Source organism: Macrobrachium nipponense, chromosome 8 (genome assembly GCF_015104395.2).
Source record: "Macrobrachium nipponense isolate FS-2020 chromosome 8, ASM1510439v2, whole genome shotgun sequence".
Taxonomy (NCBI): domain Eukaryota; kingdom Metazoa; phylum Arthropoda; class Malacostraca; order Decapoda; family Palaemonidae; genus Macrobrachium; species Macrobrachium nipponense.
In genome coordinates, this window is record NC_087203.1 from 70,397,464 (window position 1) to 70,469,552 (window position 72,089).

General features: G+C 36.9%; 1 protein-coding gene across 4 annotated transcripts; it reads right to left on the reverse strand.

Annotated features, from left to right (window-relative positions):
- Positions 1-4,044: 4,044 nt before the first annotated feature.
- LOC135222829 (galactoside alpha-(1,2)-fucosyltransferase 2-like) lies at positions 4,045-52,401 on the reverse strand. 4 transcript variants are annotated; one of them, XM_064261150.1, is made up of 10 exons: positions 52,208-52,401; positions 37,203-37,391; positions 22,943-23,014; positions 21,149-21,225; positions 12,020-12,425; positions 11,553-11,666; positions 8,143-8,228; positions 6,273-6,368; positions 5,057-5,213; positions 4,045-4,458 (listed from the first exon to the last, which is right to left on the reverse strand). In XM_064261150.1, the coding sequence occupies exons 3-10, from the start codon at positions 23,010-23,012 to the stop codon at positions 4,253-4,255; spliced, it is 1,212 nt and encodes a 403-aa protein (XP_064117220.1). In that variant the 5' UTR covers positions 23,013-23,014; positions 37,203-37,391; positions 52,208-52,401; the 3' UTR covers positions 4,045-4,252. The 4 variants fall into 4 exon arrangements, with proteins under 4 accessions (XP_064117220.1, XP_064117221.1, XP_064117223.1 ...); XM_064261151.1 differs by lacking the exon at positions 52,208-52,401 and adding an exon at positions 50,031-50,140; XM_064261153.1 differs by lacking the exon at positions 37,203-37,391.
- Between the last annotated feature and the right edge of the window lie 19,688 nt (positions 52,402-72,089).

Consider the following 72,089-nt stretch of genomic DNA (forward strand, 5'->3'; position numbering starts at 1 on the left):
TTTAAAGTTTTCGCTCCCGGAGCAACAACATCGTACTAAAACGTAGGTTGTTGTGAATACAACCTTCGTATCAAACTTGTTATTAATTTGTACACTTTAACCTAAAACCTTCGCATTTCTCCATTACAACTCCGGAATTAACAGATGTGCATTTCTTGATAATCTTTCCGCTAAACCTGTTAATGTACTCGTCAACAAAGAACCGCCGTAGAGGCGTAACGCACTCAGTGCACCTCATGCCGTGTGCTGTAGGCTTTATTTGAGGTTCTTTGCAGCGTGCCTTCGGCCCCAAACTGCAACACCTTTCGTTCCTTTTTCTGTACTTAATAATTCATAATCTCTAATTCCATCTTACCTTACACCCTCTCCTAACAAAGGATTCGTAGAGCAACTGCGAGGTTTTCCTCCTGTTAGAACTTTCAAACCTTTTACTCTCAATTTCCGTTCCAGCGCTGAATGACCTCATTGGTCCCACTATTTGGCCTTTGGCCCAAAACACATAATTCAACAAACGAATTTTAAGTGAATCCGTGCATTTTTTGTTGCAGAAAGACAACTGTGTAAATAAATACCCAAACAAACAAAACATTCACAAAGTAAATAATCTACCAGTTTAAGAACGACCTTCGGAATAGCTAAATTATGCAAGATTCGTCGCTTCTCACACAGCCCGCAGGACGAGTCATCGAAATTCGATGCTCCAAGAAAATATGAAATTAGGCCTTCTCTCTCTCGTGTATGTATACTAACATATATATGTACATGTATGCAAGTAAAAATGTATGTATTTACATATACATATAATACGTTATGTGCAAGTTGTTACGTTGATTATTCTATGAAGCTCCCGCTTGTTCTCCATGAACGCGTAAATTTAGCTTACAAGACTGACCTATCAATAAATGGAGTGTACCTGTAATAACTGGTAGTATCCCACAAGCCAGCCCACGAAGAGACTATCGCACTATTAAATAAATTAATCGTTCATTAGATTTAGCACACGATATAAATATGTATATAGTGTTTACGGTTACCACTGGCAATTTGGCTTATATGGAACAGCAAACTTATGTACAGTACCATCAAATAAGTTCTTGATAAGATCAGCGGCACAACGTTACCGACCGGATGTGAAAATTAACCTTTCCACCTATTTGCACTTTGGTCCAGGAAGTGTTCTGTTACCATACAATGTTAACACAAAGAAAGTCATAAATATTTCGCCAGAGTTTTACCTCAAAAAGCTTTGCAACCGGATTTCCGACTATGGAGTACAGTTTCCATGCGGATGCCATGCTTAAAACTAGCTAATACTGGTTAGACTTATTTCGGCCTAAAATATTGCGCTAGGCAATAATGTCCCAAAAATATCCCACACAGCCCAACCTCGGCAACGAAATTCAACAGTAAAATGATTATCTCATCCCAAGAAATAATGAACTACTATGGTTTTCGTACTCACTCGTTAGCGTTCTTCTTCACTCTTCAGTCTGAAATAGATCAGGAAACAACTGAGCACCAAAACCTTTCATTATTATTGTCTTTCACTAAAGAAATTTCAGAGACTACTGTTACTGGACGGACACTGGACAGGGCAGACCCTTTGCGTGACGTTAGATATCACCTGACACGGGTAACGAGTTCTTAACAAGCTGTTCTTATCTTTCAAGGGTGACTGTTTCCCAGTAAAACTATCGTTAGATTGTTATCGTGAAATTGCATAAATAATCCCAAACAAAGGCATATAATTTACACTACCCATGCATTTGTATATCAGAAACAAGCACACTCAGCGCCCTGTCTGTAGAGGAGAGAGAGAGAGAGAGAGAGAGAGAGAGAGAGAGAGAGAGACCTTGGACTCGGTCTGTAGGAACCAGGACTATCGATCTGATTCCTTCACCGCATTGCACGAGACAGTAATTTGTGTGTGGGTGCTGATAATGCCCCTTGACTTCGTATATATACCCCCTTTGGGATATGTATGTATGTAATATATTTAATATATATAATATTATATATTATATATATATATTATATATATATATATACATATATATAATAATATATTATATATATATATATATATATAATATAATATATATATATATATAATATATATATACATACATACATTGGTACTCAGGCTTCGCCATACATACCGACGAGACTGCGTAAAAATAAAATAGTTAACATTCCCTTAAGAATGATTACCAGTGAAATGAGCTCTACGAAAAGGAGGTATCTGAAGGCAAAGCAACGAGAAAAGAGAAGCAACAAAAGAAGAGAAAGGAGGTAAACGGGAGATCAATATTCGGTAATCCATTACCCAACCACTTCCTGGGGTCCTGTTGCTCCTGTCTGCGCTGCATGACGTCATTCTGTGGCAGGTTCACGCCAGTAAAACCTCTCCCAACACTATTCGTCTATATTTTTTTCCATGGTGAATGCCTTCTAAAATTGGCTCTATTCGGTGTTACTGTTCCAAACAGTCATTTTTCCTTCATTAAATATTAAGTTTTTCAAGCAAATGACAGAAGGTAATTATTGACAAAAGGGGCCAGAGAGAAAATACAGTATCGTAAGGATCTGTCACGTGATACTTACATAAAACCATAATACACTATTAAAGTGATTCCTATTTACCCTGTTTTATTATTATACCTCCTTATGCTGAACTGAATGATGCTGTACGTAGTTTTCTATGATAATTTGTTAAATATAACATTAAATCCAAGAATAAGCTATCTGAAGCGATTTTTTTTTTTTTTTTTTTTTTTTTTTTTTTTTGCTTGCGTTCTGGATTTCACCACAAACTAGGTTACGCAACTAACTAGTCTTCGTCAAGCCGTCGACGGTTTCCATAAACCATCGTTCTGGGAAAACTAAAGTATGTTTTTTTTTGCATCTAAACTCGGACGAGGACAAAATTAGGTGCTTATACTGTACTGGATCATGAGGGGCAAAATGGAAGACAAAACTGCATCGCAGAAATAAACTGCAAAGCTCAGGGATACGCTGCAGACCACGCCCCTCGGCGAAGCTTATGTGTCCTGTGACCGGATCGGGTTTCTACCACAATTTGGTGGATGGACTGACTGCCCCCCGGCCCCCCACCACCCGCCAGAACCAACCTTCCAGAAATATTGAGCTGAGGTTTTATTTCTTCATTAACGATGCTGAAAGACGGCGAGGAAAAATCAACTCTTCGGTTGCATAATGTAGCAAACTGTAAGGTTAGTTAATCTTATTGATATTGTTTTGGACTTCTCTCTCATCTTACCCCTGGTTAACTGAAAATTGTTCTTCTTCCGAAATCCAATTGGAAGATGGACAGACATCGTAAGTGCAGATACAACCCTACTACAATACACACACACACTCTCTCTCTCTCTCTAAGCGTAAACTAGAAATGAATTAAAGTTTGAGAATTATTCTTTATTAATTACAAATATAAATAATTTATGTAGGCAATGATATAAAAAGAAATCATTTATATTATCTTGAAATTATTCTCTTTAAAACTACATTCTAGTCACTGGGATCATTATTCCGTTATGTCGACAAATGCAGACTGAGGTAACATTACTAAGAACAACAAGTATAATATATATATATATATATATATATATATATATATATATATATATATATATATATATATATATATATATATATATATATATAAGTCATATCACATTTCCGTGATTCATATACATATATCGAGCTACAATGTCCTTTATTATCTAATTGGCTCTGCTCGGAATAATATATTTTTATATATGCTTAACCGAAGGGGAATTTTTTTCTCGATAATAGACTTGCCTGGACCGGGGAGCGTTATCGAGAAAAAAAATCCCCTTCGGTTAAGCATATGTGAAAATATATTAATTCCGAGGTAGAGCGAATTAGATATTAAAGGACATTGTAGCTCGATATATAATATAATAATATAATATAATATATAATATATTATATATATATATATATATATATATATATATATATATCTATATATAATAATATATATATATATATATAATGACGTGTGTATGTGAGGCAATGACCGAATAATGTAATGGCACCGATACATCAAGTTCCAGAGAACTTATATGTAGGCAAGAATGAACGATGAATGTAGTAAGTACTTCGCAGCACAAGTGCTGTGGCAAGTCTAGGCGTGAAATAAATTAGTACTTCAGAGGAAATGCTCAGGATTTCCGTCTCTCCACCAATGGAAGACGAGCGTCAGACGTCAGGTACGAGAAATCGGGACGAAGCGATCCATGCTGGCTCTTTCGTACCTGTCCTTCTGGAGGGGGTAGTTGGGGATGAAGAAGTCACCTGGATAAACGACGAGCCCCCCTGCCAGGTACGCCGTCCAGAAGCCGAACGTACCGACGGTTATGATGCTGTGGTTACAAGACGCCAGGATGGCCATGTCTTCCTCCGGGCTTTTGCCTGACGGGGTGAATAACGAAAACAAGTTCAGAGATAGACTGGGCGTGTTTCATATGAAAGCATAGCGTTGACGTATGGTTAAACACTGCAGGTAAGGATGCATGCAAAGTATCAATTTATCGTGCGTGTTCGTGACGAAATGGTGGTAAAAATACAGAACAAAAGATAATAGCATACTGAAAGTAAGCACGTCATATGTGGAGTACACATATAGATATATATGCAGGGTAATCAGGTAAGGCTTTTTTTTTTCTTTTGAAGAAAAAAAGGCTGGAGTATTAGTAATTATAAGAACAATTACGCAATCTTCTGCGTAAATAGGAATGTCAAGCAGGTCTGACCTTTCTTTTTTTTTTTTTTTTAATTATGACTGTATTTTTCTACCTATGATATATTATGTCACTAGTTGTGATGATGAACTGGCTTCATTGTCTATCATAGTACTTTGGACATCGCATATACCACCTATTACTGGTTAGAATAAATAAAATATAAGATCCCCGGGTAATACAAAAATCCCCATACAAAATATCACGCTGACAATCACAAAAGACTCCGGGTAATAAAGGAAGTGAAAATAGAGATGACGACTCTTTACCTGGCACAAAGATGACCTCTGGGCGACCTTTGAACTCTGCCTTGATGTACTTCGCGTCATCTGAACCAATGACGAAAACGACCTTCGGAAACTTGTCTTTGTAGAATTTCATCGCGTTGTTGTAGTACGTCTGATTCGGCATCTGCTCTCCTCTGCGCTGGAGAACACGAGTGGCATTCACGTTAAAGGTCACTGACAATAAATATCCTTACTTTTATATCTACAAGTTTAGACGAATAATAACTCTATGGAAAAGTTAACCAGCTTATTTTTTTCTTTCTTTTGCGTCATGTAATGACGGCTAATCTACTGGACTCAATCCAAAAGAGCTCGATTCGAAGAATAATGATGCAAGTACGAATTTATTGGACCTAAGAGCTTTTATATAAGAATGTGTGTTTGCCGGTGTTGGGGGGGGGGGCGAGGTGACTGGTTGGCACTTGCATTTCCTAATCACAGACTCTTGTACCCCCAATTTCGAAGTGGAAACGAAGAAGTCAAACGGAGCAATAACACCATGCAATATCTCTAAACTGTGTTTGGCGTGTACCATTTATAGCAAAACTGTCAAGATAAAGTTTAACCTTTCATGTGACAAAGAATAGCAGTTGTAGATCTATTACACTTTAAGGTGGCAATAAATTTCGTGATGTCTAGCTTCATGGTCAACGTGACCTACATTTACCACTTACTCTACACTTGCCTCTGTCTCATACCTTGATATGACAGACAAACAGACATACAGACAGATAGTCACACACACACACACACACACACACACACACACACTATATATATATATATATATATATATATTATATATATATATATATATATATCAGAATAATTATCACATCGAACCGTGATCCATTTATATATCAATTCAAGCTACAAATGTCCTTTAATATCTAAATTCACTTTACCTCCCAAATGATATATTTTCATATATGTACCGAAAATATATCATTTGGGAGGTAATGTGAATTTAGATATTAAAGGACATACATATATATATATATACACACACACCACACATATATAGATATTATATATATATATTATAGATATATATATATATTATATATATATATATATATATATATATATGTGTGTGTGTGTGTGTGTATACAATGTGTATACCTGTCACTAGCGTACTTACTATCAAATTTTCCATGCCTTTAAATCTTATCAAAAGACGGAGGCTAAAAACACTTACCTTAACATACTTCAGGTAATCCTTACGTCTTATGTGGAAGCCAACCAGGACGGTATCTTTGATGAAGTTTTTCTTCGCCACCCAAAACTTCTGTACCTGTGACCGTCGCAAGGAAGACGGAAAACAAAACAAATTAAAATTGCTTGAGACATGAAGAACGTTGGGAAATGTTTATACAAAAAAGTAATGTCATTGTAAGTATAAATTATCGTCTCTAGTTCGACGAACTGGCGTAAGCCAACTTTTTCTCATTATGAGAAAATCGACTTCAGAGATTGTGATCATTCAGAGCCGTTTACTGACTTAACGTTTGTGGAATGGGAGTTAGTATGAAATAAGGAATTTCGGCCAAAGGCCAAGCGCTAGGACCTATGAAGTCATTCAGCGCTGAAATGGAAATTGAGAGTAGAAAGGTTTGAAATGTGTCATAGGAATAAAACCTCAAAGTAGTTACACTATGAAACGATTGTTAGGAGATGGTAGACAGCAAGATGGAAGATGAGGAATATGAATGGAGGAGGTGCAGTAAAGGGAATGAAAGGGGTTGCAACTTGGGGCCGAAGGGACGCTGCAAAGAACTTCAAGTATGCCTACAGTGCACCGCGTGTTGCACTACCTCCCTACGGAGAAAATTTTGTAGGAAAATCTGACAACGCAGACAGCTGAGATTTTGATATATTATAGAGTATCTAAATCAGTGTCTGAGACACTGACAGAGAAAAAAATGGGGGAGGGGGGGGGGGGGGGGAATACGCCAGTTCGTCAGAATAGGGACGTTATTAAAGTCAATTTATTTCAAGAAGAACGTTTATATTTCAGATGAACACGTTACTATGAATAGATTTAAACAAACTGTTTTACTAAATTTCGAAAGAAAAAAAGGACCATTATTTAAAACGGAGAATTCAGATCTATTTCCTCCAGTCCACTATCAAACCACAGTCATTTTCTGAACAGCAATTCGCAAACTCCTTCTTCCTCTCCAATCACATAAAGACCCGTTTGGACCTGCCCCAAAATTCCCAGTTGTGCGAAACTAAAGCTCAAATTCTCCATCCAGTTATTTGCATACTCGGGATCCCATCTACCAGTATTATGTAACCGTAGTGTTTGGCATCCTCTATTCCAATAAAACAAATTAAGGGCAAAAAATCACATCCGGACATACAGAGGAGGTTACTGCTTCGCCATTTGCACACAAAAAAGTCACATAATCAAAGTTGCGACTTCAAAACATAAAGAGAACAAAATTTTATTTGCACTGAAAGATAAAATTGACGACTGTGCAACTTCTGGACTTTTCTAATATAATAAGCATGTATTTGTGTATTTACAGATAAATGATACGTACATATGATGGAATATGTATAATCCCGTTACGTTACTTTCAGGCAGTGTGCTATTTCGTCAAATATCAATAATTAATTTGAGCTTCCACAAATACAGACATGAAATAAGGGTACAGTGAAATGGGAGGCAGGGAGGGGCCCAAATTTGCTGGATGCATCCTATCCTAACCTAATCTAGGGCATAGCAACCTATGCTCTAGATTTTTAAGCCTCGTTAGTACTACTGGCATAATCTTGAAACAAAGCTAAACGGGGTTCAGGGCGAAGAGCCGACCAGTCGGGCAGTATACGAGATGCCGTAGTTTGGACGAGGTTAGGTTATGTCGGTATGGGAATGACGGATTAAGAATATTCCCTAAAAATGCCGATGGAAAATATTCCCTTCATAAATATTTCCTGTAATACATAGTATCCGAACATACATACACATACTAGGATTCACACTATATATCTCAAACAATTTTGTTGAATGAAACTCTTTATGAGTCTACTGCACGCTTACTTCCCAATGAGCGTCTCACCTTTTCTTGTATGTCTGGTGCAAATGTAAATTCATTCCTAATTTCACAGCCATATGCATGGAACAGCTGTATCTCTATTGGATATCCTGAAAACACAGATAATAAACTCTTCAAAACATTGTATTGTACAAAATAAGACCAGGAGTGTTCAAAGTCAGCAGTGAATCAAAATCTGACAGTGCGTTTTGGATATAACTGATGCTTTCTATTTTAGTCACTTTGACTCCGGTCACCTCTGGAAAAGTTCAAGCTCCGGTGGGAAAGGAAAATAATGTTTATATACTCTTGTATGTGTAACCCAAACTAAAAAGTAAATAGTAACTAGTTAAGGAGTCCATCTATTATATAACTGGGTATATACAAACAAATACATATATGGGAAATTAATTTTTATATTAAATAAATTGATACATTCATAATGTGCCTTTGGTGTCATCTTCCCGGGTAAGAAATGAATGGTAACCGATTGACTGTATTTTCATCAGTGAGAAAGAAAAAAAAAAAAAAAAAAAGTCCTTTCCCTCTTAACATAAGGAGACTCCACAGACAATGGTGCAACATACATTATGTACTTTGGCGGGGATCAGAGACAACTCGCCACAGACGCTCATGTGCTCGATATAGCTTATAAACAATGGAAACCTATGGGAAGCCTCATCCCCGCCACGCCACATACCGACGGCACTCTGTGGCGCCACTGAGTGGCTCGGTTATTCTTGGCCTTAAACGAAACGTTTCCCTCATCCGGACTCACCGCAACATGCCGGTCAGCCAGTCAACGACACTTACATATCATACCGCATCGTCTCGCTTGAAATCCCATAAACAGACATATTTTCAATCTCTAACCTCTTAAACAGTACAGTACCTTACATACTCAACTGCCGCTTCCAGAAGCATTCTTAAGTTTATCATCAATCAGATCTGCATTTCTTCTATCCTTTGCCTTAATAATTCTTCAAAACACTGGCAATATTGACGCAAAATTGATATTCCCTCGGGCAGATTCTTTACATTTGCGTATTTTGTTCTAAATCCACGTTCTCATTAACCTTTATCTCTGTAAATTTACTTCTTTGACACTCAACTTTTTCCTACTTAATATGACCAGACAATGTTCAACATTCCTTCCCCTTCTTTCACCCAGTGCGTCGTGGATTACTTTATTTGCCCTTGTGTGCAACGGTTAAAATTGATATCCTCCTTTTCTCTGAACCAAGTTTAGTATTCCACATGGATAAGCATTCCCACTTGCCTTTGGGACCCAAATTCTCCAATTTTGCAAACTCCTAAAATTTGTCCCGCCTTACTGCAACTAACCGAAGCCATCTTTCTCCCAATTATTATTTTCCCTTCCTCCCTATCAAATGATCTTCTCAATCACATTTTCAACTACATTTCACGAGTAAGCCTTCATGAATTACATGTTTAGGGAATGGCCATAATCCAATTTCCGGCGCCCTCTTGACCAGTTTATACTGCCTGTGAAAGTCCCGAACTCTCAGATCAATGAGTTCAGTTAAACTTTAAAAATAATTGATCGATTAATCTCAGCACCGCAAACTTCTTCGCAATGGATCGTTCACGGTATTTGAATCATACCGTTATGTGCTCGTTACTTGTTTAAATACAGATTTATTGGGGAAGTCCCAATGCTTTGGATGACAAAACAGAACATCAGACGATTTGAGGCATTGTTATCTGTTTGATATTCACACGATCAAAACAGTTCTTTCTTGGGAGTTTACTGTTTTGTAAACAATTCATTTTTCGCTATCCAAAAACACCATTAAGGCTTGCTAAATATAGTATGCTCGAGAAAGGTGTCGATCCGTTTATAAAAACATCTTGCAACGCGCGCTATGATATTTACATAAACACAATCACTTTATACTAGATTCAGGTTCAATGTTGCCCACGAGCAATTGTCCGTGTAACAGAAAGATTTAGATATTTGCTATTTGCTACGAGCCTGTCAAGAGGGCATTAGAACTCGAATTATCTGATAAATTAAATTTTACGACTAACTTTCAAGCAAGCGCCTCTGAACATCTGCTTTCCACTCGAAACAGGTGAAAATTTAAACTTGGATGTTCCTATTCCGACCAAAGTCTCTAATAACTGCATGTGTGTACCATATTTAATTACCTCACTCACCTACCCGTTTTTCGGGGCTGAAATTGTATCAGCAAAAGAATATAGTTTTCTGTGTTGGTTTGCTATTGATGTAAGCATATTTATATATATATATATATATATATATATATATATATATATATATATATATTATATATATTACACACACACACACATATATATATATATATATATATATATATATATATATATATATATATATATATATATATATAATAGCAAACCAACACAGGAAATTTATATTCTTCTGCTGATATATATACATATATATATACACACACACACACACACACACAAAAGGTGGTAAATAGCTACGAATTCAAAATAACTCTGATTTATAAACTGTGAAAAGCGTTCATACTTATATCGATAGCACGTTGATCTTGCAAGCTACTTATACTTATAACAATAACACGATCTTGCAAGTAACCTATACTTATTATAACAATAACACGTTGGTCTTGCAAGCAACCTCGAGTTTTAAATATTTTGATGCTCAAACCACAACTCAAACTGCGGGACTGGCCGATAAATGACCCGCAAAACAATGATTCTCAGAGAATCCATTTAAGCATGGGCGCACGCAGCGATTTTCCAGGGGCAGCATATATATATATATATATATATATATATATATATATCCAAGAGCATATAAATATATATATATATATATAATATATATATATATATATATATATATATATATATATATATAGTATATATATATATATATAAATCGTATATGTATATATAATGATATACAGTGGAACTGTGATGCCAATAATTTCGATGAAGCAAGATGCAATAGAGAAAAATTAAGACGTTACATTGACTTTTTTTCAGTAGTTCCATATACTGTTCAGCTGAATTCAAATATATCAGGAAAGAACAACGCAGTTATAAACAATATAAAAATATTATACAATACATAATGCTACCTTTAATTTACTTAAATTGAAAGAATGAATTATAAAATGGATGGAAAACAAAGTGATGTAGCTAAATGTAACATAAATAAATTTTTTCAGGATTTCAGTGGGAGCAATTGCCCCCTCTTGCCCGTATGCGCGGGCGCCTATGCACTTAAGTTCTTGATACAACGCATAACCTTCTATGAATATTCGTGACGTTAGCCTTCTACAACTTAATGAGACATCTTGCAAACATACAGACAGACAGACAGACAAGTAGGCAAAACTAGGACAGATAAGCAGAGGAAACACTGGTTCTTTTTCCGTTACAGATTGACTCACCCTCGGCGAGGAAAGCGTAGGCTCCTAAGAGGCCAGCTGCTGCTGCTTCTTTGTCCCCATAGACGTAATTCCCGAGGTAGGGCAACTTGTGTAACTCTGCCTTGGATGCATTTGCTATGGGGGAGTAAACAAACCAGAAAAGGCTGGGTTAACCATGGGATTCGACTAAAATAAACTTTCTTGCCTCCTTCATACGCCACGTGCACATCCACATCTACAACTGGTTTCCTCTGTGAACGTAACACTGCGGCTGAGGCAAGCATTGTTATCTTTCAAATCATGGGAGAATTTCACTATATGCAATAACAAATTAATTCTTTTCCAATTATGGTAAAAATACATTGCTCAATTTTCTTCGTTCATTATGGTGCCCTCAATCAAACTTTTCAAAATGACACTTACGTTAAAACCTCAACGGACAGAAATTACCTCTCACTTAAACACAGGCAGGCTACCTTTTCACTTACTGTCAATGGAGGGGATTGTGATACGTGGAAATATCTTGACGAGCTGCTTCTGTAATCCCACGTCAATCCTCACAGTCGTGTTGTAAGTGCGACCTAGGCCGAATATCGAAGCGTAATTCCCCATGAGGTTCCCAAGCCTTCCAGAGCTTCCAATGGCTATCATCGGGAGTTGGAGGCCCTTCCATAGTTTCCCTGGGTAAGTCACTCTTTGCCAAGGGGCGATAGACAATACTGGCTCCGTCGAAACGTTACACTTGTTTTCCAAGGGTCTACTGGTGACTAGCGAAATATTTGAGGATTTACTCTCTGCCAATTGGGGTTTACTCTCTGCAAGTTGAACTGCACTCTCTGCAAGCTGAAGTTTACCCTCTGCCACCTGAACTGTGAGTTGCTCTAGGTCTGCTTCCTGTTAAATGAAAAAAAGGTACTCAACATCAATAACTTCAGTCATATAATCTAGAAACATTACATAACTGTGATCTTCAATATAAAATTAATCTTTTTGGACAAGATCGGTAGTTTTTAGTTGACAGAATTAATCCTAAATTGACTTTGGCCGTAGATCCAGAAAATGATATTGTTAGAATACAATAAAGTTTTGTACATACTTACCCGGCAGATATATACTTAGCTTATGTCTCTGACGTCCGACAGAAATTCGAATTTTGCGGCACACGCTGCAGGTAGGTCAGGTGATCTACCCCCCTGCCGCTGGGTGGCAGGAATAGGAACCATTCCCGTTCTAGAACCAGATTTTCTCTTCCACCTGTCTCCTGAGGGGAGGCTGGGTGGGCCATTCATCGTATATATCTGCCGGGTAAGTATGTACAAAACTTTATTGTATTCTAACAATATCATTTTTGTACATGCAACTTCCCCGGCAGATATATACTTAGCTGATTGACACCCTTGGTGGTGGGTAAGAGAGAACTATTTACTGAATAGACAGGTAAACAACATACGTTGTAGGTAATAAATAAATAAAACCTTGGTTCCTACTTGTTCAGGCGGAAGATTCCATGGCTAATGCCTAGGAATCTGCTTCACCTCAAGAGCCTCAGCGAGGATGTGACCTATGGCTAAGAGTTCTTGTGGGTCTGTCGATGGGGTCTTATCCATTTACTCGACAGAGCCTCTTACATGACAATACGCCTATGCCTAGTGGCATAATTAAGGAGCACAACACCGATCCCGATCACCTGATCCTAACACGAGGGTTAGTGCTTAAGTTGAAAAGAGTTATCCCCAAACTCCTTTCAAACAACCCAAGAAGAAACACGACGTTAAATAAAATTTAACTCACTAGTTAAGGATCAGTATCGGCTCCCTATCCCAGCAATGTATCCGCAGACACGTATCAACCAAGAGAGAAGGATCTCTCGTAGGTTATCTTGACATCCTTCGGATAATGGGAAGTCAACACAGAGTTGCATCTCCCGTATGTGACAGCTAATATGTCCTTATGACATATTGTTAAGGAAAGAACAAGAATTCGGAAAAGCTCGCACTTCATGCGCTTTTAATTCTCAGCTGTTTGAAGGAATCATCAATGCACTTATCAAGTGCTTAGGAGATCACATTGTCTCAAAGAAGGCCAGGGCGTTCTTTGATATAGATCTCTTCTGGGTGAAGCCTGGAGCCTGGCTAGCGCTTCGTGCCTGGCAGGCACCTAGCGCCTGTGCAGGGAGGGCCTAGCGCGAGCGGCCTGGCTTGGAGCCTTGCGCCTGAATGGGGCCTAGAGCCTGGCTGGATCCTCGCGCCTGGCTGGAGCCTCACGCCTGGATGGCGCCTCGCGCCTGATTGGCTCCTCCCTCCTGGCTAGCGCCTCGCGCCTGGCTGGAGCCTTGCGTCTGGCTGGCGCCTGGAGCCTGGCAGAAGACTTCATGATTACTGTCTATGAGTCTACATGCCTCAAGAGTTTCAGCGAGGTAGGGACCTATGACTGACAAACCCTTCTGGATCATGTCAATGGGGGCTAGCCCGCTTACACGACAGAGCCTTCTCGGATCGTGCCAATGGGGGCTGACCCACTTACATGGCAGAGCCTTACCTGTATCATATCAATGGGGACTAGCCCTCTTACATGACAGAGCTTTAGGTTTCTCTTTACTGGAAGGAGCCTTGCGCCTGGATGGATCCTCAATCCTGACTGGAGCCTGGCACCTGGATGGCGCCTGGCTGGCTTCTAGAGCTTGGCTTCTCCACACTTGCTGGAGCTTCGAGCTTGGAAGAGTCTCTAGGCTGTCTGGCGATGTCCACATCGGACACTCTTATATCTGTCCGATTTGTTCGCCTCTGGCGCATTTGCGCCAGGTTGGAGGCCCGCTCCTTCTCAGTATCCGACCATGACAGAGTTCCTTGGAACTGTCCGCCTCTGGCGTTTTTCGCCTGTATTGGCATTTGGCGCCTGGCTGGCGCTACATTGTCCGAGAGTCCTGAACAACAACTTAGTTTATCAGGAGACTGGAGAAGGGTGGAAGAAATTCTTCCCCTTTGAGCTTTTGGCCCCTGGCAAGGGGAGGTGATTGTAGTCAGCTACATCCAGTAGACGACAGGATATCTAACAATACGAGAGAGAAGAGTCTTCCTCCGAGGAGGATCTCTTCTTACATGTTGATGAGGTTCCTCGTTGCAGAATCTTCCCTATCCTTGCCCGAAGGAAGGGAAGGAGTCTGGAAGTCGAAGGAGACTCCGAGCTGAAATTGGGCGGAACCCTGATTTCTAGCTCTTATTGTATCCTTCTGAATACCTTCTGGGAAGCATTTCGAGCCCTCATCGCACCCCGAAGACTCTGTAGGCAAACGTTTAAACCATCTCTTCTTCTGTAGATGAAAATGTAAGTACCCTGCCTGGGCAACGAAACTTCTATCTGAAAGCGTTGCGTCAGGAATAGAGGGTTTTAGTTCTTTTGCCAGACATACTATGCTGGCAAGAACCCATTGCCGAGTCTCCATTGAATCTGATGCGAGATTCCAATGCACAAAAAATTCACTTGTCTTCTTGGTCGTTTAGGGCTAAGAGAAACAAAGAATTCCTTCATAAACTTTCTCAAAGAAGTTTGATGAGGAGCAGTTCCATTTTGTCGGAACACGGAATCTGTGGCCACAAAAAGATCCCATTCGAAGTACATGATATCCTACTCTTGTCGTATTGCGGTATCGTATAAGATCCCGAAGATCTTAATCCTCTGTTATCTCTAATTCCCCTTGTAGAGACAGAGTATAGCCTTTTACTGCGTTCTTTGATAGCAGATATATACCTAGGGGATTCTTCCCTCTGAAAGTGAAGAAAAAACCTTGCTATGTGGTTCACAGAGGTATCGGAAGAGGACAGTTTCCTCATTCCATCTAGCACGATCTGCAGCAATTCTATGTCTTAGCCATGACTATTGTCATTTACCTTGAAAAATCCTCTCATTCGTGTCCACTTCTGGTCAGTCTGCACGCGGACAGACTCAGAGTGGAGAGGTTTTTCAGGTCGATTTATAATAGATTCTGATAGAATATCCAGATACTCTTGGAAAAGCCTTACGAAACATGCTGTGAGAAGAACGTGACTTCTGTGAATTCAACCTTTCTAAGGCCAAAATGAGGCATTCATCCTCTCTTCCTTTGACGCCCATTTATCTTAATATCTGTTAAGAATTTATAACTAGGGGAAAAAAAGACTAAAGTTTATTCCCCTTCTTTAAATTAAAGATGTCGTATATTGCTACCTCTCTTGGTTCGAGGAAAAGGAAGCAGTCTATAGGAAGCCTGTTCGTCTTCTACCTTGCGAAGAGATCTATGAAGAAGACTTTCCGCAGGTTCTCACAACTCTTTTCAATAAATGTTAGACATACGTTAACAGTTATTATCTTCGATTGAGAAGGTTCTCACGGACATGCAAAATCTTGCATCGAACCTCTTAAGGATCGTTACGTTCCGTGTCTGTTCCCAAATAGGTTCTCTTTTGTCAACGCGAACAGGGGCGAAAAAAGAGATTCTCGATGCTCTTTGCGATATGAGAGTGTCGTGGAATTGGCCTAAGTGATTAAAATAAATCATTTCATCATTCCTTGTAAGCGACCCCTTTCCGATTAAATGGGTAACGAAATCAGGAACGAATCTTGCCGTTACTGAGCCTGCTGTCCGAGAGGCTACTGGACTCTTAGGTTAATAACTCGCTAAAACAAGAAAATATCTTGGATGGTGCTTCTGGCGCATTGCGCCAGGCTGGCGCTTCTGGCGCAATTTGCGCCAGGCTGGCGCTTCTGACGCTTTGCGCCAGGCTGGCGCTTCCTTCTAGTTCTTTTTAAGTTATGTGCCAGAACATCTGTGCCTTTATGGTACCCGACATCCTTCACATGTTAATTCCGTTCTTAGTAGGTAAAAACTTTTATATACGTAGTATAGTCCATTCAGGGAAACAACTTCTGCCACTAAGAGAATGTTTCCCATCCGACTCACCCATCTTCTCTTGAGCAATATCCGATTCTAAAAAGGTTGTGTGCGTTTCTCGAAAGGATGAGAGAATATTATTATATCGTGCTCTGCCGTATTAGAATCCTTTATAATACTGTCACATTGTGGTAAACAGCATTAATCTAGGAAACCTTTGTAAGGATACTAGGAATTCTGTAGTTAACCTTGGTATGTGCATAAGACTTGACCATACCGTAGTCTTAAAGTGAATTCTCTACTACATTCATCTTCTCACTAAGCATGTACTCTAATAAGCCATGCTTTCGTAAGCATGAGAGCATTATATAATATAGAGTTCCGCTGCGTTAGAATCCTTTAATAATGTTACCTACGGTAAACAGCATTAAAATGTTGTAATATCTTTCTTATTGAAAGCTTCTTAGCAAAAGGCAGACAATATTTTATTTATGTTTGCTTAACTATCCCCTCAATCCGAGGCTAAAACCGCGATTGTAGGGGAGAGACACGGTTAGTTATTCCATCCCGCAGGAGAGAGACATGTAACCACCCACACATGACCGACACCTACATGGTACTGCGTTGGTCTAAGCGATAGCAGTCTCCGTTAGCCGTCTGGCCTTACTCTTCCAGAGTTGCCAGCTACTCCATTCAATAAAGGAATCTTATAAAATTATTATCGAACTTCAGGAAGTTCTTATTAATGCATATTTAAGCGAAACAAGACTTCGATAAATCTAGAAGCTAAGTAGGTGTTGTCTTAACAATCCCTTTAAGCGTAGTCCTTCCTAGGAAATTCCTGGAAGGATACTGGTAATTGAGTTGCTCAGCAAAGAAGTAACTACGGTATGTGCTTATGATTTGCCGTATTGTATTCTCATGCAGCAGATACTCTACTACCTTCTTTCCCTGCCGAGGCAGATAGAGAAAGGAAAAATTTTTACTATCTTTGTTCTTCTCGTTAATAGAACGATAGAAAGAGTATATATATCTCCTTAAGGAAGGAAGTTAATCCAGGAACTCTTTAAATCTTCGTGATTTCCTCATAAATCGCGGAAGAGACAGAATTCCTGTTCATCTGTAGGGTTTACGGAAGGAAGTAGATATTTCCTATCTGCCATCATACCCAAACGTCGATGAGATTCTATAAGAATACTCCCCCAAAAGCCTATTGCCCTCTTCATAACGAAGGGTAAGAGCATGAATGAAGGAGAGAGTCCGCATTGAGAGGAACTGCCAAACACAGGAGTCTTCTGAATAATGAAAAAATGGCTTCTCTGAGTATCAGAATCCTTCTGACAAAAGCGACGGCCGCCTGTGCGACATCTTGCACCTTTGCCAGGGAAAAGTTGCTCAAGTTAAAAACTCAAAGAGGAGCCTCACGACTGACCTCTCTCTCATAAGAAGATTTGGAATATTCTGGCGCCTGGCTCCTTGCGCCTAGTGCCTGGATAGTTTCGCGCGCCTGGAATGTTCCGCACGCTAGAAAGGAGACTCGCTCCTGGAACGTTCCGCTTGCGTGGAAGGTCCCGTGCGCTCTGATAGTTCCGAGCGCCTACTAGACCCCTTTTAGAAAGAGCCTCTTGCCCGGAAACGTTCAATGGAAGGATAGTTCTGATTGCCACTCTACTATATAAGGCTCCTTGCTCTAGTCGTGTTTTTCTGGCGCAATTTGCGCCAGGCTGGCGCTTCGTCTCTTTGAAGGCGCCTTGCGCCAAGAAAAATTTTCTAGAATGCAGCTCGCGCTCAGTTGCTGGAACGTGGCTCGCGTTTGGTTGTAGGAACGCGGCTCACGCTATTCTGTTTGCTGAACGCGGCTCGCGCTAGTCTGTTTGCTGGAACGCGGCTCGCTGCTGGCTGTTGGAACGTGGCTCACGCTAGCTTGCTGGAACGCGGCTTTCCTGGCTCGCTCTTGCTCAGTGTTCTCTTAGTTTTCAGAGAACGCGCTAGATCATCCAAACTCCAAACATATACATTCTTCGTCTTTTCGGATGTAAGATGAAGAGACGCACTTTTTTAAGGATGCCTTTTCAATGGCTATCCTTGGCAGTCTGGGATGCTCTACAGAACCTGCCGAGGGGACGCCTGACCGGTGGAGATTCTCTGAAACCTCCTTACGGCTTTCGACATTCCTTCTCCCCTGGGCTTGGGAGCTTGAAAGAGGTCTAGGCCTGAGAGCGAGACAGAGCCGATCAGACGCACCCTCCACTGCAATGGGGAACACTAGTAATCACTTCTTACCTTTTAATAGCTCGCATTTTGAGCCACAATCCTTGTCTTCAAATTGCAATTATGAATTTGAAGTTTCTGCGAAGTAAGAAGGTGATGAGGATGCAACACTACTAGTACTGTTAATACTCTAATTGCTCGTTAGTACGAGTATCCAAAAAACTTTTAAAAGAAACGTATCTAGTTACATGCTTTACTGACTCCCTAAAGTAGGAAGTCAGTTTATTTCCTCAATCAATTCTAACACTTATCACACGTATTAATGAATAAATGTTAATATTTCCCTTTCTTGCAAACTATGTGAGTGTCTACCGAAAATTTCGGTAGTTACACGTCATATATTCTTCGAAATTTTCGAAGCCAAATTCATTAAAAAGTTAATAAAAGCGTATGCCGAACCAAAGACCCAGTACTTCCCTGCAAAAGACGGCCCAGAAGATCGATGGCGATGAAAAACGAAAATCAAGTCAGGAGGTAGCAACAACATATGTTGACACTACCGCGACAGAGAAAATCTGGTTCTAGAACGGGAATGGTTCCTATTCCTGCCACCCAGCGGCAGGGGGGTAGATCACCTGACCTACCTACAGCGTATGCCGCGAAATTCGAATTTCTGTCGGACGTCAGAGACATAAGCTAAGTATATATCTGCGGGGGAAGTTGCATGTACAAAATGATTAATTTTGTATGAAATAATCTTGTCGCAATGACGAATATAACCGTGTATTTAGGATCCTGCGTGTATTTATAACTAAGTATTTGCTGTACTCTGTTTTTACTGGTTTTAAAATTAATCTACAATTTATAGCGGTTCTTCATGCACACAAATAACCATTGACGTATTTAAGCCAAGGAAACTATACCTTTTGTTATGCACATGAATTCATCTGAGAAGAGAAAGAAAAACTGAGGGCAAATATTTCACATAACTATAAATCAAGACGATTTGGTGAAATATCACTAAAGTAAGTGAAACGGAAGTGGCAGAGATGCTCGAGAACATTAACATGGAAACAAGAAGTCCTCTGGAAATCAAAAGTAGAAATCTGCAACAGGATAAGACAATCTTACACCTCGGTATAAGTTAAATGTTAGTGGATCAAATTGCTCATTTCTCTTGTCAGAAAGAGAAGAGGAAACTGACAGATGATGAAGCCAGGGACCTAGCAATGCGTTCTAGGTTGATAAAAGTTGTATCGTCCAAAGGTGTCGTTACAAAATGGAGAAAAGGTAGAAAAATTTGACAGTTCTCTGGCTCTTCTTGCAAGGAGATGGCGTGCTGATTAACTTCAGGGAACAGCAAAACATAATGTAGGACCAGCAGAGATAGCATTTCTTCCTACAATGTGTGTTAACTGTCGTGCATCATGTGAGGCAAAAGCGATAAGGCTTGGCTTACTTAGGGCACTCTCTTCCTTGAAAGTTACTTTTTTAAATAAATAAAAAAAAAACTCATCGTACCTATGTTAGTGATTTTCATCACGTTGGCAATGGCTCTGCCACGAGGGCCACTGGCTTTTATAATTTCTGCAACGCTGTGCTATGATGAGATCGGTCTAGAAGCTACCTAGAACTCGCTGAGAAATGAAAATACACGGAAAGGTCTGTGAGAAAATGGTTCTTAAAATAAATGGAGCAGATGGAAGAGTTTAATTCCTGATGATTCGAAATATAATAGGATATTCCTACAATGTTCTAGACCAGGAAAAAACACAACTAGTTTAGTGCAGTTATAGAGGGGAAAGAAGAAAATGAAATTACATGGTTAATATAGAGTTCTGGACCACTAGGTCACTGTCACATTATTTTAATACTACGAATAAATATTGTTCTCCAACATACTGTTCCAATAAGATGGACATTTCCTTAGCTCAACCAAGCTATCACAAGAGAATTTGAATGACAGTGCATCAAACTTATTGCTTACAAGAATGTATATACACTGCAAGTCACATGCACTGTACAATATATACTTGATAGATAAAACAATGAAACAGTGAAATGGGACGATGGATCTTTCAAAAGATATAAATAAATAATTAGGCTGCAGGTTTCTGCCCATTATTAATAAACAATACAGCATGATGCTATGGCCACTGACGGAATTAATCAAAGATGTTATTCTACAACGCAAAACTAAAAGGAATATTACATTTCTAATTTATATTATTGCACATATATTAAGTTAGCAAGCATACGCCAGACTTCTCTCCTAAAGTATATGAAATCAGAACAACCAAATATGGGAGATTAATGCAATTATGCTCAACAATGAATACGCGAAAATCAAAGTATTGCAACAGCGAACCATACACCGGGGGACAGATAACAGAAGACTGATACACTTATTCAGGAGAGAACTGGAGAAATAAGAATGAACACAGAAACTCGTAGCAAGCGTCGAGTCGAGACTGAACCGCCTGAAAGAATTGTGTTCATGTCTGATAGGTAAAGTGAACGCAAGAAACAAACCTCTTACCTGGAAGTCGCCTAAGGTCGTTACAACGTTAACCACTCTGGGTCGTCGTAAATTTGTGGGATTTTTCGAAACGAAATCTGGAAAACGATGAATCATATTACATACAATTATTGTAATGAATGACACTCTAAATAATATTTTAAAATTTGTCCGTAAAATCAGTTGCATATCTCTAATATCACTGAAACTCTCACCTGATCATTTGAAGTTTAACCTGTTTGACAATGTCACTGTACAAGGAATTCACTTAGGTATTAAACGAATAAAATCATGTACAGTATTTCCTATATTATATACTTATTTCCATATGTGCAAGAAATATACAAATTGTGCAATTCTGGCATGACATATTGTACGATTTCCTCAGCTGGACTGTAGTACTGTACATACATAAGGTGCCTTAGACCTACACTTTCCTTATATACAGTCAAAAAGCTATGTATTCACTCAGTCCTAGCATCCAGGTCAAAGGCAACGTGACTGGCCACGCAGACGCACAAAATTCATGGATTAATAACAGCTGAGCAATCCCACTCCTCATTCCGAGGTAACTGATTGGTTCCCACGAGTGTACGAAGCCTGCTGGTCGCGAGCAGGTTTATTTCCCAGATGCCGCCAGGATTGGAAGCGGAAGGTAGTTACAATAGCTTTTGAATTCTCAGAGTGTAGTGCAATTGCGGGAGAGATTTTCCCACATCCTCTTTTTCCATGAATGTTTCTAATGACCATGATGTTTTCAACGTCTATGACGTTAAAAATTGCAACGCTAGCTGTTATCAATTAGTCAGTCCACTCATCATTTCATTAAAGTGATTCCTTCAGCTGGAGAATATCCATCCAACTCCTGCGTTCTATGATCCCCTTGTTTCATATTTCATGCGTAGGGTCCTTTACATTCTTTTCAAGATCAGCAACCCTTTGTCTTTTCAGCCGACTCCATTTCTTTTCAACTGCTCCCTCTAGGGGTGAGCAAGTAAGATATCCCCTCCCAAGAAACATTTTGGCAACTGCATAATGTGCATGTGTCCTGTTCATACTTATCTGACTACCCTAACTTGTTTGCTTTACAAAGAACCTGTATTTTACGTTGGAATTTTGAGTGTTTAAAATAGATTTTTTCCCAGTCAATGAGAACAGAAACCTTGCTAATCTGCTGCGGAAAATCTCCAAAAACAGAAATTGTGGATTTGGAATGCGAGTGGCGCTGCGTTTGTTCACTGGGTATCTGGATCAAGAACAGTAGTACAAATGGACGCATCATGTAGCATCAACAAGCGGGGAAATGTTCTTATATATTCATAATCACCCTGTTCTAGGTTAAAAATGTTTATACTATTGGATTATTAGGGAATATTCTTCAAAACTGATAAAATATTGGAACTGCAATACTGATGGAAAAATCGGTGCCCATCATAAGCGTCGTCTTTTACTTGTACTCCATACAAGGTCAAGTATCTTAATTTATTCAAAGCAGCAAAACCATGTCTAGTTTATCAACAAAATAGTAAATTTTATCAACAATATAGTAAATTTTATCAACAAAATAGTAAGTGTGAAAAAATTAACTTTCTAACATGGTCCAGTAACACAAAGTAAAAAAAAAATTTTTTAAAAACTATCCAAACTTCGCACTTTATAGTTTATGAATCAATTTCACAACAAATCTAATTAATTTCCCCTACACAACGCCCAGTACATTCATATAAGCTTGTACTTACTTCAGCTCCCCTCCCCCAACCCCCGTATCTCTCTCTAAACTTTAGGGAAAGTAATGTTCTTGGGAGAATTACTTACATGTGGAGACAGAGAAGACTGCGAGAGAGAGTACTGCTAAGAAGCAAGCCTGTTGACCAGTCAACTTCATATCTGCAATGAAATAACATAACAATAATCAATTCCCGTATGTCACTATGTCCTCGAATCTCACTCAATTTTTGTGATGGTAATAATGTCGAACTATATACCATTACTACCTCTGACGCACCTCCGAATGGAGCAGATGATATAGAGTTCTATCTTTAAAGCTTTGGAGACCTAATTCTATCAGTGATCGTAGCCCTTCTAGGACTGTTAAGGGAGTTGAAATACAACTGTTCGGATTTATTTCTAGCTTGGGAAGTTGGTAGTGGTTGGTCTATATATATATATATATATATATATATATATATATATATATATATATATATATAATATATATATATATATATATATATATATATATATATATATATATATATATATATAAATATATAAAAGTATCACTGATAATGATATATAGCCTTCAAGGACGACTTCGAGATGCGAAGTGCGCAGTTTTTCAACCCACCTTCTCTTTTTTTGTGGCCGAACCTTCAAGCAGTATTCATCATTACAGCTTGTTACCTAAAGCAAATTACAGTTCACCATATTGCGACGTTCTCTTTTCGTCAAGGACTTTACAGTGTCCTCCTTTGTGGTAGGAGCAATCTTTTGTAAACACACTACCTCATTACATTCTTGCTTCATTACAAACACAGGGGAAATAAAAACTAAAATAACCATCTCTCAGGGTTCCAAGGCCGAAGCTGATACATTTGTTACGGAATGACGTAATGTGGAACATTTCGAACAACTGAAGTATACTTTCACTTATAAGAAAAAGTTGGACAAATACAGTATCTCAATGTAAAGCCCATCAAATATATCAATTTCTGATCCACTGAAACGCTCAAAGTTTCTAATATGTAAATATCTCCTCTTTTTTTTTTACGACAAATGGACTCATGCCCAGGTGCTTGGGCTAAGAAGGCCTTTTAGTGTTGTAATGAAGGATCAAGAAATGTCAAGAGTTAGGGAATCTGGGTGATGTGAAAAATGGTTTTATAACGAACTGTGATTGATAACAAGTAAAATATGCGCCGAAGTTTCGTCGGCGCAATGGAGTTTTCTGTACACTGCATAATCAAGGCCACCGAAAGTAAATCTATCTTTCGGTGGAAAGGCAAAACCATAAAACCACTGTTTCAAAATATTTAAAGAGTCCACATTCTGATATGAGAACTTTTTCTTTAACGTGCACTTAGGCACGATTTTCTTTGAACATTTTGTCATCATCACGCTCGATTAATCATGAATGACAAATTGTTAAAATACTAGGATAATTGTAGTAGGGTAGTGATGCATTTAATCTTCGCTTGAACTACTGCAGTTCGACAGTGATGTACATTCACTACATATTGGTGCTGCTGTTCAGCAAATCTAGTTGCTCTTAGCATGAAAAGGGGATCAGGGATCAACTGTGAATGTGAAAGATCTGTTAAAATACAACTTGAAAAATTGACAAACAAGAGACCACCCATCGATGGTCCAAGTCATAACCGCTAATATTGGCCAAAACAAACCTACCACCACGAACCATTTTAACCGAAGTGATAAACCTCTGGCAGAAGCAGGCATCCACATTGGAGAACAGTATTCTTATGTAAGGAAGGATAAATGACCTAAAACAAGTTGTACTGCTTTTATCAGTTATAATTATATGAAGCCTCACATACAATGCCTAACTTTCGTGCGGTATTTGATGACACTTCCATAAGATATTTCTCAAAAGTAAGATTGAGGGTAACTTCAATTATTTTAAGAGGAGACTGCTAAACCCATAAGAGTTGCATCGTCGGAATACTGAACAATTATATAACAATTCCAACATCCCTATAATCTCTGAAACAGAAACAATAATACTTCTTGGGAAAGTAAAAATACAGTAGTTATGTTGAGCCTGGATATGCAACCATGGTCTGGTCTGAGAGAAGAACTTGTACCAACGATGGGCAGGACTACCTCCGGTGACATTAGATATGCAGGGGGAAGGGACCATTGTCAAATGTTCTTATCCCAATACAATAATTGAAAACAAAGTATATCAGACTCTGTTTAAGAATCATATGGACAAATATAATGCGATTCTAGACTCTAAAGCAAATGTGGCCAAACAGTCGATCGCATCCACTTCTTTGGTCAATCGCCATTCCCCCACAATCCTATATAACCAAACAAAGACATAAGCATATATATTTCATAATATATATATATATATATATATATATATATATATATATATATGTGTGTGTGTGTGTGTGTGTGTGTGTGTGTATGATACACACACAAACTATATATATATATATATATATATATATATATATATATATATATATATATATATATATATATATGGTTCAGGATTTAAGCCAAAACCAAGTAGAAATAATACCCTTTATAAACAATTTCACACATTCTCAAGTTGCCCCTATGAACTGGAAGCCTTCATTCTCTCTAAACCCCCTCTTTGTTGATATTGGCTGCTTTGGAATTAATCTCCACAGGTGTCCTGAATGGGGTAGAGCCTCTCTAGGCTGAAATTTTAAAAGGAAGGGGCCACAGCAGCTCGCTCTCAGAAATTTCTCAGATTTCCCAGACACGTCTCATAACTCAGACACCTCTCACCTGCAGAGTTTCCCTTCCCCCTCAATTTTGCTCCCCTGCTTCTTTTATCATCCATAGTGCACAGAAATATCAGCAGATGAGAAGACAACAAGACCATGGATTTCTAAGTACTGTGAGAGTAATTTCAAGTGCAGTCTGTGAATCGTTTTTGCCTCCTCTGTGTTTCGTTTCAGTCTCCCAAGGCGACTTACCCCTTTCTTGGCTCAGCTTCTCACTCCCCAATTTTGGTTCAGTGTTGTGATCAGTTCCCCTTGTGATGCTAGTGATGATATTAAACATCCCCCTAGAATGGAATATTCCTTTCTGTATAAGCTCCCAGTCATTTTATGCCCCCTTGAGTGGGCTTTAATATGCAATGCCATGAGTAAGTAATGTGTAACGTTTTCCCACGTGTCCCTCGCCTTAGTACTGCTGCTAGAAGGCAAGCTCTTTGCAGAGAAACACTGTGCCTGATCGTGAGAGGAATATAGGGAACCCTTGGAGAAATATAGGGAACCCTTGGAAACGTTGCTTGCATTTAAATAACCCGCTTTGCACAAATTTATATCTCTGGTGTCTGGGTCAGTAATTTAAATGTAAACAATGTCCACTTAAACTAAAGGCCAGAGTTTTATGTCAATTCCTCCTTCAGTGATTACGGCTTTCTGCCGTAGACTTTTTGTTTGTGATAACTCTAGTCTCTCCAGTCAAGGCCATTTCAGGAGTGATAGGAAGCCACATAAATACATTTTCAAGGAGGGAAAGAGCTGTTTACTATAACATACATACATATATATATACATATATATGTATGGTATACTATATAATATACATATATATAAAATATATAAATATATAAATATAATAAAATATATATATAGATATATATATATATATATATATATATAGAGGGAGAGAGAGAGAGAGAGAGAGAGAGAGAGAGAGAGAGAGAGAGAGAGAGAGAGAGAGAGAGAATTGTACTCATGTTTTACCGTACTATGGCGCTATTTGAATTTTATTCCGACGTAATAATATGCAATTAAGTAGTATGGTAGTAGATCGTAAAAGTTTCAGTCTTTAGAGTAGATCTCGGAGTTCAAAAGTCTGGCCACTCCTGCTCTAGCTAGGTATTCTGAGCCGTAGGCTTCTCGCTATAGCCTAATCAACACATAAAGACAAGGAACAACCTTTCTTCATGGCTGATCAGGATGAATAATGGAGAAGAAGCAATAATACAGAGGACAGCATATATAGAAAGAAGTACAGAGAAAATGGTAACTGAGGTGGACGAAAAGGGGGAAGGCCAAAATAAGACGAGAAAGACAGTAAAAATGTCTGGAGAAATAGAGGTGTAGGGAAGAAACGGAATGAAGAAGGAAAGAGAAAATATATCAAAATGAGGGAAATAAAATGCAATCGTGGATGAGCTCGGAGAAATAGGAATATATAGAAAAAAAGAGGAAAATGAGGGAACGGGAAAGGATGGGGGTAAATGTAAGGAAAAAAATTAGCAGGGTAAACAACCGAAAGGAGAAGTCAATGAAGAATGACGTAAAAGTAGCAAAGGAGAAAGGATAATGTGGAATGAGGCAACGAATTATTTCATAAAAAGTTATATGGGAATATTTCATTAAGTGGTAATGGTTTTGCGCGCGAACACAATCATTCCAGTAAGTGAAGAATTTCAGTCAACAGGATAAAAAGGTGTGGCAGGAAGGAGAGAGAGAGAGAGAGAGAGAGAGAGAGAGAGAGAGAGAGAGAGAGAGAGAGAGAGAGAGAGAGAGAATTTAGGAAAACTTACCCTTGTCACACTTCTTGTGGCGTCAGTGCGTCGCTATAGTGCAGGCAGTCTCATAACTGCTGAGGATATGAGGTTTGTGTGTTTCGTCATTGGGTCTAGCGTTTCTTCCAACTGAAATCCCATTTCCGTTGGATTAATTTTCGTGTTATCCATCTCCTTTTATTTCTGCCTTGCGGTACGGCGATCACATCAGAGTTCGTCCATCATGCTTTCGACAGATTATTTAATAAGATTGCCAGAATTGAGGTCATCCGACTAAGACTTGAACGAAAGCATTAATATTTTCGGACAAACCGGTCACAACTGCGAAAAATGATGACGCTATAGACAGTTATGCGAGATATCAGAACGAAATCATGATACCGGCCGGCTGATAAACACCTAGCATAATATCATCACGGGAGTAAATGTAATCCTGCATATTCAATTACTTTCGTTTCATTCCTACAACTGAATACTGATTAGGTTTCTTGGCTAAACGCGTCTTGGCAACTTTCCGACCGTAAAAACTGAGTGGGATTCGACATTTCCAATCCAAAACGTTTTAAAAATTAATAATAATAAAAACACTAAGCGGAGGTAAAGAGGCACTTCGGTGGACGGGTCGCGTCGATGTTATGCGGACGGAGGAGGAGAAACAACTGAGACCCGGGACCGATTCAACCTCCTTCCCCTGCTGACTCCGAGTCATCACCAAACCACCAGCAGTGGCATTATACGGTGCTGCAACATAGTTACCAAGTACCGTCCAGTGAAACTGCAGCTGCTTCACCACCACAAGAAAAGTATTTAAATAACTATATTTAACCAAATACATTATACTTCTTTTTTAATGATTCCTATAACACTAATAAAACAAATAAAAAGTTACTTTAACCTGCCAAAGTTGCAAAGTTGCCATATCTCCTCTCCCCTGTTATTGACATTTTTCAAAGTTCATCGATCAAAATAGAAGTCTCGAGGTTCCATACAAAAAAAAAAAAAAAAAAAAAAAAAGACCATGTTTTCTTTTCCTTATTTTCGCAATTGACTGAGATCACTGAAAACATTACAAGAATTTTTTTTCTTCCTGTACCTGTTACGCTCGTCTACGACATGCTGATACTTTTAATAGCCGAGTTAATGAATACGTTTTGCGATGGGTAGCCTAATTCCCTTGTCTAGCCCAAGTTTGAATTCAAAATATGTAAAAATATCGGAACGACTAAAACCAAAAAACCAGGGCATAGAGATGTGCAGGGTTAAAAGGCTGGTTGGCAACTTGATACAAACACGTCCTGGCGGAAATACTTCTTGAACAACTAACGTGTGAGAATAAACATATGAAGACCGTCTGAAGCTGTAACTGATTCGGTAAAAGGAACTCAAGGAGGGAACGCTATTGGTAGACCATTTACATGCTATTAAAAGAGGTTTCAGTGAAAGAATGAAAAACAAACTTGAAAGGATGATGATGATTTAGGGTAAGTTGGCTACAAGCCAACGCGGCCTCCTGCACGCACGTTGCAGGCACGATAAAGAACACAACTAAGTAGTAGTATATATATATATATATATATATATATATATATATATATAATATATATATATATATAAGGGAGATATCGATGGATGAATTGAAAGAAAGGAACCCCCCAAAAAATACAAAAGTCAGTTGTTTACCGAAAAAAAATTATTAGTTTTGTCAACTCTTGTCGCCGAATGTGCAGTTGCTGACTGCGTGACGTGCTCGAGGCAGTAAGCATTCGTCTGCACATTCTTCGTCACTTAAGCTTGATTTAAAGAATATTTAATGTGCTTAAAAAGTTAAGTAGATAATGCCTTACCGTGAATACAGCTCAAGTGAATAAAACTTCCGAATAACCTTCCGCGAGGAGATTTATTTTCTCATACAATAAGAACCCATTAATGAGAAATTTATTACATCGAATTAGCACTGTTAAATTGATTTTTGTACGAAATTGTGATAAATTAATACATAAAACAAAACAGGAAAAAGTCAGTCTATGAAATTGTGATAAATCAATTCTAACAATGCAAAACAAAACAAGTTCATTTATAGAATTATGATAAATCAATATAAAAAAAAACTCCTAGGGAAAGTTAAAACTCTTTACGGAATGGTACTATCGCTCACAGCAGAGAATAGGGCGCACGGAATTCTGCTATCAGGAATTACCGAATCCATTATGATTAACATTAAGATCATTATTTCTTTTCTAAAAATTATATCTTCAATATCATTATTTGGTCATGGGGGGGGGGGGGTGGGGGGGGGGGGGGGGGGCGCGTCTAAGTGGTCCACCCCTTGGATCCGCTAGTGGATCCATGTAAAACGTGCCCCTGCATTAAAAAGAAAAACGCATTTATAACAAAACAATGGATGAAATCATTCCCTATTTTTAAAATATGGAAATGAATCGTATACTACGTTCATGTTCGAAAGGTGTTCAATACTTCTTACAATTAACACGGATGCCAAAAATATAAACATTATATATATATCATATATATGACCAATTCGCTCTTCCTCGGAATTAATATATTTTTATGGATGTTAACCGAAGAGAAATTTTTTAGTTGATAATAATTTCGCCCTCTTGTGGAGTTGAAATCCACGAGAGGACGAAATCATTATCTACTTTAAAAAAAAAAAAAAAAAAAAAAAAAAACAAAAAAAAAAAAAAAAAAAAACTTGGTTAATATATATAAAAATATATTAATTCCGAGGTAGAGCGAATTGCATATTAAAGTACTTGATAAGGGTGGAAGTCAGTCCACCGGAATATATGTAGTCCTTAGCTTTAAACCAGAGTGATTTAATGGGCCTTTTATACTCGAGATATATATATATAAATATATAATATATCTATATATATATATAAATATATAATATATATATATATATATATATATATATATATATATATATATATATAAATATATAAATATAGTATATATATGTGTTTGTGCGCATATATATATATATATATATATATATATATATATCATATATATATGTGTGTGTGTGTGTGTGTGTGTGTTTGTGCATACATTATCTTATATATATATATATATATATATATATATATATATATATATATATATATATATATATATATAATAAATAAATAAATAAAAGTCAGCGTATTTGATATCAACGAGGCAGATTTTTTGAATGATTTTCTGATGTTAGAGAATTCAGGGTTGGACAATTTACAGCCGTTACGATGACTAACTACCACTATGCGAGTCACCTCTGACCTTCAGCAATCATTTGGTCGATCCCCTGAAGTGCGGTCAAGCTGACTCACATAGAAGTTTTAGTTATCGACTGGCTGTAATTGTCCAACCCTGAATTCTCTAACATCAGAAATCATTCAAAAAAAATCGGCCACGTTGATATCAAATACACTGACTTTTCTATCTTGGGTGGGGCAAACAAGCCACTTACACGAACTACCCATTCTTGAGCCATTATATATATATATTATATATATATATATATATATATATATATATGTATATATATATGTATATATATATATATATATATATATATATATATATATATATATATATCACTATAACGTGACTGGAATATCGAAGTAATAGAAGTCCACACTTATGTAAAATGTGTATTAAAAATCCATAAAAGACGAGAGCTTTCGTCTACTTGATCGGTAGACCTCATCAGCCGTGCTGATTTTTCCTTTTCAAAAAATATACAAAAAGTTACGAAGGACAGGCAGGACTCTGGAACCGTCTCCAAGGTTGTTATATATATATATATATATATATATATATATATATATATATATATCTATATATATATATAATCACATTTTGATAAAACAAAAAGGAACCACAGTAAATGAAGGTGTCTGGAGGTAATTTTCCACCGTAAGAGGTAGGAATGTTATCAGCCCTTGGTTTTTCCACGTCCGTCAAATTCTTCCCACTATCTGCCACTCCTTGGCGCCTTCTTTCTTTAGCCTCTGTTTTCCTACTTTAATTTGCAAAATTCCTGTTTCAGATCATACCGGCCCAGACTTGATTAAAATGGCCAATATTCCTGTCATGTGACCCGAGAGGGGTCGAACCATGGGTCGGACAATGCTCTGATAGGGAAGACGCTGAAGGACGTTGGCGCAGGCATAATTTATCAGGTTGCAGTTTAAAGCCCTACCACTTCCTTTGTATCCCTTGACCACCATATTTCTCTATTGTAGCTGGGCTTTACTTCCACTTTTGTGATTTCATCACTTTTTTGCCTGGGATTTCAGTCCGTTTTTGCAATGGCAACGCCTTAAAGAAAAATGTGGTTAAAAGGGAATGGAGGCTATTTCGAGTATAGATATAGTTTTCTTAGGCCTACTTTGTGGCTTCTCCGTGATCATGGTCACCTCAGTTCGTTTGCTACATAATTATAAAATATACATACATACATACATACATGAAAAAAAATAAAAGTTAAACTATGTTGAATAGATTATATTATTAGTCTAATTACAGTGGGTTTCCAGGGTTCAGGATTTAGGCTAGCCTAGGCCTAGGCACCTCCCAAGTTAGGTGGACTAGGTTAGCGTACCTGATTATCTATATATCTCCGTAACTTCAGACACATTAATATGCTTTCCTATAGGTCTAGTTTAATACTATGATGACTGTAGGGGGTTTCCCTCATATCTGAAGTACTCATTTGGTTTTCGATCAGTTCTCTTTTACAAGCATGGATGGGGCTTTCCTTTTCCATACACAATGAAAAAGCTCTCTACTACCACTCTATTTGTGAACATGAGGAAAATTACTATGATTATAATACTTCTATAATATGGCAATTTGCCAATAATCAAGGGAAACTATATTACCTCCATATACAGTGGAAGTGAGGGAATAAAAGCTTGTTGGACAAAAATTTCGTCAGTGCCCCACATCCTCTACGGGCATCATTTGACAGAAATACATGGATGGACAAGTTTTACCTATACACGAAAATATGAAGAGTAAAACAGATTTGTCATTTCGTAAGGTTGCATTTTATGCTCGGTGCGCGAGTTTTTTCTCTTCGACGTCCTGAACCACCACCTTACCTTCATCAAATGTTTTATCATTGAATAGCAGCGATCGGCAACTACGTCAACACTTTGCGCTTAGCTGGGCACGTGATACACACAGCTACACAAGGTCGGACAAACAAATCAGTACGGCTTATGTTGTAATGGCCACAGCAAGGAAGTTTCCTGACATTAAGTTGAAAGAAACTGATGTTCCCGGCGCTGCTTTTGTGTTTAGCAGTGTGCAAGATCATTCAATATGCCAGCGTGTAAAAAGGTGAGAACAAAAACACGTGTTAAGAAGTATTGAATGAAATAACCAGAGAGGCTCCGAGAGTTTCTCGTGGGTCAAAATCCTATATTTACTATATATCTTATTAGTAGTATATATTCAATACACTAACCCTACTACGTACGATTGGAGTCTTTGTGGAAATAACGTCATACTGACCTTAATATTATAATTTATTATATGACCAATATATATATATATATATATATATATATATATATATAATATATATATATATATGTGTGTGTGTGTGTGTGTGTGTGTGTGTGTGTGTGTGTGTGTGTGTTTATCTCTATCTCTCTCTTTTCTAATATAAAAGTACAAAGTACTCATGTAACCTTCCACTTGTTTCAAGTGTGAGGACTGTGTAGCCTCAGGATGTCAAGAGGACATCATTATTACCATTGGCGGAGGTAAATGGTACCAAAAGAAAGTAGGGAAGATGTCCGACCTCTTTGATGTAAACACGCGCATTCGCACTGGCCCGATGTCTATTTTCTAGCAACAGGGGCAGTTGCCGATTGCTGCTATTGGCCCTTGGTTAGTTTAAAAAAAATAAAATATACTCTTTTCAAGTTATATGAATCGTAAAAGAAATTTCAAAAGATGCTGAATAAATAAAAAAAAACTCACACTAGACGCTAATAGGCCTAAAATTACCGAGCCAGTGTTGATGGTATTAAAATATATTTCCTTAAAACTTCGGGTTTTAGACCTATAAGGAAAAGAGGAAAGGAAATTTAACACAATATCAGAGACAGATGACCTCAGATCGAAGTGGAATTGGAATTTGAGGGGGGGGGGGGGGGGGCAGCTTCGTTCTATGCTTTGACGATCGAAAGATGGAAGCAATCAACTTTACAAGCAATGACATCTGTCGCAGCCTTGCAAAGCATGTCACTGCAATAGGTCTCATAACGGAGTGTTTACAATAAAAATGCATTGCGTACAAAAACTATTATACTCACCAAGAGCCACAATAAAGAACGTAAAATTTTACTGATAAGACAGATGTAAACGCACAATTGGAACAAATGAGACAGATGTAAAAACACCAATTATAATAACAGAAGCCGGTGATACTGGATTCTTTCACGCCAAAATGCAGTAAATTCATTTAATAAAAAAAAAAAAAAACGATGTTAGAGAAATATATTAAATTAGACTTGAAGCTTAACTGAACCAACCACTTTGGTTAACGCTAATGTAGAGGATAACTTGACGCTTGTCTGAAAACAGTGCTCGCTGTCAGTCTCATATCCGTTCGCTACTGCAAACCTCTCAAGGTTAATGATCATTCATGACACCCAACTCAGAGTAAAATGGCTTCCGTGGATAAAAAGAAAGAGAAAAAAAGATTGTTAATAAAACGGATGCGTTAATTACATTACTTTTCAAATATTGTTGTAATTGTAAATACAGTAATGGAAAAATAAGAGGTATTTGATTCTCATCTAGATGAAAATAAAAATCTTACTTAGGATAACGGACGAATTCACACACATTCAGAAAATGGCTGTAAGCAGTCCGTACCTGAGCATCAGGAAATCTAATGGCATAGGCCTACTGTGGGGCTTTAAAATTTCATTATTTCAAAATACAAACCACAAAAGGCACCCCTCCACCTCACCCGCACATCCCCTGAAAGCCAAAAATCGATATCTGGATCTCCAGAACGGCTTTACGGATTTCAATGAAATTTAGCACAATTAGAAACCTTAGCGGGAAACCTCCAAAGCCAGAGTTTCATCCCGGTCGGTTGGATATTTTCTAGTTATAAATATATATATGTATATATATATATATATATATATATATATATATATATATATCTATATATATATAACAATATATATATATATATATATATATATATATATATATATATATATATATATATATATATATATATGAAAGGTAATGCCATGGACGAAAATGAAAAGACTTAAGGCAAGAATTAAGTAAACGGTCGTTAAGATCTCGGCAGATCTTGTCTTTCATTTTCCTCCGTGGCATTACCTTTATTTATACAAAGCATCATGTTTTATATATTTCGTGATCAAGTTATTCATATATATATATATATATATATATATATATATATATATATATATATATATATATCTGTGTGTGTGTGTGTGTGTGTGTGATGGCATAAGCATTTATCACATTCCTAATACGATTTGTCCGCTGACACTAACCTGCGGTAAACTGCAGGAGGTCGTATGGCACCAAGAGGGCTGATTTACTTCAAATGAAGCTCAAGCGCACCAGAGCGGAGGGGCGATTCCGTTGTATGAAAGTAATAACACTATTAGTAGTCGGGGTTAGCCCTTGAACGGCTCCCTTGCTCGTTCTATTGCGCCTAAAAGTTGTGCTTGCTTAAGTACTCTATCTTTGTAGCACCAAATGTTTTTGAGGTTAAGTACCAAAAATGAAGTCTTGAGTCTTCTACCACGGTCTCTTGCTTGCTGAATCACAGCCTAACAACTTACTGAGAAGCAAAATTATGGAAGGCGATGAAGGAGGAAAAACTGAACAACCGGGAATCCAATAACCCACAAAAACGTTCGGCCAGACAATGACGTCACCCATGGGTTCTGGCTCAACGATACAACAGAACGTTCAACCATCTTCCTTGTCTTTGCGTTAAGAGCTTCAGTTTTGTATTTATTTTATGTTAATGGTAATCTACCAGTAACCTCATCATTTAACAGTGTCGGTTATTTTGTGAAAAAATGCAGCCTCATGTGTCAAAATTGAAAGTTAATTTTTTTTATCGATAAACGAGGGTAAGAACTTCAAGTAATTAACACGTATCTTTGTATCGTTTTAAAAAACATAGAAAAACACAACGTAAAATGTAATGGAGATTACCTTAAAATACTTGAAACGTTCAATAAATTAAAGGAAACTTGTACTTCTGTACAATAGAGCTAAATATTTTACTTCATTCATTTTCTCATTTTACTTCAGGAAGTTTCAACTTTCTCCATTGTTTTATTCTTAGCACGTTATTAAGTTGCTAAATTCTTAAATACAGTATACAGATTTTTTCAATCTATCACTTCAAGGTACATCCACTCCCAGCTGTCTAGCAAAAAAGGTTATTTATTTATTTTTTATTTTTTCCTCTGTGAGTGTCATACTATACCGGTTACTGCACTAAATACATTCCTGAACTTTATTAACTGAGAGATGAATAATAGGTTTTGAGTATTTATACACAATGCATACGTATACATAAATATGCTGTATGATACACACACACACACAAATATTATATAGATATATATATATATATATATATATATATAATTTGAAGTATTTTTTTTATCCATGTACACAGGTTACAGGGGAGATTAAATCCACCATTTTGCCAAAATGAAGAGATGGCCCAGCGTCTTCCTTTAATAAGCGCTTGTTGTTAGGGCTTTCAACATTCAGCTACAGTGTCTTCATTTTTCTATATATGTTTGTATGGTTTGAAATGAACAAAACATGTCACTGCATTTTCTAGAATGACACTGCACGTCGACATTTAGTCAGCCACGTATCTCGATACAGTTTCCCCTTTTGAAGTCTAAAATACCTTTTCCTAAAGTTTTTTGTCATATGAGCCCCATACACTGAACGACTGTCTATATCGTTCGCAAAAACATTGTGTACGGGCTTGTCTGAATGCAAGAGTGGGCGGAGTTTCGTGTCTGAACAATCTCAGCGGGAATCTGTCAAGACCAGGTTGCTGTCACAAACAGGTAGTTCAATGTATGTGTTTGTCTGTCGATATAACGCTATCACGCACGTCTCTTCTAGAGATGATGTCATATCTTCCCGAGACAAAATCTTTGTTCAGACTGAAATCGGTGCAGAGATCGTTCATACTCTCTGAATAGTGTGTGTGGATAACGGCACTCGTTCAGACAGTCGTTCATACAATCGTTCAGTGCATGTGGCCCTTTAAACTTGGTGTTCGAACAACCATACACTACACTACAGCATTCTTCCAAGCGCTCGTGTTTGCCACGGTCTAGGCCGGCTTAATTTAAACCATCTTTCTGAAAACACAAAAAGTCCATGTGTACGTATTACAAAATATCACGTTTCTCTTTACCAAAGAGATAATCATGTAGTGAAAGAACACGACAGAACTTAAGAACCCAGACGTTTTAAAAGTGCAAAACTCTAAAAAAAAATCAATTCCCTTAAATATAAGAAAAAGGGGTATAAAACCTACGCTTAAAATATTGACCCTCCGCACTTCTTTATCTTCCGTTGCTATATATATATTATAATATATATATATATATATATATATATATATATATATATATATATATATAAGTAACGTCTACAGTACTAGGTTCAAACGAAGTATTCATGCCTCTACCCATTTTCCTTAAAAGGAAGTGGCGCAACCCTGCAAATACTTCTTCTCCATACCTGATCTGCGGCTAGCGAGCTTGGTGCTGTATCTTCTCCACGCAGCTGCCCTCCAGGATTAACAGGGAAGTCTATCAATCCTGCCCAAGATCTCAACGGACTTGTTATTCCTCAGGGCATTTGCCTGTACCTCTTCACTCTCCGACCGCCAGTGGCCCAACTTTGTCGACTTTCCATCAGGCCTGGTATCTAAAGAGATAACATACAGGTTTCACTCGTTATCTTCGTATCAAGAATAGGTGGGAAAAAGGTAATCAAATGTGGAGGAGATAAAAATGCTTGATAAGTAACGACCAATATCAGAAGGGAAATTAAAATAATTAGTAATCGACCAATAGCAGAGAGAGAGAGAGAGAGAGAGAGAGAGAGAGAGAGAGAGAGAGAAAAAAAAAAAAAAAAAAAAAAAAAAAAAAAAAAAAAAAAAAAAAAAAAAAAAAAAAATAAAAAAAAAAAAAGTTACGGAGAGACTGGCAGCTGTTTAAAGTTAACGCAATCTTGCCACACAATCATTATCCACTATCTGATAACCACCGTTATTACATGATAAGGCAAGAAATGCCTTATCATGTAACGATTAGTATCGATTAAAATGAAAATCGTGAAAACAGAGCATGTTTAGATGAACGGTGTCAAATTTCGTATCAATTAAAGACAGAGAATTTATGGGATGTTTCAGGTGCTTAAACCACGAACAAATTGAGAATGAGGCAAAAGATTAATTCCATAAACGCCATGAAAACAATTTTAAACAGATAAAAAAGGCAGCTCTAGTTGAAACATTATAGGTCTAGTTTTCCCACTTCCTTTGTGCTCTCACACACTTTGAAACTTATATGAACTCACATAGCTACATGAGGAAAAAAAATCCATTATGGGCGATCTCTAGTACCAGTTACACGCGCACAGCAGTACGCATAATTATTATTTGAAGGTTTGAATTTAAATATAAAATGACGGCTTTCATGTTGAAGTTTTTGTTCACGTTACTTAATATGACATTTTCGTACCATGTTGCACCCATGATCAGTGGCGGATTTAAGTGGTGGATGGTGTTGGGACCTGGTCACAAGTTCCCCCCCATGGACATGAATAACATTGTTTCTTTCAATAAATCATGATTAGTAGTAAAACTGTGCTTAGTTAATGATTATTTTAACAACTGTACGACAACTAAAACAAAAACAACTACTACTGTGTGTATATATGTGTGCATACTGTGACGAAGTGCCAAGTATCTGGTTACCATTCATCAATTGTTACCTCACAAAAGCCAGACACCTGAACCCTCATCACAGGTACTAAACGACTGAATACTCTAAAGGCAACAGTGATCCCTTAACAACTTACCAGTATTGCAGAAAATCAGACTAAGTTCAACAAAACAGGTATGAGGTATTCTTGTAAGTAATTAAATTAATCAAAGGGCATCACTCAATCAACAACTTTAAAAGTCTAAGTATTTCCCTGATTTCAGAAGTCTAAGTACTTCCCTGGTTCTATCACTTAAGTTACTTGAAGGAAAACAGATCAATTACCACTCTATGTTTCTACCTAACATCAATATAATCATATGCAAATATACTGGTATAAAAATGAAAACACCCATAAAAATTTTGCATACAAAAATTTATTATTAAACTCAAAATTTATAAGTGAAATTCACAATATCAGGGAAATTACTGTTATTTGCAAACAAAGTAAAGTTTAATTAATTCTTGAATCAAGTAAAATTAAATCAAAATCAATTTATCATAAAATTCAAGAAAATTAATTCAATCAAAATTCAAAAGGGTTAGGCAATAATTGAAAATTTGAAATTAATTCACAAGTGCTAAACAATAATAAAACTTGAACAGAATTCTAAGTAAATGCAAATTAATTCACAAGTGTTAAATTTAATTAAATGTGCAATGATTAAGCAATGAAAATAACTAAGTCAATTAAATTGTGAATGCAAATGAAAATACAGAAAAATGTGGACAATATCAAAATTTGCAAAAAGTATTAATCACACAGAATATAAAATAAAAAGGCACACTTCAATAAGAAAATGAACAAATGCACAAAAATGAAACAAACAAAACACAAAAATTTGCAATGTGTAAAAATGTAAATCTTTTCACTCAAAACATTGTAACTATTAGTTTTTACCAAACCTTCGTAACCATCTGTTATTAGTTATTAGTTGTTACCTTACCACTATTCCTATCAGTTATTAGTTGCAACTAATAAAAATATAACACTTTATCTTTTTGGTATACCAATTTCTTTCTTTCTTCCTTGCTGCAGCTTGTTTCACACATTCACAAAACCAGGCGCCGTTACAACGACGTTTGTTCAGATTCCACAAAAAACACTAAATAATACTAAATAAACTCTAAGAAATATCAAATCTGAAATTTACAAATTACGAGTAACCATTCAATAAGTACGAAATCGTTACGTTACTTTAAAAATCAAAAGTGCTATGCGATGGAGAGAGAGAGAGAGAGAGAGAGAGAGAGAGAGAGAGAGAGAGAGAGAGAGATCTGAATGCCTCGAGTATCTAAGCCCGAATGAAAACTTCTCCCTTATGGAAGCTGGACAGGGGAGATGACAAAACGTTTTGGGTAATAATGCTTCCAGAAGCTTCGAAATCTTATGCAACTTTACATACAAAATGTGTAATCTGCACGTGGCTTTGACAAAGACATACGCGTATGAGACGATTCTGTTAAAAAAAGACACGTACTCGACTCGATCGACCAAAGCAGAAGTCCCTTATCTTACTTGATGACAGAATCCCAAAACACATTGAAGATTCGAGCTTGCTTATCAAACATGTTGACAGATTTTGAAAAACAACTCAAGCTTTGAATGGACAAAGATATTCTCTCTTTTTCTACATTCTATGTTATATATATTATTCTTTTTATATTATGTTATGCAAAATCTGAACACACATTTAAAACATACTATCTCTAGGAATCTAAAAAAATGTTGCCAAAATCTCATACACAATATTTTATACAGTCAAAGAGGGGATATGCATTTTGAAAGTAGCAATATATAATAATACATACTAAATATGATTATATATATATATATATATATATATATATATATATATATGTGTGTGTGTACCGTATGTGTGTACCCGTTACATACACACATATATATCCTAAGTACCTCCCCATGAAAGATTTCTATAGATCCGCTACTGCCAATGATGAACAAACGTTTATACTAAATGTATGGCATTATGCATTATTTTACTCAGGCTAGGACACCGACATCCTACTCTCCATTTCAGTGAAAGGAGGTGTAAAACTACCTCAAACTAGTGACTATTTTAAAATTTTAATCGATGGATTAGGCAACTCTGTATTCTCATCACGACTGAAGCAAGTGACGGTGTAACCTGACATTGCGGCGCGCACACTGCGGCTCTGGTTTTTCTCATGAGCTCTAAAGTGATAGCATAGAATATCTGTGCAACACATTCATTCCCCTGTGTTGGTCTATTGTTGTTTTGGTCCTGCAATTTAGATTTTCATAGTTCATATACTTCTTCGAGTTACAGGAAACAGAAATTATTGGCTAAATGAAAACAGAATGTACAATATACGCAGTAACATGTAATCTCTATGATAATATCATAATACACCTAAAGGATTGGTCTACAGATATAAGTATAGAAAAGAAGCTAATATTAGGTTATTAACAATTGATGCTTTTGTGGTGAATAATGAGTTTTATTTATCCTTTGGTTAGGTAGGAGGTCATATGGAAAAGCATATAAAAGAACAGTCAGCCATATGGAAAAGCATATTTAACAACTGCCATATCAACTATACATAAGGTTCATGTATGGGTTATGGATAGCCCGAGTTTTTCTCATTTGGCAAATATCTTGTGGTTTAAAAGTGAACCACTGAAATTTCATAAAAGCTAAAAACGAAAAATGTTCTTTGCCACGCTGTAACTTGGGTACGTAGTAAGAGTTGTAAATACGGTAAAGTGCTGCCAATGTTGGTCAATTTTACAATCTGAATGTAAATCGGGGGAGCTTTTAGAGGGACCAACGCTTAGTTCCTTCCAGAGATATGAAATTGGTTCGTAAATATTATACAAATATCATGAGCCTTAAAAATCTATGATAAACGTATATATATAATTACGTGTTAAGATATAGAAGACTAGCGCAACCATAAATTTCTGATAGCAATGAACACACGAAAGTTTTTAAGTATAAAATAATATACGACAGCGTTAACGGAGCTAAAAGGGATCAAGTAGAGATAAGTACGCATTTGCAACCGAGTTTACAATTCTGAAATAAAAAAATATATTTTTTTTATCTTTTATTTAAAATATCTAATGTACAATACATTTTTTATTACATATGTTAGGGAACAATATTAATTTTATTTTTCATATACAGCACTTAATTAATTAAATAGCACTTTTTTGTAAAAAAAAATTGTACAAACATTCAGCGTACAATAATTTTATAACATTTTTCAAAGATAGTATTCAACCCAGTCACATACAGTAATTAATACCCTTCTTGAACACAATTCGAGCTAACAGACCGTAAGTGTTAAGGGGAACAACATCGTACAAAATTGAGGCAGTCTTTTCTAAAAAACGTATTCCATATATTTCCTTGAGAAAACCTTGCAAAAGTTCTTTTTATATGTATTCCGCAAAACCCATCAATCATAATTAAGTTTACCCTTAAGATACCTTATCAAATCAGACACTTTACCCACCCACATTGCATACAAGTAACCTGTCAATAAAACTAACGCACTATTATCAACTCGTTTCAATTTACAGTGGAAATTATACATTAAAATCTTTATAAAGTTATCCGGGCTTATACCACAAATCTCCACCAACACTTTTTGAAAATACAACAAAATTGGCTTAATTTGGTTACAAAAATAAAAAAATATGCAATATAAATTCTGTTTCACTGCAGTTATCACATAAATCTGAGCTTTTAATGTTTAAAATCTTCAGTCTGTGGTTTGTTGCCAAAATCCCGTGAATATATTTGTATATATATAAATTCCCTCTTCAAAGTACCTATAAAAGGAACATTAATACGTTCCCAAATCAATACCCAATCTAGTAGCGGGTAATTATAATAATAAGCTGCCTTGCATGTAACATACGGAAAGTTTTTAAGCCTATGCATTTTCCTTATCACCTCAATGGCACTCGAATAGGACGACGGTGTCACATAAGATACGTCAACTATATCTCTTAATGACAACAAATAACTAAATCTAAGTTTACAATAATACACACTCAAACCAATTCCACTTAACAAATCCTTTAATACAGTGCAGCTGAAGATAGCTTGAGTTTTGTAGTACACATCAAATATTCCCAAACCCCCTTCACTTCTACGTAAACACAACGTAGCCCTTTTTATTGGATTGTACATCCCCTTCCAGATGAACCGAAAGATACATGCATTAATCTTGCAAATATATTTCTTTACGGGGGGTAACGTATGGGCCATATACCATACTTTTGATAAAATCAAAGAATTTATAATTACAGTCTTTTGGAAAATTGGCAATTTCCTCATACTCAACATATTTACGGCAGTTTCAACCTTATTCGCGATGACAGACCAGTTTTCCTCGTGCATCAAATCAAAGTTATTACAAAAGATAATACCAAAAATAACCATACTATTAACAACCCGTATCCACTCCTAAGTTCAATCCTGCCTGTTAATCCAGTTGTAGTTTTTTTCTTTGTTAAGTCTAGCACCTGTCGCGACTTCAAAGTGCTGAATGAGCTTGGATCAAGCTGTTATCGAATTGGTTGTTGACACAAATACGTAAGAATCGTCAGGAAACCCTTGTACTTTCACGACTGTCTGATTTGGAAGACTAATACCAATTATAGCGTTACTTTCTTGAATTGCCCTAAAGAAAGGTTCCTGAAAAATACAGAATAGCAACATAGACATAGGGCAGCCTTGCCTCACCGACCTTTTTACAGGAAAAGAACGGCTTAGACAGCCATTAATACTTACACATTGTAAATATAATATTTTTATTAAATCAATAAACTCTGTCGGAACACCAAATTTTGCTAACACCTCATATACAAAACCAATATGCACTCTATCAAAAGCTTCTGACCAATCGAAACTCAAGATGGCAGGATCTACTTTATTTTCATATGAATAAAACATGATGTCTCGTCTGGTACTGTTACACTGAACGATCGATCTCCCTTTGACTGCACAGTATTGCTCAGGGGAAATTATGTCGTCTAATATAGACTCAAACCAGTTTTTTAAAACCTTGGCAAAAATCTTATAATCAGTATTTAACAACGTTATGGGTCTCCAATTTTCTGTTAGAGCAAGGTCACCTTTTTTCGCATGTAGTTTGATTACACCTACATACTGACTCTTGGACATTCGCTTTACATCACATACATAATTTAATACAGTTATAAAATCCTGTTTTATAATATTCCAAAATTTCTTGTAAAATTCAATAGGGAGACCATCGTTCCCAGGAGTTTTCCCATTACACATTTTTTTCATAGCATTCCATACCTCCTTTGACTGAATCTGAGTAGATAAAGCTTGTAGGCTTTGACCATTCAGCACTGGTCCACACTTGTCGAGAAAAGAGCTCATATACTGTCGGTCACCTTCAACCAAACGAAACTTGTTCTCAAAATATTCCCTAATTCGCACAGAAATCGCATTCGTCCCCTCAACAGTCGTGCCACCTTTAGTAAAACAATTATTTATTTTTTTAGTTTTCTCTTTGCCAAGCAGATAGGAAGAAACTCTTTCACCTTTCAACATCTCATCAGTTTTTATCCTAACCTTCACACCCTCCAAAAACTCATTCTGTAGGTCACAAATTCTCTTTTTCAGTGTTTGATCATGTCGTACTTACATTTAATTTCCAATAATCTGTTGATGAAAGTCAATAACCTTTATACTCAAGAGGACCATATTGTGATCTGAAAAACTAATATAGAGATTTTTTGTGCTCTCGTAATGTGACGGAATAAATTAACGGTGTAGATTCTGTCTGTTTCTAGAAATACAGAACATAGTCCCTCCTTTTAAACAAACCGTCGAGTTCAATACAATTTTACAACAATTACTTAAATAGTTTAAGACTCGTAGATCTCTCACGTTATGTTCTTGTATCAATAAAATGTCTATCTTATACTGCGCCATGAGTGATGCCACCTTCATCTGTTTATTTACATCGTTTAAGCCATTGACATTTAACGTTGGAATTAGTAAAGCCATGGAGAAAAGAAAAAATCAAAACTTCTTTTTCGGTACGTTGTCGTTGCTTTGTATCTTCGTTTCTTTCCTCTTCTCTTGTGATAAGACTTCTCTCGTAAGTTTCATCTTGCCAACCCTTTCCATATTAATATTCCACTGACTTTCAGTTGATGTATCCAAGATTCGCTCTTCATCTCCATCCTCATTGCCTAGTACTATATTCTCGCACAAGTCCATATCAGAATCATTCCCAAAGATCATCACATCTGTGGGATCATCATTCTTATGAACTGACACCGTAACAGTCATTTCCTTTAAGCCTTCATCATCACTGAGCTGTCCCTTGCGTACATGCAAATGATCGACCTCCATCTGCGAAACATCAGGTTGCCCCTGCTCACTATAACCTCCCCGAAAATGAATGCTCAAAGGGTCCGGGAGTCTCGGGCACTGGCTATCCTTTTCAGTATTAAAAATATCAATATCGCTATTATCACCTCTTACCTCATCACCAATTTCATGCACACCAGTATTTGGGCTTGGTTCGACTGTGAATAAGTTCATCTCCAGCTGATTATCTTCAGATATACTATTTCTCAAGTGTGTCACTCCCTGATCGTTCTTTGATTCTTCGTCAGCACAACCATTCGATGCTTTCGGCATAACACCGGTCTCATTTCTACCTTCATTCAACAATTCTGATGCATCTGGACCATCATTTATTTTAGGAAGATTCAGGAAATCGGCCATGTTAAAAACATTTAACCTGGATTCGCTTTCCATTGCACAATTAACAGCTAGATGTGTCGTCATTCCGCATTTATAGTAGGTTTTGGGTTGGCCTTGATAAATAAAAGTTACTGTGTGTCCACATATATTAACCGACGAAGGAATGCTTTCACTTACCTCCATCCTTGTCGTTCGGATACCTTTTAACAGTCCCTTTGCTCTTACGTGGGAAAATCTGTTGTGTCGTACAGAGTGTACTTTCCCGTAACGACTTCGGACACCGATGAGCAAATCATCATCCATATCAAACGGTGCATATCTTACGGAAACATATGTGTAATCACTACTCAAGTTAATAACTCTTACAGTCTTACTTTCACCAATATCAATAGATTTGTCCTCATATTCCTTTACTACCATTTTAAACCGCGTATGATCAGCGAATTTTATAATCACCCTATTGGTGAGCATTAGCTGAAAGCCGGAGGGGTCTTCTTTCACACCTAGATGCATAAAGATTACTTCACAGGCTAGGTCATACGTCGGGTGCACAGAAAAATGTAATCCAATCGAATCCTTTCTTTTAAGTTTGCCCAAAGGGGCGAAAGCATTTAAGTTGTCCCTTCCATTCATCTTCTATAAACTAGCCAAAGGCCAGGCCAAAAGACCAGAAAGCGGGAGCGGCTCAAAAAAATTATCAAGTGTCATTCACAGCCATATTGGTACCATAAAAAAACCTTTGTTCTAGAAATATGACGCAAGTTCAAAACTCGCCCTGAAAGTTTTATTTGCCTATTCTGATTTTCAAGTATACTAAAATGAGAGTATATATGCTCGTTATTTTCAATCGATTAAAAGATAATTATTTTTCTAGCAGTGGCTCGGGTTGCTTGTCTTTTGTCTCACGAGTGCATTTCAGTGTTGGTGGCCAAGTTTCAAGTGGGTTTTAGCAGCTTGTGAAAGGTGAAATTGACTGACACTGATTAAGATCTTCCTGGCTTTGATGCTTCTGGCAAGAGAATAGAATGATGAGAAAATACATTAGTGAATCTTGGAGAATCCATATAGGACTACTGCCAAAAGTATATATTACATAAATATATAATAATACGATATTAAATACTATATAGAATATATTTATCTACTATATATATATATACATATATCTTTACTTGATAATTTAAGGTACTGTTTAGCAAGGTAATTACAACACTTGGCAGTTAAACTATTGCTTGTTTCCCCTTTAGATAACAGAAATTTTGATTAACTAACGGGAGCATTCATAACCGTCGAATGTCAAGAAGACCGTATCAAGCTTGGTGGACGAGGTATACTGATGCAAATTGACTAGTCTTGTTGTAAGCCGTAAATCAAAGCGCCATAGATAATTACGTAAGCACACACTGCACGGATCGGATGTAGAAAAAGATGTTAGAACTCGCACCTACACGAATCTACGTGGCGGGAAAGAAACCCAAACGCCACTTTTCATGGATTTTATTAAACATTTGCTAGTCAATGGCGTCCTTTTTAAACACTTTTTTTATAATTTCTAATAACAAAGAATTTAGGCCACATTTCTACCTTATCTCCGTCGAGAGGGCTTATCTTCACGTAGTACTCATATTAGGGTGTGCGTAGTAATCACCTTTTAGCTCCGTTAACGTTGTCGTATATTATTTTCCTCTATAAAACTTTCGTGCATTCATTGCTATCAGGAATTTATGGTTAGGGTCTTTGTTACAGCACATGAGTTGACGAAAAACCACTTGGGTGACAAAAAAATTTTCGGTGACCATTAGCGATGAAAAAAAAAAAACAATGTCCCTATTAAGACGAAATACAACGTTTATGACTTCTATTCCTGGTAAAAACCAGTAGTTCAATCTCCTATTACTGACAACAAAAAAACTGTTAATGCCCTTATTGTTGACAACAGCTAACGTGCCAGGCGTAGACACTGAAGTCAAACCAAAGAAAATTCCTCTTTTCAAGACGACTACGAACGTTAGGTGACTATAAGGGTCTGGATAGATACACGAGCGCTAAAAACGTCGCGTTGCTGACGCCATCTTTTACAAAGTGAGGCATCTTCCCATGCTTTTCAATGGAAAACCACTCATTTGGACTATACGAGCGTTACTAGTGTTCCGTTAGGTGGACGTTAGGAATTTCTAACGTCGTTGTCGATGTTAATAGCGCGCGCTAGTAACGCCTTGCTGTGGACTACACGAGACGCTGATGGCCCCCAGCTGCTAGGGCGGCACTAAATAGGGTAAACCTCTGGGCTCCTCCACAAGGGCGCCCAAACGCAGGGGCAAGGGGTCCCACTGGCCCCCTGCTGAAAGCCTTGGAAAATTAGATTTATAATATGCATATTATATATATAAATTTAAATATTATAGTGTATATATATGTGTGTGTAAATGTAATAGCCACAATGTATGTATCGGGTAAAAATGACTAGTAGATTCTATGTATATGATATATAATATATATATATATATATATATATATATATATTATATATTATATATATATATATATATATATATATATATATATATATATATATATATATATATATATATATATATATATATATATATATATATATATGTATATATACACAGATATTTATATATATACATAATTTTTCCAGGATTTTAGGATTTCAGGAGGGGCAAGTGGTCCCCTTGACCCTACTGCGGGGCGCCCAGGGACTCAGGTTGAAAAAGAGAACTAGGTTTTCAACCCTAGCGGCATTTGCTTTTAAAAATATAAAACACTCGATTTATATGCTACGTTCATGAGCCTAGTTTCTGTTTTCATATCGAGAGCACTTCTCGCGGCGTACTGTAGGCATTACAACACATATATATATATATATATATATTATATATAATATATATATATATATATAATATATATATATATATATATATATATAGTATATATATATATACATATATATATCATATAAATTTGTTATAATATAATATGAATTACTATATTATATAATATTTATACACGTATATATTATGTTAAATTAATTGCTTTATTCAATAAAGAAATGCAGTGTTTGTCTGTAGTTACCGGAAACCATCCATGCATGTTTTAAGAGTTGACCCCCTTAGAAAATTTGCTACGGGTGCCGCCCACGCTCCTCTACGGATGCAACTCGACTCCTGTACCAAATTTATTTGTGAAATTGAAAGCAGGCCGGCATTATATGATGTCAAAATGAATGATTACAGTTGTAATAAAGATAAAACTTGTCGCCAAGCTCTCGGTGGTTTCCAAGCATAAAGGGAAACTGGCCAGTAAAGTGTCTGTCCGATAATGCAGGGTGAACCCAACAGTGTCTCACACTTCCTTTGCATGTCTAATGATTTCGAGGCACAAGCCTGTCACACATCCTACTTGGACAGCATCCATAATGAACTAAACATGCTTGTTTGATACTCAGTAACGCTTCGAAAATAGCGCTCGTGTAGCCTGGTAAAAAAACTCGACGTTAGACAGCGTCAGCAACGCGACGTTTTTAGCGATCGTGCATCCAGGCCCCATGGTAAACATAAACATCCGGTAAGAGGCATTTTTCGACATTCATAATTGATGGATGTAACTTTTGGTTACTCTCTTACTACCTTTGTCAGTGGCAGAAGGATTTTTATTATTATTATTATTATTATTATTAAAAACAAATCACCCTTTTTTACTAAATAAAAATGTCTGGAGACTATGACCGGAAAAAGATTAGCCACTTAATTACTGATGAAAATCAACCTATGGTATCCTTATTGCATCCTGCGCTTGTTACTAAAAACAAACCTCTTGATGTCCTTTACGAGTGATAAAAAAAAAAATTTTGGTTCCACGTTCCTGACGGAAAACAAACGACCAATGTGCCTTTACTCTTCTGAGAACCAAAATTTGATGCAGTAATAATGGCAAAAACGAAATTTGTGCTTCGCCTTCATTACGTTGTTACCGACTATAAAAGCTTTTGGCGCCTTAATTATTCATGAAAACCACTGCTTGTTACCTTTCTTAAGAAATGTTATTTTCATGATAAAATAAATTTTTGAACATACTCACCTGGTAGTTATATATATAGCTTACGTCGGGGACGTAAGCTATATATATAACTACCAGGTGAGTTAGATGTTTGAAAAACAACGTTCTGTGGCCTTACTCCAAAGTTAGACCTAACCTGAGTAACCTGTTAAAACAACGGCTAGACGAAATCTACTTAAAGAATGGTGGTAATTATAATAAGTGGAGTAATTCAACACGTATTCTACGGGGTCTCACTCTCTCTCTCTCTCTAGGAAGGCGGTTGGATCAAACATTTCACCGCTCGAAATAGATTAGTATTACGTAATCCTAAGTCTGTAACTGAGTCTATGAAAAGGAATATACTACTCGTTTGAAAAATTCTGGCTCACCACCAAAAGAGGCGTTAAGGTGGCATGCAGCCATTGACCTTCCTGCTCTGAGGATGTCGTGTGGAAGTATTATTAGACTTCTTAGAAAGCCTATTTTCTTATATGATTATTAACTGAACACTGAACTCTCGATTGCATTACAGATAAATCATATCATACGAAATTCTCTTGAATTAAGATGCTAGTGCCATTACCATTTATGTTTCGATCTTTCAGTTCGTCTCTCCCGTAAATTACACCATCTTTCCTTACCATGTTATAAAATTGTATAATTTTTATAATTTTTTGTCTTTAATACATGTGGAATTTGCATCAAAATTACCCCCCTTGCTTACAATCAATTCTGATTAAGCACTGAGGGAACTTGCGTACACTGACCTTTCACGAGACCCTGACAAGATTGGGTGGTTGTTGTTGTTCGCCTTTGATGAAAACTGGAGAGAAATCACTCGTTCTCTCCTTGCGTTCACCTTCTGTCAAACCTTGAAAGGAGTAAATGCAGTTCCCCCCGCAAAAAAAGGAAAAAGAAAAAAAAACTAGAGAATGTCGCGTTTCAATCCGCTCTTTTCATATTTAGATTGACAAATTAAATGTAAGTGATAAGTGGCCGCACTTAATAATTTCACACTGCAAAAAATTAATATTTAATTCGGGATAGAGCACTGAAAGCGATAAGTTTTGCCGATATAAGAAAAATAACTGGAAGCCGCGCGCAAGAATTCGAAGGCGGTTGTGCTCAAGGTCCCATGAGCACTGAGCAACTGTGCTTTTCCCAACAAAGGTCCTCAGTACTACTTCTTATAAGGCACTAACGATATACCAGCGAGCAATGGATATTTGGGCTGCTCCAGCGCGACTTTATGCTTTAGCTTTAGTACTTTTTAAATGTTTGAAAAGCAAAATGAGAAGAGAGATAAGAATATAGACGAGTGATTAAAATACTTAAAAGTAACTGAGCAATGGCAGAGAGAGAGAGGACGCAAACTTCACTACCCCACCGTGCATGTGCGTATCAGCGTGGGATTATTACCTTTTTGTGGTCATATAATTTCTAACATCATATAATTAAAAAATCTATAATTTTAATTGGCATTGTCGTAATTCCTCTCCCGATTTCCATTGCCAGTCTGCTCAGTCTTCAGAAGGATTTGTTTATAACAGAATAAATACATTGTGGAGTCACTTAACAACTTTCAATGTGGCTTTCGGAGCGCAAAATTCAGTTATCTCAGGCCTGTACCGAGGAGGGGGGTGGGGGGAGGGTCGGGGCGGTCGAACGACCTCCCCCAAAATTTCTGGAAGTCCATATTTTCTTTGACTATCCTTTTCATTGAACTGTACTTACAAAGTAATAATTATTGTTTTTGTCAAGTCAAAGTATATAACATAACAAATAAAGTAACATGCATGTTATTGTTAACATAATAAATGAATCAATCAATAACACTGAAGAAATAATCTTGAATTTCAGTGCAAACTTTCAACATTATAAGTAAAATTCTGTCAACCAAACTTCGAATAACAGCAAATCTGGTAGAAGGTCATAGACCGTATAGGTACCCAATTTTTCTTCTTAATATAACTAAAATAACATTTTCACGTATTTCATCTTATATTATAATACCTATATATGCAATGATATTTGCAGAAGAAAAACTCTTGGTACGGGCCTGCATCTATCAAGACAAAAAACCATTGTCCTTAGTTTCCGATACCAAACTTATGGTTATATATTATATATGCTTGTAAAAATATCAATGAATCCCAATTTGTAACCGTCTAAATATCCTATTTTTCTTTTTATTTCGTACAGCGGGATATATCTTAAATTTGGGGTGGATTATTTTACTGGCCCAAGCCAAAACTGGTGGTCTCGATAATGACAGCAGCAGTAACAGGAGTTCGCTGGCGAGGAGTGATAGAAGCAAGGACCTCGATACAAGCCACCACACCGAGTCAGTTGCTAGTTAATGTTTTTCTACATTATTATCGATATAATTTTTCCTCCTAAAAGTACCACAACGGTAACGAATTTCAAGAATAAAAAGAACAAAACTTTGGCTAAAATGACATTTTTAATAAGAAAATCAAAGGAAGGTTAAGTCATTTTCTCGGGCGTATATTACGTACAACATTGCCTTCATTATCATAAAACCGTGAACCCGTGAAGTCTATGATGAAAAGCGACGCATTGCAGAGAAACAAGCACTTTTAAGAAGAGAATTAAATACTTATACTTCAAAGGCGAAGCACGAACAATGACGTAGCTGTGTCCAGTAAGTGACTTAAAAGTCGAGACCTGTCTTTGCCACTGTTAGGACTCAGTATGTTTTCATAACACACTATACTACACCGGTGACACGACTCCACAGCCATTCTTTAATGCCGTTTTTCTTTAATCTCTCTTAAAATCTCGTTTTTTTTTTAACATTTTATATACATATAATTCTAGGACCTGTCATGATCTACAATTTTAGTAATAACCAATGTTTACTTCCACAGTCAAAGCTATCCACGAGTGTGGTCTGTATTGGAGATGACTGATATATACATACTTCTTGATCATCATTATCTGCTGTTGACTTTGAACTTCACCGATAAAAGTCGATTTTCAGAACACTTGTACATTTCGAATTCAACCTCCTGTAGCGGCAAGAAACCGTTAAAAGGATGATATAACGAAATGTAACGATTGACCACACTCCCCAGCTAAGGAACGCGATGTCAGTACCAACAGGTCTGAATGCAAACTGAGTGAGGACTGAGGAGAGTGACAGTAGTTCCACTGAGCTCCCAACCTTGCTTGTATTATTAGATCTTGGTAAGGGAAAGTACCTTTGTATCGTGGCGGCTGCAAGTGGGTCGCCGGTGAGCGATCGGGGCGGGTGATGATGATGTTATCATGCAGTGGTCTCCGGCGTTGCGCAAACGAATCTCTGTACAAATTCTGAACTTTATAATGGTATGTTACAGTTTATTTTTTCAGTAATAAACGTGGAGAAATTATTTCGATTACGTTTTCATTTAGTTAGTTTAACATTGGAAAAGAGCGCTACTCTGTTCCAATTTCTTAAGGTTCCTCTCGCCAACTTTATGATAGTTGTAGTTTACAGTTTGGCATTTTTTTCTACACCTCCAACGATCGACACATTGGTTAATACTTCCTGTGGTACGTATCGACAGCCATTAGAGCTGTCAGCTATAGAACTGGCAGTACACTTGCATTTCAAATCCCCGATTTTCTGACATCAAGGCTCATGTCGATGAATGCAAATATTGTCATTGAAAGAAGAGCTGACAGATTTATGGTATTCGTGTTTGCCCACTTGTTGTCAGACATTTTCACATAGTTTCCCTACCCAGTAACCTTATAACGTAAGCATCGTTTGATGTGAAAAACCATATTGGGTAAATCACGGATGACCTTGAGCTCTCGAGGGAGACCAAGCCAGAGCTAAGGTGCTTTATTTACTCCGCTAGTGTAGTAGGCATGGCTGTATTAAAGCTGTGAATCACCTGGGTTGATGAAAAAGAAAGAAAAAAAAAAACGCTAGGTCTACAGAGCTGGTGGAGGACGACCTTGTGTTCCCTCTCGAGAATGAGGCCAGAACTGAAGCACTATATTTAGTCTGTTATTTGCTTGTTAGTGGGGCATGGGTGTTTAGTTCATTAACCACCATGGTGTTGATGCAAGAACCATGTCGGTCTACCAAGTTGCTTTGAGATCACCAGTGAAAGGCAACTTGTACATTGGATATTAATAGATGACCAATTTGCTGTGTTCTCCGACTCGTTTTAATAGTTTGTGGACCACAGACCAACCACCGGTAATCTGTTGCCCCGAGGTTAAGTCTATGCAAGCACTGTCATAAAAGATGAATATATTATCAAGCCTTTATAAGAACCGTACCATTAAACTTTTATGATGGCTCTCCATATAAAAAAAAATCAAGTAAATATTTGATATTTATAGCTTCTATATATACGTACATATGCTTTTAGTTTCTTAATCAATACCGGAATACAGTATTTTAGAAACTAACTCTTTTCTACCAGATCATTGTGTTACACAGTGGCAGTTCTAGAAATCTTTCATGGGGAGGGGGCACTTAGGATTCTTATATATGTATATATAATATATATTAGATATATATACTTATATAGATTATTATTATTATAATATATATATATATATATATATTATTAATATATATATATATAAATTATAGAGATAATAGATACATACACATACATGAGGTACGTATATATCAATATGTATGCACACACACACACAACACACACATATATATATATAATATAATATTATATACTGATTAATTATATATTATATAGATATTATATATATATTAATATATACATAATAGATATATTACAGACATAATTTACATCTTATGCACATACATATTGTATGTACTAAATTACAAGGAGTTACAAGGATTAGCATGTCTCAAAGACTTACTAGTCCATCCGAGGAGACATTATGTGCTCACTTATCTTTAAGAGCAGGTTTTACAATTCATTCAGTGTTCTAATGATTTTGTCTAGCTTTCTTTTGAACTATTCTACATTGCTGCTGATTACAACTTCTAGCGGCAGTTTATTCCATGTGTCACATGTCTTGTATGTGAAGAAGTTCCTACAATGCGAAATGTTGTAATTCTTCAGTTCTGGTTTCCAATTATTTTTTATTTGGTTTTCGTTTAGTGTGAAGAGATTACTATTTACTTCTGTTATGCCTTTCAGTATTTTGAATGTCTCTATTAGTTGTCCTTGCCATCGTCGTGTTTCTAGGTCATACATGTTCAAACTCTCTAGTAGTCTTTGGTAACGTATTTGCCTGATGGATGGAATTAACTTTGTGGCTCTCGCTTGTACCCCTCATGGTCTGTTATGTCCTTTCTTACCGTTGGTGACCAAAACTTTACTGCATATTCAAGGTGTGGTGTAACTATTGATGTGTAGAGCTGCAGGACCGTTTCCTTATTTCTGTATCTGAACCGCCTCTATCTATCCCACTAGTTTGTGTGCCTTCTTTTCAGCTTTTAGGCATTTTGTGGATTTTAAGTCCTTGGTAATAATAACTCTAAGGTCCTCTTCTTGTTCTACACTATTTATGTCATTCCCAAGCAGCATGTAGTTGGCATGAGGGTTGCTTGTGCCTATTCGTAACAGTACTTTTATCCAGGTTAAAAGGTATTTGCATATTTTTTACCACTCTCCTATTTTCCTTAGACCATTTCTTAAACTTTCCACTGTATCTGGGTCTGCTGCATTTACACCTATTTTGGTTTCATCTGCAAATTTGGCTATCCTGCCAGTTAAGCCTACATCAATGTCATTAATGTAAATAAAAAACAAGAGCGGGCCACGGACAAAACCCCGAGGAACTCCGCTTGTCACATCTGCGCATTCAGATTCTTCACTATTACTACGACTCTCTTGTTTTCTATTAGTTAGCCAGTCTTCGACCCAGTCTGCTATTTCTCCTACAATTCCTAAAGCTCTAACTTTCGTTATTAGTTTCTTGTATGGAACTTTTTCAAAGGCCTTTTGGAAATCTAAGTATAGTATATCTATTGCTCTACTACTGTCGTAAATACCAAGGATGTTATGGAAAGTCTCCAAGAGGTTTGATAGGCAGGATCTGTTTTGTCTGAAACCGTATTGGCTGTTTAACAACAAGTTGTTTCTGTCAATGAGAGAGAGAGAGAGAGAGAGAGAGAGAGAGAGATTATAATTCTGAAAATTTTTACATTATTTCCAACACTTGTAGCTTACAAAGGAGTAGCAGGTGAAGTTCCTTTGGTAAATATAAACATTAAATACATAAAGTAAACAAATTGTTTAATTTCGTTTTCAGTGTTCCTATCGATATTTTACTTGTGTGCAGTGGGTATACTTTATCAAAATTTAATTACAGCTTTGAGATTTGCACATTAATCTATCCAGGGGGGGGCACGTGACCAGGTGTTCCACCTTAAATCCGCCACTGTACAACGCACCAGCAAACGTCATACTGAAATGTGAGATCACAACGCCAGCAATAATAATAATAATAATAATAATAATAATAATTAATAATAATAATAATAATAATAATAATAATAATAATAATAATCTTAGGAAGCAGACCCTCTCTCAAGCATACTTTATTAAAATAGTAATGGCTACTTCAGCAGCGTTACACTTGTAGAGATTCTTCTCTATTTTGCGAATAGCGGCTTTTTCCGAGCTACTTAAACAGGCTAGTAGAGCGCCTATAGAGGTCATGGTAAAATACAGGGTCAAAATAGGTGTATATATTTGAAATTTACAGATAAAATTCAAATATATACACCTATTTTGACCCTGTATTTTACCATGACCTCTATAGGCGCTCTACTAGCCTGTTTAAGTAGCTCGGAAAAAGCCGCTATTCGCAAAATAGAGAAGAATCTCTACAAGTGTAACGCTGCTGAAGTAGCCATTACTTTTAATAAAATAATAATAATAATATTAAAACAGCGACCGTATCAATATTAGAACAAGTAAAAAATGCGCCTAATTGACTTCGGCGCAATCGTGTGTTCTGTACAAGCATATAATATGTCTGAGGTTCTCAGCCGCGGCCCATTAAAGTTTCAGCCACGGCCCGTTGGTGGCCTTTGTTGTTGGCACCTGTAGCGATGCCAGAATCACGATCATGGCTAATTTTAAGCTTGAATATAATAAAAACTACGGTGGCTAGAGGACTGCAATTCGGTATGTTTGGTGATTGGGGGGCTGATGATCAACATCTCAATTTGCAGCCTTCTAGCCTCTGTAGCTTTTTAAGATCTGAGGGCGAACAGGAAAAGTGCGGACGGACAGACAAATAGCCATCCCATCAGCTAAAAAAAAAAAAAAAAATAAAAAAAAAAAAAAAAAAAAAAAAAAAAAAAAAAGAAACTCAAAACCAAGATATAACACCGCCGACCTCGTTATAACAAAACTAACGGTCACATTCTAGAGCGTGATTTTGCAGAGAAGCAGGACATCATTTATTGCAGCACTGATGGGATAATGACTTGACAAACCGGCAGATCTAGTCTGAGGTAACAGATGGACACCGAATATGCCAGAGATCGTGGGACTGCAGTGAAAATGAAACTATGCATTTAATCTTTCAATCTTCTTGCACATAGAAGAATATTACGCTAAAAGTGAACATACACACACACACACACACAAATATTCAAGCTAAAAAGGTAATAACACCTAATTAGTACAAAAAATGAAGTGACAAATATGAAGATGCACAAAATTATTTGCAAAAAAACAAAAACAGCTAAAAATAATATGAACTAGTGCCAACCCTTGAGTGTGGAGGCAGAGGAAGGACTGGACAAGAACCTGAAAAAACGTAAACAGCTCACGAGAGATAAAGAGGTGTGGATGCGGAATGGGTGTTCATTAAGGGGAGGCACGCTGCTAAAAACCTTAGAAATCTTTATACTGAACTGAATATTTGCATTTATCGGCATGATCCCTGATGCCATGAAATTCGGGATTTGAAATGCAAGTTTTGTGCCAACTTTATAGCTGACAGCTCTGCAGCCGTCGATTCGGACCTTAAATAACCTGTGTCGATCCTATATAGGTTCCTCGATTATATCGAGGACAAGTAAATTTAACACACGAGGTCATTATTAGGTCCAAATGGTCTTCCAAGATGAAAAGGCTACCGTTGGTAAGGGTTTATGGGTTAATTTTTATTTTCACGGCGAGGAGATGACTTGATATTACAGCTTGGAGGTTTTTTATTTATCATTTATTTTTTTTTATAAAAGGCTGTATTATGAATAAAAGGAAGACTGCAATAGAAATTTAAGAACGTTGGAAGTAGGATGACGTGGAACAAAATTATAATCTAAATGTTTGGAGACGTGCTTCAAGAAGTGCTGTTAAAACATTTTTGCAAAAACGTGATTTCATCGTGAAAGCTTCCCCAACTAGAGGATAAAGTAAAGGCTCAATGAAACATAGTTGATAAGGCATTTTAGCTGCTTTTGTTTCATTGCAAATAATTTTGTACCAAGACCAGTAAATGTCTCTTTTCTAAAACTCGAAGTAGAAAAACATTGGGAAGATCGTTTTATTGAAATATCTAAAAAAAGGAACAAAAATATACTGATCGTTGGTTTCGTGTTCCATCGGAATTCGATATCGAGGTGAAATGAATTAATGCAAATTTAAAACCTTTAGAGTCAAACTGACTTCTAAAAAGTGCAAACGTATCTACATACCTTCTATAAAATAGTGGATGATAACTAAGGAGACAAGTACCAAGCTTCCGCCGAGCACGTGAAGGTACCAGTGATGGGGCCCAAGAGCACAGCCCATAGCCATACCATCAATTGTCCCGAACCGTTAGGTCTGAAAGTCTTGAAATCATTCTTACAGGTGTAATTTCTCATTCGCATCTAACTTTAGAGAAAACATCGAATGGAAGTTTCAGCAGATACCGCGCGAAAGTTAGGTCTTGTTCGTAAGGAAGGACTCATATATTTATAACTGTGATAAAAATCAATGCAACCTGTTTTCGGTCACTTGTGCCTTCTTTACTAGAGTACTGTTCTTCGAAATGGATGTCTACTTCTTCCAGAGGTTTACCTCTTTCAGACAGTGGTGTTCGTGGTGGTAGGTTTCTGTTTCCTAATATTAGCTGTTATGACTTGGGCCGTCGACGGATAGTCTCTTGTTTCTCACTTTAAATAAGTTGTATTTTAATAGAGATTTTTCATGTTTACTGTTGATCCCCTGATCCCCTTTTCCTGCCGAGCGAAACCAGATTCACCGAACAGCAGCACTAGAGTGCAGTAAATGTGCCTCGCTTTCGAACTCCTCAGTTCCAGAGATCCTTCATTCCTCGCACCTTGGGCCGTGTGCTATTCTTCTTGTATTTTAATACATATTTATTTATTTATTTATACTAATCTAGAAAACAGGAACCCCCAACTACCGAGTAACTGAAAAAAAGGAAAATCAAAAAGGACCTGTATCAAGGTAAAGCAAAATCCAAACAAGAGAGAGGAGGAATTCCTGTCGATTCGAGGGAGTCATTGGAATAATTTAACACCGTTATGTTTAATTTCGAAATAGAAACACCCACTTTGTGTAGTTTTCTCTCGTGGACCTCTTCGTCGTGGAAAGCAAACGAGCTGGTACTTTTATTAAACAAGTAAGTGAAAATGTAACGGAAATATTTTATAAAAAAAAAAATATTTCCGTGTGGTGATCTTCCTTAGAATTACCATAATGATCATCAATGAATTGTCTCCGTGGTGACAGTTTTTTTCTATAGTGAGGCGCTGAAATTGATCAGTTTCGATGGACCAAGAAAGTTCACGATGCCGAATAAACGTTCCAGGTGGCAATGTCATATCACCCATGGTCGGTGGATTTACTACAAAGTAACCATGTCAAACGATATGTAAAACAATATAAAATTGAGGACAATGACCAAGCGCTGGGGACTATGAGGTCATTCAGTACGGACAGGGAAACAGAGAAAAAAGGTTTGAAGGGCGAAACTGGAGGAAATCCTCGCGGTTACTCCAAGAGGCAATTGTTTGTAGAGGTTGGAAAGTAAGATGGAAGAAAGATAATATGAAAGGGAAAGGAGGTACAGTAAAATGAATGAAAAGGGTTGCAGTTAGGGACCGAAGGGACGCTCGAAGAAACTTAAGTTATGTCTACTACAGCAGAGGTGACCAAACAGTCGATCGCGGCTACTTGTTTGGTCGATCGCCGTTCCCCAACAATCCTATATAAACAAACAAAAAACACAAGCATATTGATTGATTGATTGATTGTGTATTATATCTGGCGTCACAACATCTGGGTAATTGACACCGAAAAAAATTAAATATAAAAAATTAAATTTTTGATAAATTTCATATAAAAATCTATATATATATAGTCAAAAAATTTGTTCATATATAAAAGTTCTTACATAGACAATCTCTATAATTTAAATTTGGTTAAGGAGGCCAGCCTCCTCAATAAAAATATATAACTGCTCTATATTACAATCCTTTCCAAGAATTGTAGCTAGGATAAAATTACCTACTCTGTCACGACCCCAAGACATGAACCTATGTCTCAAATTCCCAAGTCTGGGACATTCAACCAGCAAATGTCTCACAGTCAAGGGCACAGTACAGTTCTCACAAAACGAGGATTTTCACGAGACATCAAGAACCCATGGGTGAGTCTTGTATGTCCAATCCTCAATCTGCACAACATCGTTTCTTGTCTCCTTGGCATATATGGATATGACCAAGGAGACACTGAAGACGTGATACTACGCATTTTTTTTTTGATTGTTTAAAATATCCTCTCACTGGGACTGCCAACATTTTTTAATTCTCTGACCTACTAGAGGATACAAATCCCGATATGGTAGTAGTCATCTTGTGGGTTCTGGGGAGCTGACCGCAGACTTTGCAAATTGGTCAGCTTTCTCATTCCCAGCCACCCCAACATGAGAAGGCACCCACAGAACTTTATTTCTTTCCCTCTTCTTTTTAGTAAAAGCAGCCATTCCAATATATCTAAAATCAGAGGGTTTAAAGGGTTAAAAAGATTCCAGTGACTGAAGAACACTTCTTGAGTCACAATATATAATAAAATTACTTTCATTCCGAATTAAAACTTCCTTTAAAGCCTTTAAAATTCCATATAACTCTGCTGTAAAAATTGATGCAACAGATGATAACCTGCCACTCCTCCTCTACTCAGGGAAGACTACACCAAAGCCGACGCCAGCATCTGACTTTGAGCCGTCCGTGAAAACTGCAGTGGAGTCGTCATGTTGCAAGGAATGTTCTACAAATATTGACCGCGTGGCCTCACTGGACAATTCTGTTTTGGTAAAAATTGAAATATCTGTCAGAATTTTAATTTTACCTCTGGAAAGTATTCCAGGGGTGGGGGACCTAACTGAATATTTTGTTTTGGCTTGGTAAAATCGCGACCCTTGGCATGTTTAATTCACGAACAATGGTATTGACTCTAAAGCGAATGGATGAGGTTGCTTGGGGGTGATTTTCATAAAACTGCCAATGCCTTTCATTTCTCATACAAATGCTGGTTAAGACTTAGGTAGCCTCTGGAATCTATACCAGCTTCCGAACCAGCAGACGCTTGTAATGAAGATCCAGTGCACCTCATCAGCATCTACAAGCATGCTCTCGGTGGGAGATGATTTAAATGCTCCAGTACACAACCGTATTCCTCCATGATGAATTGAGTTGAGCATTTTAAGGCTATTTGGCTTTGCAGAAGTGTACACCTCACACCCGTAACTTAATTTTGAAAAGACCAAGGCTTTATATAATCTCAACATCTGAGTTCGGTCTACAACCCCACGAAGTGTGAGACACGACTTTCAGCAAATTCATTGCTTTTAAGCATTTTGCCTTAATATATTTCAGATGTGGAATCCAGGTCAGCTTGCTATTAAAAATCAAGCCAAGAAACCTTGTTTCACCAACACATGGAATTCTCTGCCTATGAATGAATAGATCTGGATCAGGGTGGATTCCCCTTATACGACAAAAGTGCTAGTTACAGTTTTATGGCGGAAAATCTAAAACCATTAACCTCAGCCCACTTTATTATATTATCAATGCAGCATCATATATATATATATATATATATATATATATATAGATATATATATATATATATATATATGTGTGTGTGTGTGTGTGTGTGTGTGTGTGTGTGTGTGTGTGTGTGTGTGACGCAATTATACTCATGTTTTATCGTACTACAGCGCTATTTGAAATTTGTTTCCCACGGAATAATGTGTGATTATGTAGTATGTAGATCGTAAAAGTTTGTCTTTAGAGTAGATCCCGGAGTCCAAAAGTCTGGTCTACAGTGTGCTGCGGGAGGTGTACTGATGGCATTACCCAACAACGGGGATCTCAAACGATACATCAAGCAAACTGAACCCTTAACATAAAACCATAAACAACCGCACAAGCTACACAAGGGACCTCACATTAAAGCACGACAGAGCACTTAAGTTTCATCAGCAGTCGTTGAAAACGCAGACTTCGATGACAGCTTTCAAAGGTTTAGGTTTCCCGCCGGAGATAAGGAGTTGATGAAATTCTCGGCGGGCTGTGACGTCTATCTGGGACGAATTTGGGACAGACCTTCAACAATTATGCCGCTTCTTCCCCTGCATGATTTTGCCTTCGAATACTGGCACCATCTAGCTATTGATTGCTTATTAGTGATGAAAAGAGTTCAGATTCACTACAAGATTTGCAAAGGACTACGAAGGGAAGATTACGGTGACTATAATGTGCGTATCTCGTGTGTCGTTTTCATTGTTATTCTGTTCTCACAAAAATCTGCCTCTAATGTTAGCTAATTTGAGTACTAAGAGAAAAAAACAGTACTTTCGTAAATCACTAGACAGTACCTTGACTTGTTAATGAATATTATCAACAAAATTATAATCATATATGCAGTATAATATATATAGTATAATATATACAGTATAATATATACAGTATATATATATATATATATATATATATATATATATATATATATATATATATATATATATATATTATAATTTGTTGATAATATTCATTAAGTCAAGGTACTGTCTATTGAATGACGATAGTACTAGCTTTTCCTCTTAGTACTCACATTTATAACATCAGAGGCTGATTTTGCGGGATTAGAATAGCAATGACAACGACACATTATAATCATCGTAATCTTCCCTTCGTAGTCATTTGCAAATGTTGCAGTGAATCTGAACTCTCACTGCAGCTGGATACTGTACCAGGTTATAGGTACTTGGAAGACTGAGAGACTGAGCTGGTTTTTGAGGATAATGCATCGCTGGGAAAGTCTGTGATTTCATTTGATTTTGATTTATATAGATTTTTGGCATTATGCCAGGCACTGGGGCAACTAAGGCCATTCAGTGCTGAAATGGAAATTGACAGTAAAAGGTTTGCAAGGTGTTACAGGAGGAAAACCTCGCAATAAGATGAAAAAAAGAGAATATGAACGGAGGCACAGTAAAAAGAATGAACGTAGGTGCAGCCAGGGGCCGAGGGGACGCTGCAAAGAACCTTAAGTAATGCCTACATTGCACCGAATGAGGTGCACTGACGGCACTATCCCCGGGGCTACGGGTAGGGGGGGGGGGGGGGGCGGGGGGAGGGAGTCTGCGGGTTTGGAGGTCAGTGATAACTACATGGAGGGTTTCAGTGGAGGAGCACAGAGCAGATATATAAATTAGCTGACAGAAATATGTTGCCGAATTAGCAGTGTTGACATTATATACAAAAAAAAACTTATGACTGTTGATATTGTTAAGTGCTGTTTATTTTAATCTTTTACAAATAAATACGAGCTGAGGGAATATAAAAAAAAAGCACACCGTTTTCTAGAAAGGAATCTCTGACATTGTGAATTTTCTGAATACTATAACTGGCCCCTCTTCAAGAGTCAGGCTTTTTTTTATGGGTGGTCCCAAGCCAGGTTTACAAATACATATTCCCCTTACTGCATCCACTTTACCTAGATACCCAATATTGTCCTTTCTTTGACTCACAAAATTGCAGAAATAATATACATACATATACTATATATATATATATATCTATGTATAATAGTAGATAATATATATATATATAATATATATAGGTGTGTGTGTGTGCATATACAATATATATATATATATATATATATATGTATATATATATCATATATATATATATATATATATATATATATGTGTGTGTGTGTGTATATACATATATATAGTATGTATTATATATATATATATATATATAAAGGTATAAGCCCTGAGGGAAAAATAAACAACGGATTTTCCACAAGATCTTTCGACGTTCAATGTCCTTTACTTAGCAGATGAACTGACTTACATGAGGAATTGACAATACAAGAAAGGTCGTATAACAGACAGATAGGGATTATAAAGAGATTAGTACCTAGAATCCGACACACCTAGAAGATGAGTAACCTTCCCAGACAAGCATAAACATGGGTACAATTAAAAAAAAAAAAAAAGATTAAGACAATCTGCTCAGACACAAGGACAAGACAATTAAAGGATTATTATAGGTGACAGCTATTCAGAACTTTGGTAAACAAAAACATATTCACAATACACATTACATATACAACGAAGATATCTCTAAGGCAACTAATTTTTATTTAAGTCTGTAATTATATCTTTGAGGTCATTCTTAAACATGTTACAAATACAAGGGTCTAAATGAAAAAGGCCACGACTAATATTGAAATTACAATGAGAATTAAGTTGTATTAAAGCAGATTCTAAAAGATTTCGTGATAAGACATCCTGTGACCTTGCAATTACTGAACTACCAATCCAATTTATTCGGTGTTTTTTCACTTAAATGAATGAATATTGCATTAGATGTTTGCCCAGCTTTTACAGAATATTTATGCTGGTTTAATCTTACTTCTAAGCCCTTACTTGACTGTCATAGATAAAATGAGGGACAGTCCATACTTGGAATTTTATATATTATGTTGTTTGCTTTCTCTGGGGCCATTTTTTATTAACATTCCTTTTAGGAGTGTTATTATAGGAATAAACAAGGTTGACCTTAAAGGCTTTTAACAGTGATTTAATGGTTTCAAATCCATTAAAATAAGGCAAACTAAGAATGTTCTTAGAATTTTCTTTCTCCGTGTTACTTACACTATAAAACCTTTTGTAGGCTTTATTATAACAAATATCTAATATATGTGAAGGATAACATAAATCTTTCCCTATTTTTCTTATGTATTCAATTTCTTGATCCAAATATTGGGGACTGACAATGCACAATGCTCGTAAAAACATAGAAGAAAAAATTGATATTTTGATGTTAAGATGGTGGCCTGAATAGAAATGAACATAAGGTAAGTTGTTGGTCGGTTTCCTATAAATACTGAATTTACATTGAAATGGTTCTCTATGCATCAAAACATCTAAGAAAGGGATGCAATTGTCTTTTTCTAATTCTAGAGTAAACTGGTTATTTAATTTAGAGAGTAAATCATTTACATCAATACCGACAGGCAGAACAGCTAAAATATCATCAACATATCTATACCACTTTACAGGAATACAAATGATATTAGGTAAGTAGCGTTTTTCAAAGAATTCCATGTACAAGTTTGAGAGGAGTGGCGATAAAGGGTTGCCCATTGCCATGCCAAATATTTGTTGATAAAATTCACCATTGAATATAAACTTACAATCACAAATGCACAACCTAGTGAGTGAAATAATGTGACTTATGCTTGTTTGGGAAGGTTACTCATCTTCCAGGTGTGTCGGATTCTAGGTACTAATCTCTTTATAATCCCTATCTGTCAGTTATACGACCTTTCTTGTATTGTCAATTCCTCATGTAAGTCAGTTCATCTGCTAAGTAAAGGACGTTGAATGTTGAAAGATCTTGTGGAAACTCCGTTGTTTATTTTCCCTCGTGGCTTATACCTTTATTTATGGATTTATCACGTTCCAAACTTTCGTGATTCAATTATACATAATGAGGGCCACGTTTACTTTCGCTATTCTGTTTCCTCTTTTGAGATGTGTCATCACTACCTTCTCCAAGTCTCTTGTGGCTGCACCTTCGACCAAAATTCGTCTAAAGTTCCTGAAGAAGTGCCTTTCTGAACAAGTGCTCCCTAAATCCTTGCTGGCACGCTGTCTAAGAAGGTATGACAATCACCCATTCAACGAATTTAATGCCATGATGTTGAAACAGCACATAGCAGCCGCCAAGCAAGAAGAGAAAGAAAAATTCAAGGAAGTGAAAGAACAAGGATCTCTTTCAATCATTCTATCTGGCTGACTGGAAGGACTCACTGCGACGGGAAATTTACGAAAAATTATGTAGGACTACGGATGCCCTGAAAAGGAAACTTGACGGAAAACTAAAAAATCTTATTGATAGCAGTGATTGGACCAATTGTGCACGTCAAGATTGTGTTGTAAACCTATCAAGTAAACAAATAAGTGAAAATGTTGTGAGTGCGCTTAGATATGGTTTATCTTTCTTTATAACTAGTCGACCTTCTGCTTTAATAATTGCGTCATCCCTAAGTAAATTTGAAAAATATTGTGATCTTCCTCAAAATCATGTTGACATGATTAAAGGTATTGTTTACGGAGCTGCCAATGTTAAGCATGAAAGTAACTTCCCTGCTCGCTATAAGAAAAGTTTGACCGATCTTAAAAAGGACAATACTATCCACATTACAAAAGCTGATAAGTCAAATAGTATAGTAATTTTAGATAAAGCTGACTACATCACATATGAAAGCCCTACTGGATGATGATGTGACTTATAAAAACTAACAAATAAAAAACTAACAAAAATCCCCTTGCTCAAGTTCTAAAAAACTTTAATAGCACAGTGAAAAAAAATCCTTAAAGATAAAGTAGAACTACTAGGCTAATTGTCAGTCAAATTTCCTTCGCTACCTTACCTGTATGGATTAGTCAAAACGCACAAAGAAAATAACCCTATGCGGCCTATTATCAGTACTGTTGGTTCAATTTCACATAAACTTTCGAAATATATCACTAAGTTCTTGTCTCCGTTACTTGGAACCATCTCCAATTCTCATATATATAATTCTCTAGATTTAGTTGATAAATTAAACAAAATTACTCTTTGCCCCACTGATAGATTAGTTAGTTTTGATGTATGTTCTCTTTTTACTAAAGTCCCTATAGACTATTTTAGAATATCTTAGTAATGAACTAACTCAGCATGAATTACCTCTTCCTATAAGTCACATTATTTCACTCACTAAGTTGTGCATTTGTGATTGTAAGTTTATATTCAATGGTGAATTTTATCAACAAATATTTGGCATGGTAATGGGCAACTCTTTATCACCACTCCTCTCAAACTTGTACATGGAATTCTTTGAAAAATGCTACTTACCTAATATTTATATTCCTGTAAAGTGGTATAGATATGTTGATGATATTTTAGCTGTTCTGCCTTTCGGTACTGATGTAAATGATTTACTCTCTAAATTAAATAACCAGGTACCATCGATTAAGTTTACTCTAGAATTGGAAAAAGACAATTGCCTCCCTTTCTTAGATGTTTTGATACATAAAGAACCATTTCATTGTAAATTCAGTATTTATAGAAAACCGACCAACAACTTAACTTATGTTCATTTCTATACAACCTTTCTTGTATTCTCAATCCTGATGTAAGTCAGTTCATCTGCTAAGTAAAGGACGTTGAACGTCTAAAGATCTTGCGGAAACTCCGTTGTTTATTTTTCCCTCGTGGCTTATACCTTTATTTATGGATTTATCACGTTCCAAACTTTCGTGATTTAGTTATACATACTATATATATATATATATATATATATATATATATATATATATATATATATATATATATATAATATATATATAATACACACACACACACACACACATATATATATATATATATAATATATATATATATAAAAACAGCTCACTGATTATGTCCTCTCAGTACTTTACCCTGTATAGTAGGCTGTGGAATGGCCTCGTGAAAGTTGGCAGTTACCGTTTATTGTTCAAAATGCACTGGAAAGTGAGCCACGATTATCCATAGTAGCTTAACCACCAGTGAAAATAAACCCATTTTAATATGTACTTAGCAAATTTCAGTAACTTATTTTCATTTTCCACCTCTTTCTCTGGCGCCATCGCCGCAGAAACAACATTAATGAGCTCCTTATTCTTTTCTAATTTTTCATGGCAAAACAATTTGCCTTTGCATGACCTTTCCTGTTATACTAATAACAACCGAGACGCTCTTTCTGTACCGAGTCGTGTCGTGTGCGAGGGAGTACTCACCGGAGGTTATTGCTACCTCTTGCAACGAATCAATTTTCAATTCCTTCAAATTCTTCGGTCAAAATGAATTATCCATTTTTAAAAACTACCCACTTCTTTGGATTTTAAAAACCAGTCGTCGATAAATTGTTCTTTCTTATGGACAAATTCCACGAAAGTCATGTCCGGCCTCTTCTTAAAATTTCTAGATTTTTGTCTACATGCCTCCGGAACAAGACAATAAGCTTTCAGGATTATGGCCTTCACGTAGTCATATACAGATGACAAGTTCTCATGAAGTGTATTGCACACACACTGGGCCTTGTCTCTTAAACGACACTAGATCAAAGTGGTCCATATGTGCCGAGGCCAATTCAACTTTTTAGCAATCCTTCAAAATAAAAAAATAAAAAAAATTCAGGGACGTCTTCTTCATTAATTAGGGGACAAGTTTAAGGGCTCTTAATATATATTAAATCTATCATCACTATGACTGTTACTGTAATTAGCTAACAACTGCAATTTTGACAATTGTTTTTGTTTGTATGGTGTTTTTACATTGCATGGAACCAATGGTTATTCTGCAACGGGACCAACGGCTTTACGCGACTTCCGAACCACGTCGAGAGTGAACTTCTATCACCAGAAACACATATATCTAACCCCTCAGTGGAATGCCCTAGAATCGAACTGGCGGCCACAGAGGTGGCAGGCCAAGACCATACCGACCACGCCTCTGGGGCGCTCTAATATTAGCAATTGGATTTCATGATCCCTGTCCAGTCCTCTCTTCAGCCTTAACTAAAGAGGTTTAAGTAAATTCCTGCTCTGTAGTCTTTGACCATTCCCTCCAAATATCTAGTCTGGGATCGCTTACCTGATCGTCACCTGCTGTACATTTCGTGGCCGAGTCTAACTTTCGTCGACAAAATCTTTACAAAGCATTGGATATGGATAGTATTTTGGAAATAGCTATTTGGAGCCGCAGCCTAATTTGCTGTGATGTCTTATGTAGGTAATTAAGGCATTTATCAGAGTAACTCAAAGAAATTTACAGAGAAACTTAGCTAAATTAATAAGTACCTAGATAGAGGCTAGTTGTGGTGTACACTATGACATCAGACGTAATAGCTGGGTTCCCAGTAGTATAATAATGATCATAAAAAAACAAAAATTTTACCTTCTTGTGCCATAGGCAATATCTTGTCAAAGTAGGATATGCGACGGTTATATCAAAATTGTAAGATAATATACTGTCAAAGGATGATAATCTAAACATTTTAAACTATACAATCAAAGTAAATAAACAAAGAAATTGTTAGAGATTTTGTCTAAACTTCCGACTTGAAACTACTACTTCTTTGCTTCTTAATGCTCACCTAAGTAGGTGGCCATAGCAGTTGAAACCAAAGATAGAAACATAGTTTTGAGTTAAGTTAAAAGTTAAGTATATCTTAGTTTAACCAGACCACTGAGTTGATTAATAGCTCTCCTAGGGCTGGCCCGAAGGATTAGATATGTTTACGTGGCTAGGAACCAACTGGTTACTTGGCAACGGGACCTACAGTTTATTGTGGAATCCGAACCCCATTATATCGAGAAATGAATTTCTAACCACCAGAAATAAATTCCTCCGATTCCAAGCTGGCTGAGCGGGGAATCTTACTAGCAATACCAAAACGGTAGGCTAGCACGTAAACCACTCGTCCAACGAGGAACAAAGTTAGAGTTAAAACACACACACACACACACAAAATACAACGCTTGTTTTAGAGAGTGTCATCATCATTGAAAGCGGTAACTGTATTACGTTCATAGCACCGAGGTCATTGATAAAACAGAAGCATGACTGCATCAAATTCCAGTATTTAAGGAAAGGCTGGCAAATCATTGTTGAGAATGACAATGATATTACGGTTTCCATTGACGATACCACGGGTAATGAATAAGAATTTTGTATATATACAAATGACAACATTATAACAAAGGAATTTGGTAAATATGCAAATGACAATATTACTGTTTTCATTGTACAACTACATAGCAATTGTAACGGTTTTTATTTACCCTTTCACCATGTTACACAAATCCTCTGGAATTATATATTACAATATCTTTTTTCATATTTCTTTGAATTTCAATAAAGTTCAGTGTAATCAAAGGATTAGTGGATTATAAGGGCACAGACTAAGCGCTTGGACTACGAGTTTCAAGTATCATTCAGCACTACAATGTAGTTATGATTAAATGAGATATGTATAATAAGCGATGTAAATTAAATAATCAAAATACCTGAAAACTAAAAGAATGAGTAACTTCAAATCAGTAAAAAATAAGTAAAGCCACAAAACTGACACAGAGGCACACAATTAGAAAATGAAGGGGAAGTAGTGTGGATTTATTATGGGACTGATCAAGCATTGAGGAAGTTAAGGTTGGATCACTTGCGTTATGTCACACTCATTTAGCAGGACGAAGCAGGTACGCGTGAACCGGAACTTTTGAGGCAATATGAAGCAACAGAAACGCCAGGGTAACAATGGTTTTCGCAGTGAGTGGAAGATTTCGTGAATATTTACAGTTACAGGATACGGAAATTGCGCCATGGAACGGTATTAGACAATTTACATTCTCATTTGAAGTTTACTCCCTTACTGTACTCTACTTACGTGACATGACTCATCGAAAAACGAGAGAGAGAGAGAGAGAGAGAGAGAGAGAGAGAGAGAGAGAGAGAGAGAGTAGGTGTTTGAGTGTGTGAAGCAATATAAGAATTCCATCAAGTACTACTATTACTACTACTAATACCAATATCTGAGGCTTCATTCATAAAGTATAAGGGTTGGGGTCTAGTAAATACGTCATTCTACACTCTACAGCATCAGTGAGTGGGAAGGCCTTCAGTAATGACGTCTTAATACCCTCTATCTACGAGCCTGCAAGATTTAGATATGTTTCCCTTTAAATTTCTTTGATTTACTCTGATAAGTGCCCAAATTATCCACATTAGATAGCACTGCATATTTTTGCCAATCAGGCTGTGGCTTCAAATAGCTATTTCCAAAATACGATCCATATCCGATGCTCTGCTAAGATTTTATCGACGAAAATCAATTGGACACGGTCATGAAAATGCACAGTAGTTCAATATTTCTATTAGTAATTTTGTTCTTTTTTTCTACCTCTCTGTCACTTAACTCTTCTTTTTCATTTTCAACATTCGGAATACTATTCCATATTTAATCAATGCTAATGTTACTTCGCGGCTTTCATGACTTCACACAAGAGATGACCTTTTCTTACTTCTGTGGAAAAACTCACGCCTAAAAACTCAGCTATGATCCACACCTGGGCCCTCTTTAAATCTAACACATTTCTCTCCCAATCGGGATCTTCCAAACACTGGACAGAGGCGGCCTCTTCCTCTTGAATAATGAAGCATTATTATTTACTTGTTAAGGTGGAACTGGTAATAATCTACTTAGGCCTATTCGCTGACCTAAACACCTTTGCCTTCACTAGTGAATTAAACTGTTGATGATCCCGGTAAGGTCCCTAAAACGTGTTAGGAACTTTATTCACATCTATTTACTTAAAGAATAATAAGTGGCCTAAACTGGCTCTTTCATCTTACGATCAGGCCCACAAAGGTTAAATTTAAAGCCAAGGGGACAAGAAAAGATTACCCAACACCCAAACAGTGAAAAACACAGCAACAACACCCAAAGAAGGCAAGGGGAATACTAACCCAACTGAAGTCTTCTTCTCAGCTTTAGCCCATTTTTATATGGGGTCGCTGCTATGAATGAGACGTCTCCATCGATTTCTGTCTGTGCATCGTTCTCGTTAATACCTTTTTATAACACAATCACGCTATCTCTTTCTTGGTCTTCCCTTCTTCCTTCTACCCCGCACTTCCATTTACCAAAAATAAACCTTGACCTAATAAGCCCACAAAAATAAATGATTGAGTGTGCAAAAACTTTTAGCAACAGATACTCTCTTTCACACGATAGGAGGAGACAGTTTTGAGGAGGAGGAACCTTAGTCCTAAATTACAGAAACGCAAAATATTTACATACATAATAGACAGTTTATAACCAAAAATACTTTAATTAACCCAGCACCGAGTTGAATATGATGACTGATGAGTGGCAGCGGTCTTAGGTCGGAGGATACGCTGACCCGCGTCAGTAACGTCAATAGAGAATAAACTCAGATTATATCTTTACCAGCTATCAAGAGAGAACCAGGCGTTTTCAAAACTCCGGAGTTTAGCAGGACGAAGGCACGCAGGACCAGGGGAAAGACAGGATGTCCTCCCAAGGGCAACCGGCGAGTCGAGATAAAGGGCGTAAATAAAGCGGAGCACAACCACCGCCCTCCATAACACACCGGAAGGGTGTGTATCAAATACAAAGGAGATACCCCTCAATAAGCATGGGTGACAAAGATGAAACGTCGTCTCTCAAACGCAAGAGAACACCAGTAATTCCCTCCGAAAAGCT

Bases quoted from the DNA above. Each gene is read 5' to 3' on its own strand.
- LOC135222829 (XM_064261153.1), bottom strand. From the start codon at position 23,012: ATGAAGTTGACTGGTCAACAGGCTTGCTTCTTAGCAGTACTCTCTCTC. The intron at 21,226-22,942 runs GTAAGTAATTCT...ATCGTTTTCCAG, and splicing joins AGTCTTCTCTGTCTCCACAT to ATTTCGTTTCGAAAAATCCC. The intron at 4,459-5,056 runs GTAAAGAGTCGT...TCACCCCGTCAG, and splicing joins AGAGGTCATCTTTGTGCCAG to GCAAAAGCCCGGAGGAAGAC.